This window comes from Alnus glutinosa, chromosome 9, assembly GCF_958979055.1.
Source record: "Alnus glutinosa chromosome 9, dhAlnGlut1.1, whole genome shotgun sequence".
NCBI classification, from domain to species: domain Eukaryota; kingdom Viridiplantae; phylum Streptophyta; class Magnoliopsida; order Fagales; family Betulaceae; genus Alnus; species Alnus glutinosa.
The window spans coordinates 21,492,763-21,564,851 of NC_084894.1; the positions used below are offsets into that span (position 1 = coordinate 21,492,763).

At 36.2% G+C, this 72,089-nt stretch overlaps 2 protein-coding genes and 1 long non-coding RNA gene across 4 annotated transcripts in view; 2 read left to right on the top strand and 1 right to left on the bottom strand.

Moving 5' to 3' along the window:
- The window catches only part of LOC133876641 (uncharacterized), a 2,584-nt gene extending 1,776 nt beyond the window's left edge, over positions 1-808 (top strand). The window contains exon 3 of the long non-coding RNA XR_009901605.1: positions 1-808. This exon is cut by the window's left edge and continues 406 nt beyond it. This is a non-coding gene — a long non-coding RNA (uncharacterized LOC133876641).
- Positions 809-27,603: 26,795 nt separating this feature from the next.
- Positions 27,604-29,314, top strand: LOC133878618 (zinc finger protein CONSTANS-LIKE 9). 2 transcript variants are annotated; one of them, XM_062317182.1, is made up of 3 exons: positions 27,604-28,093; positions 28,225-28,398; positions 29,008-29,314. In XM_062317182.1, the coding sequence occupies exons 1-3, from the start codon at positions 27,644-27,646 to the stop codon at positions 29,176-29,178; spliced, it is 795 nt and encodes a 264-aa protein (XP_062173166.1). In that variant the 5' UTR covers positions 27,604-27,643; the 3' UTR covers positions 29,179-29,314. The 2 variants fall into 2 exon arrangements, with proteins under 2 accessions (XP_062173166.1, XP_062173167.1); XM_062317183.1 differs by having other exon boundaries at positions 27,604-28,051.
- A 23,644-nt stretch (positions 29,315-52,958) lies between these two features.
- On the bottom strand, positions 52,959-58,012 carry LOC133876989 (protein GAMETOPHYTE DEFECTIVE 1). The gene is made up of 6 exons (XM_062315221.1): positions 57,490-58,012; positions 57,283-57,360; positions 57,076-57,156; positions 55,325-55,479; positions 54,095-55,233; positions 52,959-53,399 (listed from the first exon to the last, which is right to left on the bottom strand). Exons 1-6 carry the CDS (start codon positions 57,913-57,915, stop codon positions 53,269-53,271), a joined length of 2,010 nt encoding a protein of 669 aa, XP_062171205.1. The 5' UTR covers positions 57,916-58,012; the 3' UTR covers positions 52,959-53,268.
- Between the last annotated feature and the right edge of the window lie 14,077 nt (positions 58,013-72,089).

Here is a 72,089-nt window from a genome sequence, read left to right on the forward strand (position 1 = left end):
ACAACGACAAGTACTCCATCGACAAGAGTTTCAAAGGCCTCAAGCCAATCCTTCCATGTCCTTACCAACCATGCAATCTCAGGCCCCCAGATCAAGAAAAAGAAAAATTAAAGAAGAAAAAGAAAAAAGAAGACAAAACAGAAGAAAGGAAGACAAGAAAGAAGAAAGGAAGAAAGAATCGTACCTGTGTAGGGGAGAAGAGAGATGATCTTCTATGAGGAGAAAATGGGGGAAAAATGAAAATAAATAGAGGGTGAGTGGGAGTGGAAAAAAAAATGAGGAAAAAAGGAGGGAAAACAAAAAATTAGTGGCGTGTCTATTTGACACTAATTTGTGACGTGGCATATTTAGCACGACACTAAATTATTTTGTGACGTTTCATAAAATGAAACCTCACTAATTAGTGGCGTGTCATAAAATGAGTTACTGTAGCCACGCCACTAAATTGCTAATTTTTTGTAGTGATTGCGCAACCTTGAGTAAGGATAATCCCACAAAGCCGCGGATCTTGCAAGAAGGTGAGTATTCTACTCACTGAGGGACCCTAAGAACGTAGATTTACATTTTTGGTACTTGGTTATTTATGATTATGGAATTTGTTGATAAAATTGTTTGTGATTGAGTTGTGTTATATTGGATTGTAAATTGTATGGATAAATCGATGTTGATGGATCTTGGTTTTATGTGATTATGGAATTGTTGATAAATATTATTTGTGATTGAGTTGTGATATATTGGATTGTGAATTATATGGATAAATAGATGTTGATGAATCTTGGTTGTATATGATTATGGAATTGTTGATAAAAATTACTTGTGATTGGGTTGTGATATATTGGATTGTGAATTGTATGGATAAATGGATGTTGATGAATCTTGGTTGTATATAGTTATGCAATTTTGATGAAAATATGTATTGATGATTGAGTTGTGAAGTGTTGAATTAAGAATTATGTTGAGACGGTTGAAATTGATATGTGGGATTATTAGGGATTGAATAACATGATGTTGAATATATGTATATATAGTGGAATTGTGGATGTGTGTAGAAGAAAAAATTGTTTGGACATACAAATGTAATAATAGGGGTATGATGAGGTAATTGGGTATAATGAGAGCTTGTGGTTGATAGATGGTATGTTTAGTGTTTTAGTATCTGGCACAATGGTAGGTCAGAGGGTTGTAGCTCTAGGCTAAGATGTGTGGTAAGCCTAGCATTGAAGTGCTAGCACATGTGAGATGTGTGCCATGCGGTTCGTAGCCTTACCGGCGGTGTTGAAGGTAAGCCTAGCATTGAAGTGCTAGCACTCTTGAGATGTGTGCCCTACGAGTCGTAGCTTTACAGGCGGTGTTGACGGTAAGTCTAGCATTGAAGTGCTAGCACTCATGAAATGTGTGCCCTGCGGATCATAGCTTTATGGGCAGTGTTGACGGTAAGCCTAGCATTGAAGTGCTAGCACTCATGAAATGTGTGCCCTGCGGGTCGTAACTTTACAGGTGGTGTTGACAATAAGCCTAGCACTGAAGTGCTAGTACTCGTGAGATGTATGCCCTGCGGGTTGTAGCTTTGCGGGCAGTGTTGACAGTAAGCCTAGCGTTGAAGCGCTAGCACTTGTAAAATGTGTGCCCTGCGGGTCGTAACTTTACCGGGGGTATTATGGAAAGCCTAGAGTCGTAGTTCTAGCGCATGTGAGTTGGTATTCTCGGGTTCTATGCGTAAGCCTAGGGTTGTAGCCCCTAGCTGGGAAGTTGGTAAAAATTCGAAGTATTGCTTATGGTATGCGTGGAATATTGTTAGTAAAAACCGTGATAATATATAAGTGTGTGATGAACAACGTGACTTGTACTCGACAATGTGTTGTGTGAACTTAATGATTTGTGAATAATGCTGTTGAGCCGTGCATGCATTTATGTTTGTGTATATTGAATACTTAGTGAGTTTTATACTATTGAGGCCTCGGCACTTTTTGAGGCGGTGAATTCACACTTTCACTTATACGGATGTGGCTACCACCACAACCATATAGATGGAGCGTCATTAGATGCAAGTATTGATGATGCGGAGGATGACTCCATTGCACACTATGTGGAATACCACGACTAAGCATGTCACTTGAATCGTAGAGGTGTCAGACTTGAATAGTCCCTTTGTATATTTTGTATATGGCTAGTGTAACTTGTAACACGTAGATGTAGCCATTCTTTTGTATGCATAACCTATGCTTAAGCCGTAAACAGATAACCATTAATTGGCTCTTTTGTGTAATGAACAGTTTATGATTATGATGTTGACTTTCACATTTAAATTTTGTATTCCGCCACATATATTATGTAACTCTGATATATTAGGTACATATTATGGAATGTGTACTATGTGTTGACTTAGTGACATGTAATCATGCTACTGTGATGACTCATTTGTAAGTTTTCAAAAAAAAAAAGGGTTGTCACCGTTTTGGCTGATTCACGTACCAATAAAATTTTTTGCTGTCAACTTTTTGGACTCTGGTAGGGACATGGCAGTTGTTAGCACCCGCACCCCACCCCCTCCCCCCTCGGCACCCGCAAACCCGCTCTGTGACGACCTTTTTTAAAAAAAAAAATAAAAACATAAATGAGTCATTACAGTGGCACAACAACATGTCGCTCAGCCAATATACTGTACACATTCCATAACATGTACCTAATAATTAAAGTCACATTCTACACAGAGGATAACACATAATGAGATTATCAACATAGCGGAAAGCACATCTATTAACAACATTAATTACAGCAAAAGAGCCAATTAACGTCTATCTATTTAAGGCTTAAACATAAGCTATACATAACAAAAGAATGGCTGATACTAAGTGTTACAGGCAACACTAGCCATATACAAAATATACATCAAAAAGGGACTATTCAAGTCTGACACCCCTAATACTCAAGAGACAAGCTTTAGTCGTAGTACTCCAAGTAATTTGCCACGAAATCATCCTTCGCATCATATATACTTGCAACCAAAGGAGCTTCATCTATTCGGTTGTGGTGGTAGTCAGATCCGTATAGGTGAAAGTATGAGTTCACCACCTCAGTAATTATTACCGAGGCCTCAGTGATATAAAACTCACTAAGTAAATAATGCACACAAACACATATACATGGAAGATTCAATAATGTCATTCTCATATCATAATCATTTAGTCCACACAACAACACATCATCACATACAAATCACATCATTCATCACACTCTTATATAATATCACAGTTTCCAATAGCAATTTACTACACATACCATAAGCAATACCTCGAACTCATCATAACGCCACCCGTAAAGCTACAACCCGCAAGGCACACATCTCACAAGTGCTAAAACTACGACTCTAAACTTACCATCAACACCGCCCGTAAAGCTACAACCCGCATGGCACACTTCTCACGAGTTCTAAAGCTACAATTCTAGGCTTACTACACATCTCAGTCAATAGCTGCTACCTTCTGGCGTACCACACATCTCAGCCAAGAGCTACTACCCTCTGGCTTACCACACATCTCAGTTAAGTGCTACTACCCTCTGACCTACTACTGTGCCAGATACTACAACACTGGACTTACCATCTATCAACTACCGGATTCTCATGATACCAAGGTATCTACACTAAATATATTATCGTATCTGTATTCTTTAACATATTTCTTTCAACAATACCACTTTCCACAACACAATCACATTTATAACATAATCTCATGCTACTCAAATTATCCATCCAACATCATATTATCATCACAACACAATCACATATATTTTTATCAACAATTCATAACCATAAATACATTCCAATGTCATCAACATCCATTTATCATTACAATTTCTCCAACCAATATCTCATAAACTCATTCACATATATTTTCATGCATATCTCTACATTATCTTATTATCACATTTCCATTCTTCAATATCAATTCATCAACATATATCATATTCACAACATAGATCTTATACAATACTCAACATTAATTCATGTCATCATTCACAATACAAATCTCATGCATCCTTCAACATCAATTCATTAACATATTTTGAAAATATAGTTCATAATTATATATATCAAATCATCATCATTGAGTTAACATCAAATTAAACTAAAGATAGCAATTCATATATCAAAATTTCTAAGATCTCTCAGTGAATAGAATACTCGCCTGACTGCACGAATATCAAGCTTAGGTCTCCTAGACACCACCTTGCAATGTATCACTGTTGAATAACATATTGCACTATTTAGCACTTTAAATAATTAACTGTCTAATTAGCACTTGAATCGCTCAAGGCTAAATCATTGGAAAACCCATAATATTTTTAAGGGTTCCAATAGTTTACCATAAATCCTAGACACTAACTAAAACTCAAACAATACTAACCCAAAGTATTTACTAAGGGTTAGATATTAATATCACTATTTAACTATTTACTTATAATATTAATTACTAACCCGTAATTAATTTTATTATCTCATAAATTATTTTTATTAACACTTTTATACTATCATTAACCCTAAAATTATATTCACTAATTTTTTACAATAATTACTAACTTATTAACTTAAATCATTAACACATTTAAAATAACATTAACCCATAAGAAAATCTTAAGGTTAACTTCACAAATACTATTTAAACTAAATTCTCATGATTATTTCTTGTTTTTACTAACATTAGCACCTAACCCTTAAATACTTATTTTTTTACAAAACCCATAGCTAATTTGAGATTAATCATTACTATAACCACAATTAATCTACAAATTAACAATTTAGGCTTTAAACACTTGAAAACCTCCAAATTAATTTAACCCATCAAATTAGGGTTTCTAAACCTAAACCCAAATCACCAAAACACTAAACCAATCATAATATTATTAACCCAATAGCATTTACTAAATGTTAATCACATGAAAACACCACTAAAATTAAATACCCAAAAGTTAAGGTTTGAGGAAAACTTACCAAAATTTAACCAAACCAAAACCCAAGGTTTAGGTAGCTTCAAGCAAGTTCCAAGTAACTCATTATCAAAAGAAAAAACTAGATTAAACTCACATTTCAAGATTTTAACCAAAAATTACAAAATCGTGAGTTTAACGAAAATATCTTAAACCAATCGGTAAAAACGTAGATCGGGCTTCATAGATCACGTTTTCGAAGTAGGAATTGAGTTTAGACGCTCGGATCTCCGTTGATCAGCATTTCAAGGTGAAAAATCGAGAGACAAGGAGAGAATTTTCAGAGGAGCCAAGAAGAAATGGGCAATTTACCCCTTTTTAATTTAGGTCTCGTCCAGACAAACCTCAAGTGCCTTCCGGTCGCGCGTCCCTTTAGTGGACGTGCACCCGAAGGCATGCAATCTGGACACATCAGGTTTGGCGTCCGGACACGCGACCATTTAATATTTATTTATTTTCTTTCTATTTTCTTCAATTCTTGAACTTTAAAAATTATTCACTGCGTGTCCTATTGCATTTTTGAGTCATCTAATTAATCTTAGTCGTTTATCCACTAAATTTTTATTCTTAAAACATAATTTAAAATTTGAGACATTACACACGCCCCTCCCCCCCCCCCCCCCCCCCCCCCCTCCCCACCCCGCCACACGTCTTCGCCCCACCCATACCCACATCGCACAAATTCCACTTATAACATGCGGTTCACGGGTCCAATTTGGCCAACCCGCAGGGGTGTGGGGCAGGGCCAAAAAGGGCAGAAAATCGCCCCACCCCGCCCTGTGCCCACCCCTAATTAAACGTACTTCTATTTCAAAATTGTAGGGATCACAACCTGTGCATAACAGTGTTTGATAAGGTAGAGACAATACAAGGACTACTTAGTAGATTGACAGTGATTTGGGTGGAACAAACAATATTTATGTTATGTTGATATTTTGGATTGCTGGATACTTTGGGGTGCTTTTGTGTTATCGGGATTTTGATAACCGAAGGAACAATGTTTGTATTTTGATGTTGGGTCTTTGATTGCTAAATCATGGTGCTGGTTGTATGTTGACAACAATATATTTTTGTGGATGTATGTTGCTTTATTATGGTTATAGTCACTATTTGTGGTGATGGAACATTATTCATATGTTCATGTTACTATTTGGGATGAACAATAGCTGTATTATTTTGGTTGAATGAAGAACTATGTATGTTATCATCCCAAATCAGATGTTGGCTATTATTTTGCTAATGTTTGTATTTTCCTGGCTATACGTTGCTTTATTAAGATTATGGTTACTCATTGTGGTGATGAATATCAGGAAGGGACTAATTTGGAATTTGCGAACACTTAAGCATTTTAAATCCCTGGGTTTGGTAAACCCAAGGATTGATTTGGTGATGAACCATGCATGTGAATGGATTTTTATGCTTGAAAAACAAATATAAACTAAAATAAGACATTACTACATCCTTCAAAAGGTCATTCATTCCATTAAAAGAAGCTAAATTAGTCAGTCGAAATAATTGTACCAAATGATACAATTGTCATCCATAAGGTTTTACAAGCATACACCTATATGCATATACAAACAAAAACTAAAATGGCTTTTTGCCTACATGCAAACTTTCAAATACGTTACAAGCATACATTAAAATTTAGCAGCAACATCGTCCAATCAACCATAATTCTACCATAACAACAATTGTCACAAACAAAAACACCAAAAGATGCGTAAGTGCCTTTTCCGAACTCTAAGGTCCTTCACTTCGTGATCAGACACTTCAATTCTTTTTGCAGCCCATTCAATAATTCTTTCTTGCGTGGAGGTGTCTCTTTATCATACTAGAGAAAAAAAACTACAACACTCACCTTTCTACCACCTAATGAAAAAGAATGATAAGTAGGTTGACCACACTGATATAGGGCATTTAAAAACTGATATAGGGCTCCATATACTAACCTTGTTGGCTTCATACACACCCATAAAAGAGCCTCCTAGGGTTGGACTTTGTCCATGAAGTTCTCATAGGAGATTGAAGCCCACAAAAGCAAATCGGTCCAACCACATCCACATTGACTCCTGCCGAAGATGTTGAAGAAGAAGACAATGAAGGATACCGTAAACCCTAAACAATAAGATTGAAAAACTTTACCCAAAATTAAAAAATAGTACTTCAAAACGATGAATAAACTGAACGATACCCCAACCTTGTTCGACTTCCCATTGGAGTTCTCATCTTTCCTTTCGCATTCTCCTTCTCCTGCTTCTGGATTTTTTTTCTTCCGCATCATCCTTCTTCAAAAATTGAAATCTGCAAGACGCTTGGGGGTATTGCACAGAACTTGTCCTCATTTCACATGCTTAAGAGGCTAACGTGTTATGTCTGCCACATGGATTATAACACGTAGCGGAATGGTGGCTAGTGTTTTGATGCCCATGTGGCGATTGAGTGACTTTGACTAACGGTGTAACAACAGACTTGGATGGAAATATCATGGAGGGACTAATTTGGAATTCGCGAACACTTAAGCATTTAAAATCCAAAATTAAAAAGTGAGGGATCAATTTCAAATCAAGCATTTACCCAGGGATTTGTCATAGATTTCTACTAGTTTTTTAGGGTAAAATCCACATACTCCCCCTCAAACTAACACCCAATTAACAATGTCCCCCAAACTTTTCAAATTGGACAATGTCTTCTCAAACCATAAAAATTGTCAATGTTTCCATCTTTGATGAAAATACCCTTAATAAAATAAAATAAAATAAAAATACCCCCCATTGACCGGGTCGTCCTCCAGGGCATACGTGTAACACTCGGGAAAAATAAAGGATTTAGAAAAATTAGAAATATGGATGTAAAAGAATAAAATACTAAATTAAACAAACAATATAAGAAAGGATAAATATATCACGGTATGCCTCGTAAGCATTAGGTCGAAAAGAACCAAAAATTAGAGTATGATGAAAAAAGAGAATGAAAAACTACGGTTTGTATTGTTTTCGAATGTGAGGGAACAGTGACAACCTCGGTTAACCAAGCGTGAGTCTCGATCAACCAAGAGAATCATAGAAAGCATCTCGAGAACACTCGATTAAACCCCAATCGATGCTCGATCTACCAAAGGACTTACAGATAGTCCATGGTCAAACCTCGGTTGATGTTCGATCGATCGAGAGTCATACAAAATGACTCAGTAGATCCCTCGGTCAAACCTCGCTCGACCAAGACAACCCAGCTTTGAATTAAAAAAAAAAAAAAAAAAGTATAATTTTTTTTTTGGGAGAAAGATTGTTAGGAGTTTCGGAGAAGTTTTAGGGTGTTGAAGAGGAATAAAATATAGCTAATGGACATAATATAATGTAGACGAACATGCAGTAATAAGATGTATGCCAAGAACTTAACCAGATTTGTAAGTGAAACTCCTTACCAACAGTATTGAGATATGTTTTACAGACAAATGTTTTACATGCATAATTTTAAATGCGATTATGAGCCTTACAATTTAGGTATTTTATGTATGTATATATATATAATCACAGAAAAAATTTAAAGAACCAGTTTTCAAAGAGGAAAAACTTCTTAAAGATTTTTTTTTAGAAAAAAATCATTTTAGAATGACCTAGAGTTAACTAGGGGGATACGCTTAATGACCTAGTGCTAGGTAAGAGAGTATGCTTAATGACTTTATATTAAGTGGGAGAGTATGCTTAACGACTCAGTATTAGGTGAGGAAATACACCTAACAACTCAATGTTAAGTAGGGAAGTACATCTAAAGACATATATAGTGTCTAGTGAAAGAGTACACTTGACGTTCCAGTATTAAGTGAAAAAAAAAATGCTTAACGAAACTATAAATTAAACTAGTATCTCGTTAGCAAATAAATTGAAATATATAAACATGTTATGCTTAGATATGATTCTAGAAAAGAAAATCTTAAAGACGTCTAGTTTTAGAATCTACTATATATAAAAGAAAAGTTTCCCTCTCATGTTGACATTATGGTTTGAACAATATGACAAAAACCCAAAAAAAAAAAAACAAAAACAAAAACAAAAAATCAGCCAAGGGACAAGAACAAATGGGCCCTCGCTGTATATAGCTAGCTCAATTTGACCCAAACCAGCATTGATAGATATACCGGATAAAATCAAGCCAAATGTGATCGTACGACAAGAGACTCTAGGAAATTAAGGTAGAAACTATGTGTAGACAATCATACACTTCACCAACATAAGCCAACCATGAAATAAACAAACTTAACCTTGTAAAGCTTAGGTTTCTCAGACAATAAGAATAGCCTCTTGATTTTTATTAATAGTTTTTTTTTTAAAAAAAAAAAAAAAAAAATTCAAAAATTGTTTTTTTATTAATTTTTTATTTTTGCTTTTAAGAAAAAAAAAAGGTATTATAAGAATATTTTGACAAAAATGGGTTTTTTTGGCACACTTAAGTAGTTTGATAACTTTGATGGATCATATTAATGAACTTGAAAATTCAAGGCCTATTCTAAAATCGACTGTTAGTTGAGGGAGTTTTTTTATATTTTTCCATATATATATATATTAGGAAGCATGGCTTTTAAATATCATTTTTTTTTTAAACCAAAAAAAACATGTTAACGACGGACCCATAAATACTGATGTTGAATTCCACCAGCTTCATCCTTGCCTTTGCAATTGACTACACAAATAACAATAAGCCATCAGCCACCAATGGAAAATTCAATGCATTTTGGGAAACCAATCATCTGAACTCTATGGAAATTTCCCTGATGAATTGAAAGATAGGGACATTAATCCATTGTTAAAGTTGCCGTTGGCTTGTGTTAGAACAGTTCCCTTTGTGCTGAATACCGACCAAATCGCACCTACAAGAAAGAGAGAAGGTAAGCAATGTAGCCTGTTGGCAGTGCCGATCGATGAGAGATTACTCTTATGCTTTACTTAGTAGCCTTTGAGAGAATCAGAGCTTTGAGCCAGGGCCAAGAGTCTCCTTTAAATTAGTTATTCTCTTTGGAGCACAATTTATTGGTTTGGGAGTAAATTCTCTATTACGCAGGTAGGATTGGACCGGGCTATGAGACCGGTTCTATATGGGCTTGTTGGCCCAATTCCAAACAGCTTGGGTGTTGATACCTTGGACAAAGGGGATGGCATCTTTCGCACCAAAGTCCATAGACTCTTGGGGGTTCAGAATGCCATGTTTTCACCAACCAAAATGATCATAAAAGAAATACAAACCTAGGTGGAATTGATATCGACTATGAGCACTTCATGACCAAATGCATCGGACGGCTCATAATGAATCTTAGGAAAAGTGGGATCATTTCATTTGCTTGATCAATTGCTCCCTATGATGATGGGCGCCGGTCCAAAGCCCATCATTGGACCCTGAATTATTCAAACAACAATGGTTTTGGGCACCTTGCATGTGTGGAATAATATTAAAAATAATTCATCCTGATAATAATAATAATACATACTAATGATAATTTAGGCTCACATTGTTAGCTGAGGTTCAAATCCTTTGACAGACTTAGTGTATGGGTGTCGCAACAGCTTAAGTGTTCATAGTTTATCAGTGCATTAATTAGTACAACATAATGCATACAAAATAAATAATATTACTCTTCATACTCATTTATCACACACATTTGACACCGGCTAACAAATGCCTTTTTTAATTTTTTAAGTGACTGATATGAAAAGTCACTTAAAACACGTCACGTTGTCAGTGTAAAAATGAATGTAAAAAGTAGCATTATTTGTAAGGAATTTCTCATTGTTATTTATCACCCACAATATAAATGTTTTTAAATTAAAATAAGAGTTTATATGATATGTGAGCTATATTAAGTGTCCTAAGAGACGTGTCTCACATGTTGTGCTATGATCTTATAAAGAGCAAGCCTAACCGATCTTTTTTCTCTCTTCTTTTTTACCCCCGGCCTTTTAATCTTGAAGATCTATCCCAACTACACACAACTTCTTATCTCCAAAAAAAAAAAAAAAAACTTCACACAATCTCTTTGCTATAAATGGAGTAAGGCCCAAGCAATTGATATCGATGATCGTTAAAGCAGCAGGCCTAGAGCTGGTGTGCATAGACGAGTAATACTAAAAGTCTCTCTTGTATCATTTTTGTATCCCTTCAAAAATAATGTGATTATTAAATTCAGTATTTGATCCTCATTTTTGGTGGTACACGAGAATAACACATGAGGGACTTCTAAAATTACTCGTGCAGTGACAGAAAGCTGCAACCGTGCTTTCAATCGAAGCACAATTAACATGGCTGCAAAAGTCCTTTTCATGGAAATGACAAAGCATCTTCTTCAATTAATTAACATTCCATGATTAGAAAGTAGAAACCCAACCAACTCGATCTGATCAGAGAAGTAAACTGGAATTGACCCGTCCCTTTATTTCAATTCCATAAGGCCTTCGTTTCCATCCCAAAAGTTGATTTCTTGGCGACATCGAGTTCCTTCTTTTCTCTTTTACGTCTAAATACACGTACACATACATGAAAAGGACTATAATGCTTGTTATGCCTTATCTTAAATGGCTTTTCCCACATCGATCTTTCTCTGTCATTCTTTGTCAACATCCCACCAAAATCTACAGTTTCGGGCCGGGTGAACTGAATTGTGTTAATTCGAAATGACCATTGATGTGGAGATCACCAGTTAGAAACTTAGATCCCTGTCATCATCAACGGCCTCCATGGCAGTATAGACCATGCTTATTTCAATCAGCAGCACAAGTTTCGCTTCCCCCAACAAAGTTCTCGAAAAGTTCTTCAAGATCGCTTCGTCCCTGAATCAAGAGCACCACCGACTTTCGGACGTCTATCATCGGTCATTCCACTCTTCTTTTGAGTAGACAAGCGCGCGGAGCTAGAAACCTAGATCCATGTCGTCAACCTCCATGGCAATTGTTGGGTTTTTAATATTAGCAAAATTTAGTGTCAAAACTTATTTGGTTTATTCAAAAAATAAAAGAGCCAAGTAAGAAAGATTATTGCAGGATATTCTTCAAGAAAAAAAAAGAGCTGAATAATGAGTGTTGCAAAATATTAATCAAGAAAGAAAAGATCAGTGATTTGAAAAATATTTTGCATAATTAATTGTTCCTAATTGGCTTTTATTATTAGCTATATTATGTTACCATAACAAGGGACACCGTAATTTCAAAAGGACTTGCAAAAGAATATTTGCAAAATATTAATTCCAATATGGAAAGGACTGATCATGGCAAGTATCTGCACAGAATATCCCTGAGAAGGCAAGTTCTTGTTGAAGGAAATATTTATGGAGACTTTACAGCTCAGAAAGTCGATTTTTCCCTACAGTCCGTCCTGAAACCTAGATGCCAGAGTCCAGACAACTAGCTCAGAAACTCAGAGTCCTATGAAGGTCCAAATGGCTCAGTGAACATGAGCCACAAAGAGCATCAGTCTGCAAGAAGTCCGGATGGCCCAGCAGACACGAGCCACAGAGAGCACCCATTTGCAAGAAGGGTCAGACGCAGATGCGATGACTGCGGACGGAGGAAGTACTTTATCCAACCATTTGGATGCTAGGGTTTCATATCCGAATGCGCTTCAGTGATTGCTTGAAGTTTTAGTTGCAGGTCCAGACGCCAAAACTAGGTCCGGACCCCGCCTATGCAAATCTAAGTTTGAGTAGAATTAAGATTTCTGAAGAATTCTTATAAAATTTCTGTTAAAAAGCTTAAAAATGTTAAGCATAAAAAAAAGTCTTCAGTTACTAAATTGTCTGAATCACATACCTTAATTGAATCTTTAAAATCTAAAAATATTGTGCTTATTGAAAATATTAAATCACTTAAGAATGAATTAAAAGACTCTAAGGAACTTTCAAATAGACTATCTAGTGATAATTTGAAAAACATGCTTTGTGTTCAAAAAGAAGTTTCTAACAAGCCAAATATGATTGTTGATGACTTGGGTGCTTCTTCTACATATGCTTCTAATTCTGAAATAAAGTCTTTATTTGTTTAGCCTATGAAAGTTGAAGAAGTTAAGGTTAATATAGCCTGTTCGAATAAGGGCAAAAATTCTTGCATGAATAACTATATGAAGCCTAAATCCAAGGCTAATTTAAGGAAACAAACTCAAGCTATGTTTGTTCCTACTTGTCACCATTGTGAGATTGTTGGTCACATTAGACCAAATTGTTGTCAATTGAAATTCCAAAGAACTTGGAATAAGGAGAAAGATGTTGTAGAGCCTTCCATGTCTAAATATGTCCCTCCACATAGGAGACAACATTCTCAAAGATTTGTCCCTACTTGCCATCATTGTGGCGTCATTGGCCATATTCGACCACACTGTCCTCAGGTTCGCTCTTAGAAGCCTCAGATCAAGAAGTAAGAGCCAAAGAAAGGTAAATATGGCACTTGTCTTCACTGTAGCAAGACTGGCCATAACGAATCCGTTGTTTCAAGTTGATGCTTCATAAGCCCAGAGATAATCAACTCTATGAAGGATTTTTCAGCATGATGAAGAATGTCCTGAGCAGATTGGACAAACTAGACATGGTTCACAACCCTACACCTAGGGTCAAAAAGGTATAAGTAAGGAATGATGGGACCATTAACCCCTTGAGGGGGAATGGACTCACCTAGAGGTATGTGAGTACATGATATGCCTAGGATCAAGATTCCTTATCCTAGAGCATGTCAAGTTCTATGCACTGCATCTTGATTGTATTGCCATATATTGTTGCACATGCTCTGCATCTTTGTTTGGAACTCCTTTTTATCCTCGTATTTCTCTTATTTCTTTAAAGATAATTTTTAGCAAGTATTTCATGGGATGACAGAAAAAGCAAGTCGGGCGGCTGCTTTTCTGGTAATATCAAACCTTTCTATGAGGACAGGTTTGTTTTTCTTTGTATATGCTAGATTTAGGCTTTGGTATCTTAGTCTTCTCTGAAAAGCATGTTATTGTTGTTTTTCTTTTGAGTATGTTTATTTTTCAACATAATTAAAAATGAAAAAAAAAAAAAAAAATGGAGATGTAGTACAAAAGTTTTTTTTGTTTAGTTTTTCAGATATCCCAAATGTCTTTATCTGATATCTCAATCTTTGTGCATTGATGAAATATGCTTATAAATTTTTGAGATTTGTAGTCTGATGTTTGCCGAATTTCTCTGCTGCATATAAAAGTTAGATAGTTTATTCCTCTCATACAATGAATTTGTGCATTATCCAAAGCTCTCCTAAGGTAAATTTTTTTTATCTCTGGTTTTTAACGCTGAAAATTCTGTTAAGATTTTTTTTTTTTTTTTTTTTTTTTGCTAAGATAGTCAAATTGACCAACTCGCTAGTTGAACCTAAAACGTAGAAATTCTAACATTCTATATAGGTTGCAGCACCAAGTGGTAAAAAGCAATAAATTCTCAGAAAATATGAATAAATAAAAAGATCATCTGCTGATTGTGCTGTTAAACTGTTCTTACACTTGTCCTTATAGAAAGAGTCAGTGATCAATTCATTGCGGAAAGAGACAATCACTAACGAACTAAGTTAAAAGAAATAAAATAAAATAAAATGACGTAACTTAGGAAGATGTATCAGATGAGGGTGACTAAGTCCTAGTAAGATAATGTTTGACTTTTGACGAATCAAATAATAATTTTCTCTTATTTAGAAAAATTAGTTGTTCTTAAACCTTATCAGTAAACATGTTGCCTTGTTGAGAAAGCTTTTACACACGACACGCATGGCATGAATTGAATAAATTGGTTAAATTTGATATATGTAGAGAATTTTGTGCTCATAAATTACTTCACTCTCAATTATTTGTTTGCATATTTTTTACTTGCTATTTGACTGATTTATCAGTTTTAAATACATGCGTGATTTGAAGCTAACGTTATAGAAAGAAAAAAAAAATCTGCATTTTCCTCCGAAATTTCTAGTTTCTGTGTGAAGCGTCCAGAAGACTTAGTCTCTCGTCTAGACATGTTGATTGGTGTGTTTTTCAACATAGCACGGTTGTTTAGTGTGTCAGTTTTTGTTTAAACAACCTCTTTCTTTCCTTGGCTTGTTTTTATTGTGTCAGTTTTCTTGGATAGTGCATTTTACATTGAGTGGGAGAATTTCTTTTTTTTTTTTAAAAAAAAAAAAAAAAAAAAAAAAAAATCAATTATGCATATCATGTGTTCTACACTTCATGATGTTGCACTTCATGCATGGGTCATTGTTTTGGTTTATTGCTAGACTCTGTGTTCTTTGGGTACCCTTTGTCATTTCGTGACAAAAAATGGGGGGAAGAAGTAATTACCACTTTGATAGGGGGAGTAATTACTTTGATACTTCTTGATGTTGTGATTGATTAACATAGTTGTACTAATGTGTTTATTGGATATATATTCAATGATTTATCTTTAAGTTAATCTGAGTTACTTCAAATCTCTATGTGTTTAATGGTGTGTTCATGTTTCAAAGAACACGGTTTTTGTTGTAATTGGTTTTATCACCGAATTGCCAAAGGCGGAATTTGTTGGATTTTTAATATTGGCAAAATTCAATGTCAAAACTTATTTGGTTTATTCAAGAAAGGAAAAAGCCAAGTAAAAAAGAATATTGCAGAATATTCTTCAAGAAAATGAAATAGTCAAGTAAGAAAGAGTATTGTAGAATATTCTTCAAGAAAATGAAAGAGCTGAGTAATGAGTGTGTTGCAAAATATTAATCAAGAAATGAAATATTTGTTATTTGAAAAATATTCTACATAATTAATTGTTTTTACTTAGCTATATTATGTTACCATAACAAGGGACACCGTAATTTTTAAAGGACTTCCAGAAGAATATTTACAGAATATTAATTCCAATATGGAAATGACTGATCATGGCAAGTATCTGCACAGAATATCCTTGAGAAGGCAAGTTTCTGTTGAAGGAAATATTTCTGGAGACTTTACAGCTCATAAAGTCGGGTTTTCTTTACAGCCCGTCTGAACGCCCAGATGCCAAAGTCCAAACGGCTAACTAAGAAACTCAGAGTCTTATGAAGATCTGAATGGTTTGTGAGTACTACTATTTTGTAACTAGCTATTTCTTCTGAATAGTAGATTTTCTGGATTTGGCTGTCCCAGAGTGATTTTTCTCTTTGGTACAAAGAGTTTCCACTTCGTAACCAAAATATTTGTCTCTATTACTTTTCTGCCTTTATATTTTGATTGCATATTTCACAATTAATTACCCCGATTAAGAGTCATTATTATTTTTTAGCAATATAGACGATGCTTTTTTTAATTAGAGGCACAATGCTCGCTTTCCCAACAACGTCCTTGAAAAGTTCTTCAACATTGCTTCATCGCTAACTCAAGAGCACCACCAACTTTCGAACGCCCTGTCATCGGTCATTACTCTTCTTTTGAGTACACAAGCGCACACGGAGTTAGGATTTTGGTTTATGACTGGTAAAATTAAAAGAAAAAATTAGAACAAAATGAATTAATGTCAAAAATATTAACCAATATAAGTCACAAAATACATGAATAATAATTATCGTTTAAAATATATAGACGTAAGTTGTAAAAAGAAATTACGTTCACTTATTTAGTATTTTTCGATAAATTTTCCTATTTTGAAATGTATATATATCCATCAACACATTAACTAACTACAAGCATATATTTTATAAAATTAAAGGGAAAATTATAGTTTAACCCCTCAAACTGCCAGTCGTTTTGCAAATAACCTCACAAACTACTATTGCTTAAACTCTGGCCTCCCAAACTACCAAAACGTTTAAAAAATGCCAATTTTGTTGAAATATGCCTATAATACTCCTGCCATGTGTCATTTATCAATTAAAAAATAATAAATAAATAAATAAATAAATAAAAAAAGTAGTGTTTGGGAGGTAGCTACAAGAGGGGTGGACGGCACCACCCCCCAAACCCTATAAGTGGCTTTCCCCTACATGGATTTCGGGGTGGTCGCGAGCCACCCTAAAGGTGGCGCCTGCCACCTCTAGCGGTGGCTCGCAGGCCATCCCCTCCCCTCCCCAACAGGCCCTAAACATCCAATTTTTTAAAATAATAATAATAAGCGTTTTTTAGTTTTTTAGTTTTTTAATTGAAAAATGACATGTAACATGGGTATTTTAGGCATATTTTGATAAAATTGGCATTTTTGAAATGTTTTGTTAGTTTATGAAGTCAAAGTCCAAGCGTCGGTAGTTCGTAGGGCTATTTGCAAAACAGTTAGCAGTTTAGGGGGTTAAACTATAATTTCTTCAAAATTAAAATATATATTCATCAACACGTTCACTTTAAACGACAATCCAAATATAAAAACTTTATAATGATAATTTGATTACTTAAGATATAGTAAATCGAGAAAATAAATCCACGTGAAAGTTTGACAAAATATCTGAAAATTTTCAAGAAGTTCTATGTTTTCCTTGATTTATTTGGAAAATTACAATATCTAGGTTTTCTTTTTTTTAAGAAGTAGGTTTTCTACTTTTTATCCTACTTTTCGTTACCAATTATTAAAATTCGGGTATAGCAAAAAATTGTAAAAAGGCTATACTACTCTTGTGGTAGAAATGATACCCCGTTGAACTGATTCAAAAACGGATTTAGCAACCAATCCCAAAACCACAACCCAAAGGAAATCCGTTAATGATAAGAGATATTGAGTTATATGTTCATCACTTAATGACAATTACGTACCATGCACGGGACACAAAGCAAGAACAAGCTTACTATCGAATAAAAAATAGGAAAAAATCATATTTAGTTTTTAAATTTTGATTTGATTTGGATTTAATCTTTAGGTTTTTAATTTAAAAATAAGATCCTTAGATTTTGCTCAAGTTTCATTTGACATGTGTTTTATTTGACACACTTTGATAAAGTCAAAATTAACGATTTTCCATTTATCACAAGTGTTTCATTTGACACTCTAGGGTTCATGTTAACACCCAAAACAATATATGCCCCATGTCAAACATCAAATTTAACAGTTTTCTATCTAATGTTACAAATCTAGAAGATTAAGATGACGAAGAAGATGGTTTTTGTTTTCAGAGTTGGGTCTTCTTCTTTCTTTCTTTCTTTCTTTTTTTTTTTTCCTTTTTCTATGGATGACTTGGCGCTTAATGATGTGGCATTGATATTAGGTGCTGATATGAACGCTAATGTGTCAATTGAGTCACACATGAAATATGACAAACTATTAATCTTGAGGAAAAAAAAATGACAAATTAACCTATTTAAAATTTGTGCAAAACCTAAGAAACATATTCTTGAAATTAGAATCTCAATGACTAAATTCAAATAGGATAAAAACATAAGAACTAAATATGATTTTTTTTTCCCCCCTAAAAATAGTCTATAAATACAGAACAAACCAAAAAGAACTCATTCTTTCAAGGAGCCAAAAGACCGAAACTCTATTAATTGAACCATTCTCCAACTAATTCATCTATAAAAAAATAAAACAATTGTCCAACTGCAATGAAAAAGAACAGAAATTTTCTACAAATTGATTTGTAAAAAATTTAATATAATCCACGTATAAAAATGACTTAAAATATGCCTTTATATAGACTACAACTCGTACCCTATGAATGAAAAAAAAAAAAAAAAAAAAAAAAAAAAAAAAAAAAAAAAAAAAACCCTGACTACTATTTTGTCAATGAGCCGATTGAAGTTGCATCTAGGTCAATCAAACATTGACACAGTTTGGATCAAGTACTTACGACCTGTTTTGAGATTTCGTTGGAAAATAGAGATTTAAAGGGAAAAAAAATAGAAAAATGTTCATTTTTAAGCTTTTTCTAATCGTGTGTTTTGATCATTTTTAGATTTTAAAAAAAATAAATACTTTTGGAATTTTTTACCTAGCAGATCAACTTGTACTAAAAATACATTTTAAACTTCCTAATGCAATCCCAAACAATTAAGCTTAGTCATATACTTGTTAATCCAAACTTCAACTAATGATCTATTTGTTTGGGCGTAAAATATTTCCTGAAAAATATTCTTTATTTTTCAATGTTTAGTGTAACTAAAAATGATGGTCAACAAAAATCATTTTCAGTTTGATCAAAAAAACTCCCGTGTCATAAAGTTATCATGCTTGAACTCCAAGAGAAATGTTTCGGGAGAACCAAAAAATCAGAAATAACTTTCTACATTTTTGTGGTAGCTAGAAATGATACTATAGGGCTTTTAGTGCTTGGACTCAAACTAATGAATAAATTCATTCTTTATACCCATTTTATCACACCCACTACACTTCGGCTGATATGGAATAGGTTGAATGGCCACTTAAAAAAAAAAAAAATTACCTCCATTCAGCTCATGCCACGCTACTTGCATGAAGTAAATGTGATAAAATAAATGTGAAATATAGCATTACTAATCTTTAATTGCAAGTGCGATCATCATGGTAAAACAATATCGTAATATGATTTTCCAATATGTAACCTTCTTGAATAAATTGTAGAAATAACCTTCTTTCTTTTTGAGTCAAAATCTAGAAGCCATCACAAGAGCTTTGATGTGGGACAAGACGAGAGATGATTAATTTTAAGAGGAAGACTTATGTCCTCTTTGAGTCATTTCAAAACTGATGTACCTTTTAAAATTATCCTTAGATCAAAACTTAATAATGATCTATCATACATCTAATGGTAATTTTAAAAGTCATATCAATTTTGATATCGAGCACTCAAGAAGGATATGGGTATTCCTTATAACATTACTCGACGAGAGATAATTAGGTCTTGTAGTTTTATTTTGGTTCTAACTATTATAGGGGTCCTTAGTATTTAATTTTATGTTTTATTTAATTTTCAAGAGTTAAAGGTATTATTTTATAATTTAATAAATGAGTTTTGCCCAAGGTCAATTAGGTTATGGTTAGGGTATGGTCATTAGTCTAATTAATGGGTTTGGCCCAAAAACAATCAAATTAGGGTTATGGTTATGGTTTAGTTAATGGATCTATTTAAGTGAGACTCTAGTTCAACTTGAAGTCTCGTGAGGCCAATAAGACTTTGATTCAACCTGGATTAATTTCTATATGTTATTTTGTTCTTTATTTCTTTTGTTGTTCACCCTCCATACATCAGGCCTCCATTGACTAATTACTAGAATAAATAAGGTGAATATTATGGCTGCTCTACCCTGCCCAAATTTGCCAATTATAGAAAGTCACTTAAACATCTTATTTTTCTTTCTTTTCTTTTTTATTTTTTCAAAGAAAAATAGAAAATAGTCACAGAAACACTCATTCTAGTGGGGAAACTGTTGGGTTGTTGACCCCATTTGACAAACCCACAAGGGTATATAGGCTGTTGGGCCACACCCGATCTTCTTTATCAGCTTTAAATATTGGCAAAGGTTCACCTTTTTCATCTAGAAGAAACCCCACCTCCATTTTTTTCCACGTTCCACAAGAAAGAGGAGCATCATTGCATTGCCTAGTAGGATATATAGGCTAATAGGCATGATTATGGTTCCTAGCCTAGGATAAGTTGGCTATCCCAAGATCCCTTTCTTTTCCATAGAAAAACCAAAGGCAAAAGAAAATGGGAAGCACAAAAGCTAGTTCGGTAGAGTGGGATTGTGGCAACTTCGGTATCAAACAAGTGGGGCCTCGGCCCTCATGCTAGCTTCAAAGTTCTATGGAGTCCATTTAGGGTAGGAATTTGGCGTCTAAATAAATAAATAATACCACTTTTTCTTTTTCTTTTTATAGTTTTTCAAGATTTAGCTTAGATGCAGTAAAAAAATAATTAAATCAATCTTTTTTAACGGTTGAGATTTAATCTTATTTTTTTCTTTTAACCATAAATATTTGTAACTAGAATCGCTTAAAAAAGTACAAGAGCCATAATTTTTTTGGCCATGCCAAATCCTAATTAGGTAGGAATTTTGGAGTGCAGAATAGTGACTTCCATCCCCAGAGTGACTGTCAAAATCTGGAATGGTGCACTTTGAGAAAGCACTACATTCATTAGGTTCCATTAGCTTAGGTTTGGTTGGCCTCTAACTTGGGAAATGATTTTTTCGTCTCTCATCCGCTCATTTTTATTAAAAAATGGATTTTTAATAAAAGAGTGACCTCTAATGTCATTTTTAATAAAAAGGTTACTTTTGATGTCACTTTAGAGGTCACTTTTTCATTTAAAAATCTATTTTTTAATAAAAAGAAACGGATAAAGGACGGTTTCCCGTCCCCTTGTGAATCACTCATTTTTACTTTCACAACTTATTCTCTTTGTGTGGATAATTCATATCACCTACCATTATTTGTGAATCAATTTAAAAGTGTGGTAAAAATGTAGCCAAATATGAAGGGGATAGATCAATATCAGGAAAATTAAGTAAAGCGATTTGGGCGGAATTCTTGCTTGCACCATATGTTGGTGTAAAAATAGTTTTAGTCATGAAACCCGCGTCACCAAGAGTTGATGTGAATCGTGAATAAAGACTTCAAAAACTAACCCGAGCATCGTCACTAGGACTGTCACCTTGACATGTTGACATTGTCTATTCCAATGGACTCCCTAGAGCACCGTCACGTTGATGCGCTGACGGTGAATGTTCCAGGAGACTCCCGAGAGCACCATCACTTAGTCCTTACTGATGCTAACTACTTCAAAGGACTTCCAAATAGCTCCATCACCTAGTTTATGCTAATGCAAAATGCTCCAAAGGACCTCCAGAGAGTTCTGTCACATAGTCCGTACTCCGTACTGACGCTATGAGCTGTAACTAAAGTTGACGATAAAACCTTAATGAGTCAGTGATCGTATTGACCCCACAAGAGAATTTACAATAAAATGCTTCCTTTTTACACATTGCATGAAGTTTTTGTCACGTTCTATAAATAGAATGGGAGCTTATTTTGTAGGGTGAGGCCCAGACCAAGCTTTAACCTTAATTAAAACCTCTTAAGAGGATTCTCTGCTTAACCATTGTGAACCAAGAGTCCATTTGTTAAGAACCATTGTAACTTTTTCGCTCTTCGGATTTTTGTTATTCAAACCACAAATCAACCATATAAACCCTCAACCGCTGAAGTTTACCGGAGATTCGGAAGGAGTGTTCATATATAGAAAACCAGTTAGTAAGGAGCTGAAGCTTATCGGGGAGATAAAGTGGCAAACATGAAACATGGAGTTTGTTTGCGTACAGCGTACGGATCTTTTTATTATGATTATTATTATTATTATTTTTTGATGAATAAGCGAGCAATTTTACGGATCATATTTGTTGCTATAGGGGTTGGATTCTGGTCCTTTCGAAACATTTGACATTACATTATGATCGAGATCGATATAAAGTGAGAATTACACGTATTATAGTAGAAGTAATTATAGCATAAGGCACATCAGGGTGTCCCCAGCGACAAGATGCATCAAGTTGGTAGACCCGCATGAGAATAACAATACATGAAGATACTAGAAAGAGGTGCGTTACATGTAGAGTGACTGAATTTGGGGGAAATCATTGTTCCGAAAACACATGTACAAAATATGTTCCTGATTGGCTCGAATTGGCTACGACCTGGTTATTGACCAACCGAGGAACGAAACGTCTAGTACGCCCAGTTACTTTTTGCACCGAGATGCATTCTAGTCTTCATGGCAATCGATTTGGTGACTGAGTTTGAGAGAGAGAGAGAGAGATACCCCTTTGCCTTTGGCCCTTTCTGAAGTGATATGGATGATTCTTCTGGGACAACTAAGAAGATGCTTATGGAGGTCCCCCTCCCCCTCTTCAGTCTCCCCCATTCCCATGGCGATGCGTGCCTACATGTTATCATCAATTTTCAAACCTTGTATCATCATGAAAGATTTCAGTCAACCATCTATATCACTTGGATCGTACCATAATTTTGATTTACATACTCCAACTCCGATTCTACAATTCTACGTGTCATGTTAGCTTAATCATATGATATAACGATGGTTTATACTTTATAGTAAAGAGTGGACCTATGTGGATGGGGGAGAATGTGATCGATCCTTCGTGTTCTTACATGTAAAGCTATCAATATAACAAGAGATTGATATAAACTTTGGGTAGAAATGAAAGATTTTCAAGAGATTTTATTTATATATAGGGTTAAGATTGTACTTATGTTATGTGGGACATTTATGATCGTAATATATCTCTCCACTTTGTCGTCGACGTCCACAGCGGTTCAAGATATTTTAATTCAGCCTATAGATCATCTTATCGATCTTACTAGACCACAAAGCCGCAATCTATTCAATCTCATACTCAGTGAACTGCGTCCGATCCCATACTTAACGTGGTGGCTGGCTTTGTTACTAAATAGTACAAACTTTAGGTAAAAATACTCAATCTTAAAAATCAGCTTGTAAGGAAAGGATTGTCAAGAGTTTATATACACATGATTACGATTGCACTTAAGCCATGTGGGACATTATCTTTGAAAACTGGTTTGCAAGGTGAGAGTACTTTAGAGCTTATATACATATAATTAAGATTGCACTTAAACTATCGGAAACACTTAGGATCATAACAAAATATCTTTTCTTATTTCAAATGAAAATCTAGTACTAGTTTTATTTTTTAATAAAAATTTATTCGCCACTAAAATCATAACTTAGAGAATAAAGAAACAAATTTTTCTCGTCAAATCCAACCATATATAAGAAATACGGACTATGTAAAATGATTACTCTTGATTATGTTCAAGAGTAATGCTATATAATATATCTCTATCATATTTTCATTTTACTCGGCTTATATTACGATGCTTATCAACTCTTGGATCAGTCCTTAATAAAAAAAAATAAAAAATAAAAATAAAAAAATGTTGATAAGCACAATCCAATAAAATAAAAGTGTAATATTTAACATTACTTTTACGCTTAATCATGGAATATTTTAATGCAACAAAAAGATTCATATAGTATCATAAATGTTGGTTTTATTGGTTACATTCTAGTAGACAAAAATACTTCTTTTTTTGGACACTGGCTTTTCAGGGACACCGTAATTCAGAAGTCTTTTTAAGAGAATATTGCATAATATATATTCCAGCATGAAAAGAACTATACAAGGCAAGATCTGCAATATACTGGTCAAGAAATGAAAGATTCTGATACAAGAAGGATTCTGACAACTCTACAAACATCAAAGTTGGTTTTCCCTAGTGTCCGTCCGGACGACCAGATGAAGCGCTCGGACACCAGACAGTGGTTTTCCTTAGTAACCGTCCGGAAAGCCAGAGAAAGCGTCCTGACGCTAAGCAGTGTTTCTATCCTATCCGAACAGCATAGCAAACACAAACCATAGGGACTTGGTGTTCGCACAGCCGTCCGGACAACCCAGCGGACTTGACCCACCAAGAGCACATGTTTGCACAAGTGTCAGGACACAAATGCGGTGACTGCGAACAGTAGAAGGGTTCTACTTACCGTTCGGACACTAGCCAGCAAATTGTAAAGAATACTGCTTACCGTCCGGATGCCCAATGTCATGTCCAGACGCCGCCTATGAAAATCTGATTTCTTGTAGAATTAGGTTTTCCAGAGCCTATTTAAAGGGGCTCTTAGGCTGTGTTTTGTAAGAGTTCTATGGTAGAATTCTCAGTGTGCTAAGAGATGGTGTTTAGGCAGAGATTGTAATATTTGCTAGCTCTCTTAGAGTTATTGTGTGTGTTTTGATCAATCGTTAAAATCTAGCTTAAGGAGGAGTTTTAAGTTAAAGGAGTCCATTGAAGAATCCTTTAAACAGATAGTCTGGTTGGAAGGTGCTCACGTATAGATACGTGTTAGAATTCAAGGTACAACTACTGCATAAAAAGTATGTAAGTACGATTGTTTTATAACTGGCTATTTCTTTTGTTAATTAATTTGTTGGGTTTGGCTACCCTGGATTAGCTTTTCTCTTTGTTACAAAGAGTTTCCACTTCGTCATCAAAATATATATCTTCTTTACATTTCATATTTATATTTTGGTGCATCGTTGATCACACACACAGGAGTCAATTTATATTTTTCAATAAATAACACTTCGCTTTTTGGAAATCAACTCTTTTCTATATATGGGTGCAGAGTAGGAGTCTTATTGATTGTTTTAGACATCCCAACTAGCAACTATTAATCAGAGTCATTATGATGGTGACGACTTATCATAAGATCCTAACTGTAATCTTCCCTAACAAGATGGGTTTTATTCATCTTAAAGATGATTATGATGATAATGATGTTTGCTGTGCATAAGATCCAAATTCTAATCACCCTAACGCGCCCAACCTATTACAAATCATTGGAACTATAGATATCCAGCTAATAATTATATGCACCTCACATGTGTATAGATTAAATAAATAAATAATGCTTTCTCTCTCATGTGGAAATAAGTGGTAGGTCCATCTCCTTATTTGTTGTCAGATGCAAGTTGGGTACGATTGATATGCTTTGGGTGTAAATATTTTTAGCATAAACAGCAGGGAGAAGTAATCAATAGGACCTAGTTTGAAAAAAGGTTCCTACATGGCTTCATTTTTTGACCAATTTGTTGGTGAACCTCCCAAACGGTTCACACAATGATTAAGACAAAAAATTGTGTATGCATATATACAACCCAATCTAGGCAGAGAACTAGCATTTTATAGTGAGATCTTGAAGGTGAAAGGAGAATAGGAATATTCTTAGTAAAGTTGGATGTAGCGATCTTTGATAGAAATGAAAATACTAACAAGAGAACTCCAAAAAATTTGGCTCTGACATGTTGATGAATGGATGTAGATGCGTAGATGGCAGAAGTTGATGAATGGATGTACATCTAACTTCGAAAACTTTGGGGAAAAGAAAAATAAAAACAGTATAGAATAAACATTAATCTGAGAAGACTGATGGTTAAAACGTTAGGTTGAGAGGCAAAAATGAGAAAATAACCACAACAGTCAAACGGCACATGTATATATTTACTTGAACACAAAAGCCAAGTCTCAAATAAGGTAGAAAAATATTGCAAAAATTACAATTTAGCCTCCTAAACTATCAGTTATTTTACAAGTAACGCTATGAACTGTCAATGTTTAGTCTCTGGCTCCTCAAACTATCAAAAAATTTTAAAAATGCTAATTTTATCTAAATATGCCTATAATACATCTATCACATGTCATTTTTCAATTAAAAATATTAAAACAAAAATTAAATAAATATAAAAAATTAAAAAACTTTAAAAATAAATATAAATAAAAATAAAAACTAGAAATTTTTTTTTTTAAAAAAAAAAATGAGTGTTTATGGGGTGGCCGCACACCACCCCAACCCCTGGGATGACTTTCGAGCCACCTCGATATAGATTTTGGGATGGCCTTCAGGCCACCCCCGGCCCTAGCAACCTCTAGGGGTGGCTCGCGGGCCACCCCCAAATATCCCTTTTTTAAAAAAAAAAAATAAATAATTAAATTCAGGTTTTTTATTTTTAAGTTTTTTTAAAAAAATATATATTATTTCTATTATATTTTAATTGAAAAATGACACACGGCAATGATATTATAGGCATATTTTGAAAAAATTGGTCTTTTTGAAACTTTAATGTAGTTTAGGACACCAGAGTCAAAGCGTTAGCAATTCGTAGGACTGCTAATTACAATATGACTAACAATTTTAAGAGGTTAAATTGTAATTTTTCACAAAAATATACCTAAATACGAGAAAAGATTTGGGCGAGGTCAACTGTGAACTACTACCAAGTAAACTAGACATCATGGCTATAATATATATGTGGTGTCTGTAAGAAATGCGGTGCTTCCTCTTTTAGCTTCTTCCCTCAACAAATTACTAGGTGTAATGATTATGTATATATTAAATCATGAAACACTAGCATGTAAAACATTTAACTGAAATAAGCAAATAATTAATTCATGAGACACTAATATGTAAAATATTTAATTGAAATTAAAAAAATGGTATACATATAAGTGTAATCTTACTTAAACCAGATCAACTTATATATGTGCAATTTCATAGGGATAAGCTAAGATTTTTTTAAAGTTTTTACAAAAATTTCTTTCAATTCAATTCATTAAACGGAAGATATGATTCTTACGTGCATTTTTAAAAATAAATATACAAATTACATAATTTTTGGACACGTCAATTTAATAAATTAGATAAAAATTAAAAAAATTAAAAAAAAAAAAAAAAAAAAAAAAAAAAAAAAAAACTTCAATCCAAAGAAATATTATTAATAAGATAATGCTATTTAATAAATTATTATATTATATATAGCTGAAATGACATCATGGTGAATCTACTTAATAACATTAATAATAATAAATATGATTGAGACAAGAGAAAAATCCTTTAAAAAAACGTAAAATAACAAAGAAAATAAGTAAATGAAAACCTTTGTACTACTGACACTGAGCAACTAGACAGTTCAACTTGTGGCTCGTTGTCGTGGGTAGGCCAACGTCTCTTCCGATGGAGTTTGGGACATAACTAGGTCAACGCATTCTCTACCTATGACGTCATCTTCCACGTCAGCCTCCAGCTCCTCTCTCTCCCGCATAAGTACTCCCACTCTTCGACCTCACTCCCCAATCCCCCCTCCCCCCTCCTCAAACCCCTTAAAAATAAAACCCACACACCCACGCGCCATGTACGGTAACACCAACACCATATTCTCACGCGCCGCCGACTTCCTCGGCCGCTCAACGTCACCCGACCCAACACTCCCGTTAATTCTCCCTTCAGCTCCGTTTCTGCCACCGAACTTGCTCTTCCCGGACCAGCTCGGCGCGGCCGAGTTCGAGTCAGTCCCCGCGCTGAACTCGGAGGTGGGGAATAGTAGTAGTTGTAGTGGGTGCAGTAGCTATGGTTCGCCCACTTCGCTGGCGAGCCATTGCACTCAGAGCCTGAGTCAGAGGCCCGCTTTCATTCAGAGAAGCGTGAGCAGCCACTCACTCATGAAGAACGGGTTTCGCCAACTCTTCTCGTCGGCTCCCGGGTTTGTCGACTCCGACGACGGTCCGGTCAGGAGGGTTTTCAGTACCGGAGATTTGCAGGTGAGCTCTGTGAAATTACTGAAATGCCCACTTTCTTTTCACGTTAGGACCTTTCGATCAATGCGTGTTTAGCCACATGCAAAAGATTGTGTAGTTAAACTTTCTTTTCCTTTTTGTTTTTGGGTATATATGTTAATTGTGATTAAGCTTTTTGTTTTTTTATGTGGGTACAGAGAATTCATATGGTGCAACACAGTCATCGATCAGACAGTCCGTTGTCGAATGAGAACAGTATCATCATCGAAAGCATGAGCAAGGCATGCCGATATAGTCCTGAAGAGAAAAAGGAGAGGATTGAGAGATATAGAAGCAAGAGAAACCAAAGAAATTTCAACAAGAAGATCAAGGTTCTATATATTATGATGTTTATTTGTTATTAGGTTAACAAACAAACAAAAAAAATTGCTTTCTAATCAAACACCTGTCTAGCATATGCATTAACCATGGTCAAAATAAATTTAAAAAATAAAAATAAAAAACAATTGTTTGTAACAAGTGGAATGAGATAGTCATATTCCTTTCCTTTCAAGTTTTTCAATACAGGGTCCTCGTTTAATTATGCATTAAATCTAGGCCCGTTTAAGATATTAGATTACATTTGAAATTATTCAAATTATTTGTAGCACATTGTAGTTCTACTGGACTCTTTTTAATGGCAGAAATAAGTGTCTAACACCGCACTATCCGTAAATGTTACGGGTTCATTTTCTCTTTTTCTTTCCCTTTTCTCTTTAGTTCTTTCATTTTTTTTACAAAATTCTGCATAATGTCTTGTCTAAGTAAGAATTTTGATTATCATATATATATGGACTTTTCACTCGAATATGGTATTTAAAGTTCAAATGAAAAGACTTTACCACTGCTCAATTCCACTGCTTTAATGCTTTTAGGATCGTTATAACTAGTGGCTAGCTATTACAAGCATGACTGTAACAACAGGCTCCTTTGAAACACAGTATGCCTGTAGGAAAACACTGGCGGACAGCAGGCCACGCATCAGAGGACGGTTTGCAAGGAACGATGAAATTGATCAGAAGAGTTCCCAAGTTCGTGGGGAGGAGGATGAGGAGGAAGACGATGATTGGATCAACTTTATTGCCACATTCTCAGCAAATATGGCTCCTTAATCGTGACAGCTCCTATATGTTGGACAATTAATTATGGTCGCTTTATCCTTGTTACTGTGATTTATTCTAAGTATGCTTCAAAGTAGGCGATCATGTACATATAGTTTGATTGCATTATTGTTCTTCAATATGTATTTTCAAGGCTTAATGATCAAAAGCTTAAGCTTTTTCACTGCCTGAAATATTTACAAATCAGGCAGCTTTGAATATATCTTCGACTGACTGTACGTAGTAGCCATTCATCTAAATGCAAGGTTTTAGAGGGTCTTGTTTGCAATTCAAACGGGCTTTTGTTTTAGTGCATAAAGATAAACAAACTGATAAGTTCAAAAGGATAAAGATAAAGACGTTACCGTTGACGTAGTAACAGAAAATAAGCGGAAAGGTAATGATGGTGGCCGGTGGCGGCGCCAACATCTTACTTTACAGGGCCAAGCTAAGATCAAATTAATATATTCAATTTTTTTTTCTTCTTTTTTGCATATAATGTATTATTCTATATACAATACCAACAAAAAATTAATGAACTGGACGATATATAAATGATTCAGTTCATATGTATACAGTTTTTAATACAAGTTGTTTTAGAAACTGATATGATAGTCTATAATTAGTCAAATTGTTAAGTTAAAAATTTGACGTGTCAATTTAAAAAAGTGAGTGGCTGACTTGTAAAATCATATACTCTTAATCATTTCATCGATTATAGATTGTTACCACTACAAGAAAATTTATTTTTAACAACCAAATTAAACTATCCGAGATGACCCAAAAGTCGTAATGTACTTCCAAAAGTCAGTGCTTATAAATGCTTATCAGCGATGACTTTTGGATCGTCACTACGGTAGAATTTGTTTTATAAGTGGTGATCTTTTATATGAGATCATTTCTCCTTTTATATTTGATCGCCAATGAATCTTCAATTTATAAAAAAATTATAGTAAAAATTATAGGATCCAAAACTTTTTCATGTTTATTATTACCAACACTTAATTTGTTTTATTACTTTGTAACTATTTGTAGTTATTACCTTTATCGTCATAAGGGGTGATTGTATCGATCACTATCATGCGTTGTGAAGACTTTTTATTTGATTATCATCAACTTTATTGTTGCTGTTACTTTTGCCATCATTATATCCATGGTTACCATGCGCCGCAAAGACCTTTTCATTGGCCAATGATAGATTTAAATTCTAACTCTAATATAATATATATTTTTCTCAAGTTACTGTAAGTTTCAACCATTAGTAAATAAATTTTGAAAATGAGAGATTAAAAATTCAGTGATTTTACATTAAGAAATTTGGATGGCTAAAGAAACGCTTTAAAAAAAAGGGCAAAGGAAATAATTTTAGTTCTCCCTGTGTCCTTTTAAAGACAGTGTGGTTTTTTAAAAAATTATAATTTAATTTGTTATGAATTACTATTAAATTTTGATTAAATAATTATTTTAAAAGTCATTTTATTTTTAGAAGGATACATTAGGTACTTCTAGAATTATTCAGAGCTGAGGGTTATTAAATTGCTGGGTCTTATATTTCTAGTGCATACTCTATTGATGTTCTCTTTAATTATATTGCAGCCAAAAAAAAAAAACTCAATATGAAGGGGTAATTTTACTAAGAAAAATGTCTATGGTTTAGATCAGTAAAGTTAGCCTTCCTTTTGTTACCAAAACAAGCTCGTTAAATATGATGGCATAATTCTATTGAATTATTTATTACCCATCTCAACAAATTAGGACATTATTGTTAGAGGTGAATAGGAATAAAATTCAAAAAGCCAATGAAGGATTTAAGACCGATGAAGGATTTAAGACCATGTCCTTGGAGAGAGCGACAAGAAAATTTGAGAGAAATGCTATGAAAACTTACAAACCCTTACAAACAAAGGTTTACAAACTGACGTGGAATACATGTGGCTTTTTCCAATTTAAAAACTTAAACACGTGTAAGTTCCCCCCTCTCTATCTCTCTTAGTGTGGTACCTAAACCCACAGTGAACCCAAAGGACGAGGTCGCCGGTGACCGTTGGTGACATTACCGGGCAACCTCGATGAGAGATTCGGCCAAAGATCCGGCCGGAAACCCACGCCGGTGTGCATTGGTTTCCAGCCGGATCTCTCAAACCCACGCCGATGTGCGTGGGTTTCTAGCCAGAAACCCACACACTCCAGCGTGGGTTTGAGAGATCCGGCCCTAGGAACCCACGCACACCGGCGTGGGTTTCCGGCCGAATCTCTCGTCGAGGTCTCCCAGATCTCTCATCGAGGTCACCCGGATCTGGGTTTCCTGCTGGACCAACCAAATCCTGTCGGATCTCTCAAACCTATGTATGCTAGTGTGCATGGGTTCCCAGGGCTAGATCTCTCAAACCCACGCCAATGTGCATGGGCCGGATCTCTCGTCGGGCTCACTGGCTGTGGGTTTAATTTACATGTGTTTTAAGTTTTTAAATTGAAAAAAGCCACATGTATTCCACTTCAATTTGTAAAGGGTTGTAAGTACCCCTAGCATTTCTCAAAATTTGATGTGTACATGATTTAGCTCATGTGGCAAGGATACCAATACTTGAAATCTTTGTCATTCAGTGGCAGTTTCATAAGCACGAGTTCTCTTGAACCAAACAAAGCCTCATAGTCGGGTAGGCACATGCGAGATCGCTGCGCAATTGAGTAATTCTAAATATCACCCCATATTTATTGTGTCCTTTGAAAACTTATGTGACTTTTAAAATTGATCAAAATCTAATAATAATCTATCACAAGAACAATGGTGATTTAATGCAATTAGACATTTTCGTTGATGTCAGATATCAAATCCTTATTTTATTCTTCTTTTTATCATATTTGTATATTTTTGTTGTTGTCAACACTTAAGTCCCATTTAGTTTGTGGAATATGTTCTTGGAATGAAATAGCTATTCACATGAAATAGTTATTCTTTGATTTGGTTGCACATTATTTCTAGGAATATCTATTCTTAGATAAACAGACCATATTTTCAACAACAAAAAAACTAAAATTAAAACTGACACTGAAACTAAACAAATTACTTGGGTGGTCAACCATGAAAACTTTAGCACATACTAACCATGAAAACTTTAGCATTAGAGTTGAGGGCATTGGTGATCATCTTCCTCTCCACAGGTCCAGTAATCTCCACCCTCCGATCAACAACACAAGCTGGGATTGGCGCACACGTCCACTCCCCTTCCCCTACGCACCTTGTCGCAGTATCAAACCGTAGCAATGCACCCTCATTGTACCTCCTCTTAGCTTACCTGCGACATTCTAATGTATACTTGACATGGTTTCGGAACTCCCGCTACAAATCCACAACAAACTGCGGAGCATACTTTCATAGTAAGCATGCTCCCTTTTTTGTGACATATTAATAAAGTAATCATGTAACATTTGCTTTTCCTTTTCATATGAACATAACATTTGCATTTAAAAACATATCATATCTATTAATACAATTAGGGCTTACATCGTGTAAGAAAAAAAGAAAAAAAAAACTTTATTTCATGCTCAAATAAAAAATTTCATTTTCTTTGTAAACTGTGACATAAACCTTTTATCTACTTTTGAAAATATTTTGGTTACTTTGTTTGTTGGGGTAATTACCTTTTCCCCCCATCAACTACCAACCATTGGCAACATGCCCCCATGAACTGACACATCGACCAAAAGAGAGCATCCAACTACCAACTTTACATACTTTGCCCCCTTCCGTCAATTTAATTCGTAAAAATACTTAAATACCCTAACTCAAATTCAAAAATGACATAAATGCCCTCAACATTTTTAAACATATTAAATTTAATTCCCTTGTTAACACTTTTCCATAGAAATTCAGACTTTTTTCTACAAATTAATCCCATTGTTAGTCGAGTTTGACCATTAAACCATAATTCGCCCTCCTTAATTTCATACAATGGACCCTCTATAAATTCTCCTTCTCCCTCCTTTTTTTTCATCACTTAGGTTCAATTGATTGAGTATTTGATCGAACCTCTTTATGGCTCGTTCAATCGAACGGACTTCAATTGAACATGCGATCAAACCTCTCAATCTATGATTTGATCAAATTGAACAATTCTAAACGACCGCAAATGACACTGAGTGAATAGTTGTTATACAGAAATTATAGCAATTTAAAAATTATTGAAACCACATATATCAATCACCAAATATAATGAAAGTAGTAAATCAATCAACACAATAATTTGTTGATGAAGTGCAAACCCTTTGAAGAAATCCTCAAATGTAAAATTACTTTGGGTTAGCCAAACTCAAGGAACTCATCCGCTATAAAAGAATCCAATTATAAGAAGTACACACTTACAAAACCTTTATAACGAATACTCCTTTGTACCAAACAAATAACCAATTTTCTTCTACCTCAGTACGTCTAGAATCTCTCAATTCTTCAATACAGCTTCCTCTTACAATCCTAGGACTCTGGTGCCAGAAGGCGTTTCTAGTCAAGACTTCATTTAACCAAACTGAGTTCTCTCTTAGCACACAATAAAATAAGCTTTATCCTTTTTGAAAATCGTCACTACCTAAAAAAATGGATTTCTAGACGGTTTTTTTATAGACGGTTTAAAAAACCGTCTATAAAAAAAAAAAATATAGTCGTTTTTTTATTAAAACGTTAGGAAAAAAAAATTGTGTCGGTTTAATTTAACCGACTCAAAAAAATACATACGGTTTTATATCAAACCGTCTATATATATAGACGGTTGGAATAAAACTGTTTGGAATTTTCTAATTCAGGAAAATTCCGGACGGTTTTTTACTAACCGTCTACAAATATATCGACGGTTGTTAGAAAACCGTCTGTAATTTTCTAATTCCGAAAAATTATGGACGGTTTTTTATCAACCGTCTATAAAATATCGACGGTTACTAAAAAAATCGTCCGGAATTAGAAAATTGCGGACTATTTTTTAACAACCGTCCCTAACCCTAATTCTAAAAGCAATAATTTTTTCACCCTAGCTCGATCTCCGGCCCCCTTCTAGCTCTCACGTACTGTCTCTCTCTCTCTCTAGTTCAGGATCTCACTCTCTCTCTCATCCGGCCAGCAGCGATCTACCAACCCATTCTCCGGTGCTCTCTCTCACTCAGTCCGGGCGGCACTCTCTCTCTCTCTCTCTAGCTCAGGATCCATCGGCCGGTCTCTAGCTCGTACTCCATCCGGACGTCCCTACCTCTGTCAGATCGAGAAGACGCCGGCCCACCCTCACCTTCTCCGGCGACACCCGAGGCGTCCCTGCAGCTAGCAGCCCCGAGAGCCCACCCCCGACGCCCGATGTATAGGTAATCTCATTTTTGGGCTTTTTTTTTGTGTTCATGTGATTAATCTCATTTTCTGTTGGAATTGTGTGCAATTCAAACTGAATTTCTGGTAAAACTGATAAGCATGTGTATTTTATCATGTTTGTATCATGATTATCATGTTATAATTAAGAAAAAAAATTCAGGGAAACTTTTATACTCATTTGGCAACTAAAGGAAATTGAATAAAAAACATTGAAAGCCCATATTTATACGCATCTTAATTACCATCATAAATATCGTTTTTATATGTGTTTCTCGACAAATATGGTTTGATCCTTTCACTATTTAACCATATAATTTGAAGAAGATGGAAAAAGTTGCTCTCTAATCGTACTCAACAATCAATTTAGTAATCATTTCCTGCGCATTGGTGGCTATTGTCTTTGTCATTGCTAAAGCTTTAAAAGCTCAAGCAGTACTCTCACCAAATAAACATGTCAAAGTGCTTGTGTTTGATAATTAATAATCATTTTTCTTTGATTGTTAAGGAATAATAATTTAATGATAGAAGTGTTGTTTTTATATTTCAAGCACCGTTCTTTGGTTTGTCTTCAAGATTTGTCAATTTAATCTCCCGATTATTCTTTACAATGCAAAATATGCAAACGTAAAACACCAATATCTTGTCATAGCAGTTCAAACCTTCTTTCCATGGAAAAGAGTGATATAATTACAGCCAATTATTGACCACATCTCAAAATATTTGGGAGAGGAGGGTACAATGCAAAAGGCCTAATCCGGATCATGAAATAAATCATCTCTATTATCTGTGGCCGTCAAGACGGCATTGCTTGGCAATACATATTTCCACCTTCAATTTTCTAAAAATATAGCCAAATATTTCAAGTAAATGTTTTTTACATGATCAAGGAACATGTTTATCAGTTTTAATACACATGCTTATCAGTTTTAATGAGAGTAGTAATTATGTTTGTATTTTTTTAAGATATATGTAGATATATCATCAATTTTTCTGCTCTTGAGGTATTTTATCTCGAAATATTCGGACTATTATGTGATGTAGTTAGAAAGATGGACAAGAGTTGGATGAAGTTGCCGCGAAGTTCGCGAGAGCATATTCGCGGGGTTATGGCATTTGTGAAATTTGTACGTGAACATGAGAATAGAAAATGGGTCATTGTGTGCCCCTGTAAGAAGTGTTTGTTGGGCAAATCATGGTCATGTGAAGTTGTATTTGCCCATTTAACGTCAGGTGCCGGGATTATTGAGGGTTACACAGAGTGGATAATGCATGAGGAATCACTTGTCCCTCCCGTTGATAACGAGACAATATATGAAGCTCCCAGGACGCTTCAAGTGGGTAGCATTGCACTACATGAGGGTCCAGTGGGATGCAAGACATGCTTAATGACGTTTTCGTGATGCATGATGTTTGTGTAGAAGCCGGTGGGTCTCAAGTGGGAGTTGAAGCCGAAGCCGAATCAATGGATGTTGAAATTGAAGATTCTAACAGCGGAGCGAATTATAAGTTTGAAGAATTGCTAAAGGATGCCGATACGCCACTCTATAGAAATACAAAACATAGCAAATTGGGAGCTATTGTGCGTCTATATAGTATTAAGTGTATGGGCGGTTGGAGCAATACATCATTCTCCATGTTGCTCGAATTCATCAATGAGCTGATGCATCCGGATGCAAGTTTGCCTAAAGACACATACGAGGCGAAAAAGTACTTGAAGGATTTGGGCTTTGAGTATGAGAAGATATCAGCTTGTCGCAAAGGTTGTATGTTGTTTTGGAGGGAAAATGAAAAGTTGGACAAATGTACATTCTGCAATGAGTCCAGGTGGAAGGATGACTTAACTAATGAAGATGCGTCGACAAAAAGTTCGAAAAAAAAAGCCGGTCAAAGTGTTACGTTGATTTCCTCTAATACCAAGGTTGCAGAGGTTGTTTATGTCACATCATACATCACCACATATGAAGTGGCACGCTCAAGGCCGTACAAAAGATGGTGTGTTGAGGCATGCGGCCGATGGAGAAGCATGGAAAGCATTGGATTCACGTTACCCAGTATTCGCATCAGACCCGCGAAATGTGAGGCTAGGTTTAGCGTCAGATGGCTTCAATCCTTTTGAGAACATGTCCTCTAGTCACAATACTTGGCCGATAATGTTAGTACCCTACAATTTGCCTCCTTGGATGTGCATGAAGCAACCGTATTTTATGTTAAGCTTGATTATCCCTGGTCCGAGTGCACCAGGACAGAATATAGATGTGTACCTAGTGCCCCTTGTAAGTGAATTGAAAAAACTATGGGAAGTAGGGGTACCAACTTTTGATGTAACCTCGAAAAGATATTTCACAATGCGTTCGGCCTTGATGTAGATGATAAATGACTTCCCGGCATATGGTGATTTGTCAGGTTGGAGTACACATGGACGGAAAGCATGTCCTTGTTGTAGGCATGTAACGCAATCAACGTAGCTAACTTATGGTAAAAAATTCTGCTTTATAGGACATAGGCGATGGTTGCCTCCGGATCATCCATGAAGAAGAAACAAGAGACGATTCAACGGTGCACAGGAAATGATTGGTCCTCCCAAATTGCCGGATGGGGATGAGATCATGAGACAATTAGACTGTGTTGTCAACCAGGCAAGGATCGGACAGAAGCTACCGGTTGGAGAAGTTGATTGGAAGAGGAGAAGTGTATTTTACGATTTGCCTTATTGGAAAGATCAATTACTACGCCATAACATTGATGTGATGCACACAGAAAAAAATGTTGTTGATAACATACTTGGCACGCTATTGAACATGAATGGTAAAACCAAAGACAACCACGAAGCACGTCAGGACTTGCGTAAGATGAAATTGAGACCAGAGCTTCATCCATTTACTGAGGAAAACGGCAAAACACTTTTGTCTGCAGCTTGTTTCACAATGACGAAAAAAGAGAAGACTGACTTCCTGCAAGTGTTACATGATGTTAAAGTGCCAGATGGATATTCTTCAAATGTGTCACGTTGTGTCAAGCTGAAGGAATGTACTATTGGGGGTTTGAAGAGTCATGACAATCACATAATCATGCAACAACGCATGCCAATTGCACTTCAAAGAACCTTATCTGATGAAGTTGTGAGGCCTTTAATCGAGCTGTGTGGGTTCTTTAGGGACAATTGTTCAAAAACACTGCGGGTGGAAAATTTGGATCGTCTAGAGAATCAAATACCTATAATCATGTGCAAATTGGAACGAATATTCCCTCCAGTTTTTTTTACGTCCATGGTGCACGTAATCATACATTTGGTACATGAATGCAAACTCGGTGGACCGATACACTACAAGTGGATGTATCCCGTTGAAAGGTAAAGTTAAAATTATGTTAACTTATTATATTTTCAACCGAATGACTTATCACAATAGAAATTTTTAATGTGACGGTCTCATGGTCTGACTTTAATGTAGGTGCCTTGGTAGATATAAACGTACCGTTCGTAATAAGGCCGCACCCGAGGGGTCTATTACAGAGGGTTACTTTGTAGACGAATTGTTGATATTTTGCTCATGATATTTAGTCAACGCGCCAACGGTCCACAATAAGGCCCCAAGACACCAAGATGAATCGAGAGGGGCGAGCAAATGGATAAAACTTGATAAGATCACGTTTGAGCAAGCACATCGATATATTTTATTCAACTCTGACGATTTCCTCCAATTTCGCACGTGAGTCACATTATTAAATACGTATTGTACGCTTCTAAATACAATGAAAAGTAACCAAATACATGTTTTGTATGCGTATAGGATGCACATGGATTCGCTAATGGAACCAAATAATAGGGAATGTACCTCACATCAACAGTTGGTGAAGCAACAGAGGGACCAATTTTGTACCTGGTACAAGTCATACGTAAGGAAATTGTTGGCTAGAATAATTATTTGCCTATAAAAGCATCATGAAACCCCGTATTTTAAATAAGGTGTCTATATCACAGGTTGATAAGTTGGCTGAGGCAGATAGAACGACATTGGTAGAGAAACTTGTAAGTCATGCCAAAGGCCCAATGTTCGATGCTGTAGAGTATAAGCGGTATGTGTTTAATGGCGTGTTGTATCGCACCCTGGATGTCGACGAAGAAAAAAAAAGTCAAAACAGTGGAGTGTGTGTCACCACTGAAGATGGTCCCAGTTACTACGGTAAGCTAACTCGAATAATCGAGGTTACATACTACGATTTGACGCGGTATGTGCTTTTCAAGTGCAATTGGGCCGACATTCAACTGAATAAAGGATACAAAACGGACGAATATGGATTCGATCTTGTAAATTTCAAGAACCTAATACACACGGGGGCATGAATAACTGATGATCCGTTCGTATTACCAAATCAAGTATCACAAGTGTATTATGTCAATGATCCCAAAAATCCAAATTGGGCAATTGCTGTAAGGACAAAACCCAAAAATGTGTACGATGTTGGCAGTGGTGAAAGTGATGATCATGCCGAGGCTGACAGTTATCATAAGCACGAGCCTTTCAACGTCAACGTGACGGGAAACGTTGGTTTTGATGACATTGATTGTGCACGTACTAATCTACCGGCAACCGAAGCAACATAATAATTGTATGTATTAATATGGTTAAAGTATTAAATATAATCCAAAAATATGGTGTATAGAATGAATTACTTATAGTTGTCTCACAACTTATTTTTTAACTATGTCATTTTTGTTGCAGCATATTGTATATTTTATTTACGGTGAAATGTAACCCATTTGAATGTGTTTGCAGGTAGACATGGCCCCTAAAAAAAGGACACCGCAACCAAGAGTGGATTTTTGGACGCCTATAGACCGCACACCGGTTGAGTGACCGGTTGTTGGGTCAGACGATACAACACAGGACCCTAACGAGACACAAGGGGGTGTAGATTCTCAGCATGTACTAGAGCAACCGGTTGTAGGGTCAGACGATACGACACAGGACCCTAATGAGACACAAGGGGCTATAGATTCTGAACAATGTGTAGCACCTGACATGGAGTTTCGATTAGTTGAGGCATCAGGACCTGAGTCTTCACATCATAGTACTGGTACCACTCGGGTGCCACGTATATTACAGGGTGGGAAAGTTTACACAATAGGTATGAATTATCTTTATATTTGATGATAGTCAATTACTTTGATAATCTTCTACTAATTTAGTAATGATCAAGTTTGATGTAAATATTTTTTGAGTTGCAGATGAGCAGGGTAGAAAGAATGTTAGAACTGTTGGTAGTCCTAAGGACATATGGCACATACCTGATAAGGAAAAAGTGGTGATCGAATTCAACCTATCCTACCAACCAACCGGCCCGGGGATCGAGAAATTTAGACGGATTTGTGGGAAGATCATAAGAAATGGTCGATTTGTTAAGTTGCATGGTAACTGGAGGAAATTACCATTGGAAGAGAAGGAAGATATGTGGCACACCCTAAAGGTATTAAACCTTTTTTTTTTCCAAGTCAATCACTTCTTATTTATAGTTTTGTAGCCTTACATTTCCAATTAAGCTATGAGATATCATTTTTTTGTGTAGATGAAATTTTATTTTGAGCCTGTTCACCTACTCCCGCACATAAAAAGATTAACGTTGATGGACCTAGCCAAAAAAAGGAGGCAATACAGGTACGAGATCAAGAAGGGTCTCAATTTGAAAAGGGGTGATACCGTACAGTCTGTGATCAGTAGGGCTTCGACAGCGAATGTCTTCGATGCAGAAGACTTCGAAATGCAAGTTAATACGTGGTTGTCTTCGGCTGATCAGGTATTTTCATTTATTTATTTATGTTGTTGAAGAAATCCACATATTTACATTATCATATTTGTAGGAGAGAGCATTGAAGTCCAAGGCCAGCCGTACCAAAAATGCACTTCTTCACACTCTAGGATCGAAAAGCATCGCACAGGTTGTATGAGAAATGGTACGTATAATAGATAAACGTCCACGGCTTGTATGTACTGTAGTAAGAAAATAAGCTTATAACTGATAATTTTAATGTTAATGTTAATGATATTGCAGGAGGAAGACATAGGAGAAACACCGAACCGAGATGATATGTTCATCGTCTCACATACAAAGAAAGATGGGAACCCTGTGAATGAAGTGGCTGGAGAAATTATCATAAGTGGTAAATATGTAATATTAGTTGATTGTTCAAGTTCTCACCCTTGGATGTTTTGTGCAGGCGAAGATGAGAGAAATTATCGAGAATCAGTCGCCTGCAGAACGAGTGTGTTCACAGGGGTCAGTCTATTGGTCGCAAAACGATGCGTGTGCACAAGTGCTAGGACGAGAACATTCCAGTCGTGTACGCGGGGTGGGGCTAGGGCCGACTCCTGGTAAATCCACCTCTTATACCTTCGGACAAGGATCGATCTCTAGTTCGCCTACTCCCAAAGAACTAGAGATGGCTGCTGAGATGGAACGTTTGAAGACTATGTACGAAGCGCAAAACATCAAACTGCAAGAGCAAGACCATCAACTACAAGAGCAAAACAACAAGTATGCAGTGCAACAGGAAGAGCTGGCAGCCGTCAAATGTATGGTAGCCATGATTATGGCAGGGAAACAATCATCAATGGGAAACAACGAAGAAGGTGATGTTTGGTTTACACTTAATTTTTTATACATCAATGAGTAATTGACTATTCTTACTGTTCATTGGGCTTGTTTTATTTTTATTTCAAATTCCACGAGAATAATTTATGGTTGAAAATGAATGTTAATAGTTAAGAGGAATGTTAACGACTATATGCTTAGGTTGAATCTTGGAATCCTTAACATGTTTTTTTTTTAATCTTTGGGAGTGCAAGTGCTGAAATGGCTCTGTAGTGTAAAACAGATACATTGTTTTCTCCATTATATCATTAGGTCAAGTGATATTGGCAGTTAAAAGTGAGCTACTTAATTCTTAATGCTACTACTAGTTCAAGGATCTATTTTATCCTTTGGAAGGAAATCTCAAATATGAAGTCACTTGTATAAGTATATAGTCGATTATATTATAATCATTAATTAGTTGTGTTTAGTTTTCATCAAGATGATTCTTATTACCTAACAATTGGGGATTTGTATACTTATTGCAGCAAACACTAGAAGCATAAACGAACAAGATGGTTGAACCAAACAATGCACACAAGGCCGTCAATCGGATTCTCCTCTGGGCTTGCATGCATTGATGAATATAATGGTGCATGGAAAGTAGGTTTCAATTTTTTTGGATTTTAATTATGTATTTATATTTGAATTTTGTAATAGGTATGCATAAATTTCTTAAATATGTAAGCTAAATAGACCGTTATTGTGAAGACTTTGTATTTAGAAATAGATTTCGATAATAGATTTCGATTTGAATTTTTCATTTGGATTTGAATTAGGAATTGGATTTGAATTTGAGATTTTGGAAATGGATTTGAAATTTTGTATTAGGTATTTTGTATTAAGTATTTTGTTTAAGCATATTAAATATATATATATATATATATATATATATATATATATATATACAATTCTGGACGGTTTGGGCCCAAACCGTCCAGAATAATGCAATTCTTCTACATACAACGTTAGGGACGGTTCGGGAAAAAACAATTCCGGACGGTTAAAGGTAAAATCGTTTGTAATTACGGACGGTTTTTCCCAAACCGTCTGCAACTGCAAATGCCGACCAATTGTCCTGAACGGTTAAAAATCGTCTAGGAAAAACCGTCTGGACCTTTTTCCAGACGGTTTTTTTCCGATTTCTGGACAGTTTAAAACTGTCCAGAAATCCCTTTTTTTTTTGTAGTGCGTGCATGTTAATCCTTATATAGGCCTTGAGAAAGCATGAGGTTTAAGCAAAAGTCAATTTACAAAATATACTGATTCAGGCTTTGGCATTCGAATTGGTTAATGTTGCTAGGGTTTCACGGTTTTTTGAGCAACACATTCAAAAGGACATCGAGGGTATCGACCGAAATACTCTGTGGCTCAATATTGTGCAACTCCATTCAAACATATATCGACCATCTATCAACCGAGGATCTCTCTGGCTCCTTTGAAACATCTTGCTCGAATTATACCAATTTCCAACATTGTACACTTATGCATTGATCTAGGTTCAAAACGAAGGCTGACCTCTAAACTCTCAAACGTTCATACAAAAAACTTAGGTTTTTCTCTAATTAAAGAACCTAAATTTAACCTCCCATGTGATCTAAGGCCAACATACACATAAACACAAAATAAACTCTATTATAAAAACAAATCACAAGGAATGAGATGGTGTTTAGCTTCCTTATCCCTAAGCTTGAAACTTTGCCTCCTTAAACTCCAAATCCAAGCAAAACTCTTCCTTTCTCTCGCTCTCTACGGCTGCTAGGTGGCGAGTTAGAGTAGGGTTCTAGTTTCTATCTTATTTATAGAGTTTGCCCCTTGCTTTTAAGCTTTTAGACGTATTATTTTCACATGTAAGGTTGTGATCGTTCAGACAACATTCATAAAATTCCATTGCCTCCTTTGTGGCATCATTCGAATGTTCTTTGATTTTTCCTCTTGTGCTGACATAACATCTTCCAGACGTCAAACAAATCATCTGAACATTTTTCTTGATTCCGAAATTTTTAAGTGTTTCTAAATTACAAATTCTAAATCCCTAATTATTGGCGTTCCCTTGCTAATTATTAGTTAGTTTGTCTTTTTAGACCATTGGACAAATACAAAATTTTTCATTGGGTTATTGTTTTGGTTATTAATAATTATTCCCAAAATTGGTGTTTTTCACATGTTTTTAGTAAGGTCTTAATTTTTTTATCAATCGAAGTCTCATTAAATGTGTGTCGTGTCCCACCTACCCACATGCCTATTCCTCAGTTCGTTCAATCCAAACTCACCAAATCCATTTAGTCATCGGATCCCACCTGTCCATTTGCGTGGTTTTGCCACATCAAGATTTCATTTGATCAATCGAACTCAAGCTTTGATGAATTGAAATCTCCCATAATGCATTATTCAAAATACATCAAACCTCAGTTATCTTAATGATCCTTTACTACGTATCCATCCTCATTTTCAACGTATATTATGGATTTCCATTGTATTTTATCATTGTTATATTTAGTTTTATAATAATATTTTATTTTATATTTTCATCATCGTGTACACTTGATGCCTTGAGTATTCTTCTTTTTCTTACTCCTAAGTTTGTTTCTATCTTGGGAGCTCTCTTTAGAGTTACCCTTGTGCCTTTCAACTGATCTGGTCGGGGTGTGTATTCATATTCTCACCCTTCCTAGGTTTGAAATTATTGTAAAATTTATTGGCAATCAAGTTCAAGTCCTCATCATCCAATGGATTCTTCATCAGAGTAGTCACTTTTCTCTTTCCTTACAGTTTTCAAGGTTAAGACTTCTACTTGATTTGAGGCAGAGTTTATTAGTCTGAAAGGAGCCAACAAGTTTCTATATCCTCAAAGAATCAAGGCCCTTACTTTCTTCAGTAGCAATGACTTTAAGTTAAACCTTTCTGGTAATGACCTTATCATGACTTTCCTAACAATTCTATATCCAGTAATTTTCTCACCTAGATTAAAATTGGAGTTAACAATATCATTTAGTTGAGCATAAAACTCATCAAAAGTTTCATCTCCTTTCATTCTAATTTCCTCAAACTTAGAAGTCTATATTTAAAGTTTAAAAAATTTTAACTGTTTTAGCACCTTCATAAGTAACCTCTAAGATGTTACACGCCTCCTTTGCAATTTTAAACATAGCTAGTCTTTGGAATTTCTCTTGTGAAACAGCCATAAGGAAAGCATGTAGTTCCTTACTATTCCAATTACAGGCATTTGGTTCATCCTTAGACTACGAGTCTATGTTTGTAGTAGGTTTGGACCAACTCGTTTCAACAGAAATCCAAATGCATTCATCTAAAGATTTATGGAACACTCTCATGCACACGTTCCAATAAGCATAGTTTATGTCATCAAAATAAAGGGCAACCAAAGAGATTGACATTGAGACATGACAACAAAGGTCAAGATCTCACATAGGAATTCATTTCAACCAAGTGAACCGAGCTCTAATACCAATTGAAAATTCTCGACTTATCCAAATATTTAATAAACAAATAAAATCTCAATTTTATCACAGAATTTAGATTATCAATTTTCAATCCAAACACCACAGTTATAAATACCAAAATCCAATAAAGCATAAAATAAATAACACAAAGATTTTGGTAACGAATTTGAAACTCTTGAAGAACTCTACAAAAAATTTGAAAAAATAAAAAATACTTGGGGCTAGCCAACTAAATCAAATGTTACAACCACTTTACTTACAAAACCTTTGTATACTTGCAACCCCAGCAAGCGACTTGTTTGCCTCCAGCCGTAGTAGCTCAAAAAATCTGACTTTCTTCTACTAAATCTCCTTGACAAACGAACTCACTCGCTGCAACCCGGAACTTCGATGGCTAAAGGTTTTCAAGTTTGGGCTCAAAAGTGTTAAGGATTATCTCCAAGAATAATGAATAGCAGCCTCGCTTCACATCTGAAAATCATGGCTCATGAGGCTTTTATAAAGAAAGAAAAAAATGGGTTTTAAAAAGTAAGTCAGTTGAAATAAAAAAGTTATGCCGCACTTCTATAGATCAAGTATCGATCAAACTTTAGGGTTTCAAGAGATCATGTGTTTGATCGATCATGCTACGATCGAATGTTAATCGAACTTCTCGGGTTTCAATATGATAGTTAATGTATATTTTTCGATCCATCGAACATTGATTGTAGGAGCGATCGAACATCTCTGAAAGTTGTTTGAGAATCTTCTATAGCACTTAGATCGATCGAATTACAATTGAAGTGTCGATCCAAGTCTTGAATTTGTCTTGAATTCTTCATATATGTCTTGGATTGACTTTTACACAGCTCAACCCTATCTTACCCCTTACAAAATACTGGCACATACCCATATCAAATACTAAAACAAGTGTACATTGTTTTTTTTTTTTTTTTTTTTTGACCTGTCCACACAAGAAGGGATTCGAACTAATGACATCCGCTTCATGAGGCGTGGTCCCCATCAGATTGAACTACTTCTTGGGAACAAGTGTACATTGTTAAGAAACTTGAATTGATTGCTACAATGGGATGGAACAAGTTAAAAATAAAATAAAAATAAAAAATCATAGATATTATTTGCAGAATACAATAATTGGTAACAATGAGCAGTTAAATTATGCTTTTGAGACGATTGCTTCCAGCTAAGTTATAGACTGCTCACCAGCATGTAAAGCGACGGCATCTACAGAGCATGCACTAGAAAGAGATAGAGTAAGCCATTCAAAAACCCTCTTTCTTTTCCATTATTCAATTAAAAAATAAATAATAATAATAATAACCCTCTTCCTTCGTTTTGGAGCTCTTTTAAAGCGTTACTAATTTGGCTATGTCAATTATTTATCTAAAATTACCAAATCTATGATCTCGATCTGTTTTCTTAGAACCAGTTCGTCACTCAAATCAGTGACTTACAATAATGAGTAAACATTTATTAATTATATGTGAGAATATAAAAAATTAAAAAAAAAAAATTAGAATTTAAATACAACTTTCTTTTTAGCTAAAGAACACATTCTTGATACTACTAGGGTTAGCTAAGAATTAAGTCTAGAGTGGACCAACAAAGAAAAAAAAGGGTCTTTAATGATGGATATACATAATTTTTAATAATGGTGAAAGCAATAACAACGGATAGTTTTATTCATGAATTTCAAAAAAGTAAGTCCATGCAATATTACATAGTGGCCAGTGATGGATACACTTATTCTCAATGATAATAAAGACAACAATATTATTAACTTAGCTTATATTATAAGCTAGTAACACTAAGTATTTATGATAATAAAAATATACAATTATTACAAAAGGAAATTAAAATAAAATAGGGAACTGGTGCAGTCTTACGTTAACCAGATAGTTTTTCCTTTCTTTCTTTTTTTTCCTCTTCTTGGTCTCTTATTTTCATCATGATGATTTTTACTCATATTAACCTATGACGATGATGTAGCAAATAATTCAATAGAATTTTTCAATTATATTTAACTAGCTTGTTTTGGTAACAAGAGGAAATTAATTAAGCTACCTTTTCTTCTTCTTTTTTTTCTTTTTTTTTCTTTTATGAATAGAAAGCTAGCTTTTCTCTAACCTATCATAGACACATTTTTATTCATTTTTCTTTTTTGGTAGCTATATAAAGAGACAGCATCAACAGATCGAGAAAGCACTAGCTACCATTAATTTCAATAACCCTCGCCCCTCCTCCTCCTCTCTAGGCATGCAAATTTCTTAATGTAAAATTACTGAATTTATAATCTCTCCTTTCCATTAATTTCATCTCTCAACTTAGTGACTAATGGTAGAAACATATATATATATATATATATTAGAATTAGAATTTAAATCTTACTTTCTCTTCAACTATAGACAATGATTCTTGAGGCTAGGAATTACTTTTAGAGTCGACCAATAAAAAGATCACTGCAGCGCATGGTATATATATATTGATTTCGTATTAATGATGGCAAAAGCAATAACACCAATAATTTATTGATGGTATATATAAAATGTCCTTACAGCGACATGGTAGTAAATTAGTCATGCATGGATATATATATATATATATATATATATATATATAATAATAATAATAATAATAGGATCCAGATCTCCAGCAATACCTAATATAAAAAGTCTTTACAATGCATGGTATTAATGGATATAATAAGATTCAGATCCCTTACAATACTTAAATTAAATGATTAAATTCCTCTCTTTTTGTCATGGTGACAAATTAAAATTTCGAGGAAGTGGCTCATGAACTAAATCCCTATGTTCACTCTCTCCAAGGCTATTTTCTTGTAATCGATCCTTCTTTGCCTTTTTAGGGTTATTTTAAAAATATATATATTCTTGGTTTCTTTTTGGGACATGAAAATGGGTTAACCAATTGACATATATATAGACAAGAATGTATTAGATTGTGACACTGGGAAAAATTAAGCCATCGTATTAATTTAATTAACTTACTTTAATTTGCCAACAGAAGGATCACTCAAGTTAGTGACTAATGGTGGTAGAACATATAATAATGTGAGAAAAAATTATATTATATTAGAGTTAGAATTTAAATCTTACTTTCTCTTCAACTAAAAACAATGATTCTTGAGGCTAGGACATAGATAGCTAGGAATTACTTTTAATTTAGAGTCGACAAATAAAAAAGGTCATTGCAGCGCAAGGTAACGTACGATGTATATAGTGATATATATATATATATATATATATATTGATTTATTATTAATTATATATGGCAAAAGCAATAACAACAATAGTTTATTGATGGTCAATATAAAAAATCCTTACAATGCATGGTAGTAATGGATATAATAAAATCCAGATCGCTTGCAATATATACATGATATAAAAAGTCCTTACAACCCATGATAGTAATGGATGTAATGAGGTGGTGGTGATGAGGCCATACTGAAAATGACATCGATTGAGACGTTTCTTTTTCATATGGATTGATGAAGTGGTAGAGATTGCGTCGAAGTTTATTCTTAAGGAAATGTTAATTAAGATTGAGAGAATTGCAGTCTTGTAATATCATAGATATTAATGAAGAGGATCTCAATATATCCCATATACAATGATTCTTGATGACCATGGTAGAGTTAATTAATTAAATACAAATAATTACATAATAATAACACCAAGTGTTGGTTATAATTAAAAAAATTATCCGAATATGATTAAAAAAAAAAAAAAAAAAAGGGGGGGGGGGGGGGGGGGGGGGGGAGAATAAAATAAACAATTGATATCTGAAGTCAACCAAAGGTGTCAATTACAAAAGCCAAAACTGATTAAAATCATCCTTGAAATGTTACTGGCCAGGTAACCCTCGATCTAAGAGGTCTTATAGTTTTTAAAGGCTTATTCTACTATCAGGCTTTGTTGTGTTTGAGAGAAAGTGTCAATGAAACACCCAACTGATCAGTGGCAAAGGTTTCAAGTTATAGGCCCTTGCCCCATGAACTAAATCATGTCTCTCTCCAAGGCTCTTGTCTTGTAATCCTCCTTTGGCTTTTTTAAGAATTTTTTCTCTTTTTTTTTTTTGCCCTTTTTTACCTTCCAGGTCTCTTTTTGAGTAATGAAAATTAGGAAACTCGATCTATTAACATATATAATGAAAATTTTATATAGACAAGATATAGACAAGAATATATTAGATTGTGAGCATAGGAAACACTAAGCCATCGTATTTAACTAGGTTATACACTTTGGGTACAGAAGGTTATTCGAACCTATCATAATTAAACATATTTCATGGAGTCGAGGAATCAAGCAAATAGACAGAAAATTAATCAAGGGTATATATATATATATAGAGAGAGAGAGAGAGAGAGAGAGAGAGAGAGAGAGAGCACAACACAAGGAATCCCGATCGAATCGTAGGATGGGCCAGCGTCCCCCGGCCATGCGTGACGTTGACTGCAGTCCCCGAAGGTGGGAAGGACGGCCACGTTGATTCTTGTCGGGCTGCGGTGTGTTACCCACTGAGCTCAGAAGATGTGTTTTTTTATTTGAGAAAAGCTGTTAACACTAACTAAAATAAAAAATAAAATAAAATCCTATAAGCTCTAGAGCTTCTCTGGATCCTTTGTAAGCTTTCTTCTTTACTTTTCCCTTTTTAATTCATATATATATATATATCGCTCTTATTAATTAAGTTATTTGGATTTATCATCATGAGTTTTATTTATCGCTCTTCTGCGCATGTCTACATGTCTAGAGGGTTATATTTGTTTAATTAGGAGCCGTGAATTATGAACCAAAAGGAAAAAAAAAAAAAAAAAATTATATATATGTGTGTGTGAAATGCTAGAACTCCTTCTAGCGTCTTTCTAGTGTCATTCTGGATAACATGGATTTAATTTTTTTGCTTAAAAAATTGCATTCCGTAGGTCACCTTTTAAGATAATTTTTTTTTTTATTATTAAATTCATGTCATTCAGAAGGACACCAGAAAGAACTCTAACATAAATAGATAGATAGAGAGAGAGAGAGAGAGAGAGAGAGAGAGAGTAATGTTATTTAATTAATTGACTCTTATACGATTGTCGTACAATTTGATGATGTGTTAGTAAAAATCAGCACTTTTAGTATTATTGGCATGCCATCCCAATTTATAGCTAAATCGCATTGCTCACAAAAATAATAATAGAGTAATGTCATTTAGTATACTCATTTACAATTGCTATATAACTAGATGATATAGCAGTAAACATTAGTTATTGGATCAGCACTTGTAAAAAAAAAAAGTGTTGATCTAATAGCTGATTTTCACTCGTACATCATCCCAATTATATAAAAGTCGTCCAATAACCTACTAAATATCATTTCTCATAATAAGAAACCAGGATTTCTAGTGCAAGGAGGAGTTATGAAGGGCTTAAATTAGGATCCTTACAAATTTTTTGTCCGAATTTGTAAGAATTTGGATAGATGATTGTGAGAGACAATTTATGAACCCACCTGACAAAATAAAAATTTTGAATGTTCAACCACTTATCCAGCCATGTAGGTCATATAAGTGGTCTCTTATAATCACCTCACAAATTCTCTTAAATTCGAACAAATAATTTAATAGAATCTTCATCCCACTACAAGAATAGAGTTCGCGACGGCATTGATCCTTAAGAAAGAACATATGAACAAGGCCCGGAGATGTAAACCTGTCTAAGTGTCATCAATTGATGACCATACTGCTGGAAATTAAGAAGGCTAAACTAGTAAGGAAGATAAGTGGAGAGGAGAATAAACACACCAAAATATATTTCTTATTCTACTCTCTTCAGAATAAGGACTAGACTAGCTACATTGATATTTATATGCTAATTAATATAGATGCTCCTAGTCTTCCAATATTCAAGTGAAAATGAACTAGAAATAACTTTCTAAAGTCAAGTTTAATAACCAGAATAAACGATATATGGTAGATTAATGTAGAATAGATACATTTATTAGTAGTTTTTCTCCTTTTTTTTTTTTTTTTTTTTTGTACTATGAATTTTATTCAATGTTATTTATTTAAGGAAAAAATAAAAAGGAAGAAGAAGAAGATAAGCTAATTTCATTCGCAAAATATGTAAACCCAAAAACATTTGAAATTACAACTTGTTAGGGTGAGTTGCATTTATCTAACTGATCAATTTAAACAAGGACCCTTAACTAAAGTGAAAGATAAGGATCCACAGCAATTAGCTGCTCATATTACTAATAATTTGAACAGCTACTAACAATTTGAACAGTTATTGTATGAGAGTTTATGTGGAACTCGACTGTCCAAATAAATTCTGAGTTGTCCAACCACCTATCTAGATAGCTGAGACCTACACGAGCTGTCTCACAATAAGTGTTTAAATTATTAACAATTTAAACAGTTAATTACTGTGAATCCCGGTCTAAAAGTGAACGCCACGAATGAAATCACATCATGATGTTGTGCAATCCCTATTAGTTGGGAGTCGGCATGCTTAATAATGATGCAGTTGGTTGATCAAACAAAAATGACAAGACAAGCAGCATCTTGCCCTTGCAAATTACCACATTGTACACAAAGTATGCACTTTTAGAATAAACAATTTGGAGAAAAGAAATGCAGCGGCACATGTGAAGCAGTATCTTCCTACACTTTTTTGATGCATATATCTTATAAAATTGAAATACAAATGTGAGTCCTAGATGCCTATGTGGATTGTGGGACCTCCTTTATGCTTTTTTAGCCTAATCAGGAGGAAACAAAAAAAAATTAAAATTAAAAAAGCTCGTAAAGTGTGCGCTTATTAATAATACGAAAGTGACCTTTTTATAGTCAAAATAAAGTTAATTGCAGTATTATTATTTTATCAATTCTTTTTTGATGTGCTTCATTGTTGTAAATATATTTATTAATATTTCTTCGTTAATTTTTTTTTTTAAAAAAAAAAACTATGTACTAAATCTAGGGCTATTAGTGATACATAGAAAAGTGTCTTCATGTATCTTTCAAAAAAAAAAAAATTGCAAAATAACGTAATTTATGAAGTAATCAAAGAATTTTTTTTAATTTTTTTTAGCCACCAAAGTATTTTATTGGTGATTTTGATCTTTTATCTTTATGGCTTATTTTGTTGGGACTAATATTTATATCTGGACTTATTACACACATATATTCTTCTCTTTTAATTTTTTTTCTATTTGATTTATGATTGTGTTTGTGATATTCACAAATATGCTTTGGAATAGTGAGAAAATTCACACACACACAAAAATTAAAAATTAAAAATTAAAATAAAATTAAAAAAAAAAAAAAAAAAAAAATCTGTGAATTCAATATTCTAAAGTTACTGTTAAGGCTCCTTTTCTTTTTACCGTCCAGCTTTGTATATGATAACATCAGATATTGCTTACGCTCTTGTCTCTGACATGATATATATATATATATAATATAGGATGCCTTGGAATCTCAACCATTTCACACTACCTTTAACAGTTCAACTTCCAACCTTTTATCACAGTAAACGTACCGCAACCCCATTTGCCATTCAAAAGCAAGATGTCATTGACTTTTAAGTTTTGCAACAGGAAACATTCATTTGATTTAAAAATAATAATAAAATAAAATTAAGGTTATAATGGAAAAATAAGAAAGGAAAACGGGAAAATATGCTGCAACTCCGAGTTGCTTTCACTTCTTTCTGACCTTGCATCTTGGATGTAAGAGGGACGATTCGTGTTCATATATTAAGTTCAAATTGTGTCGAGATATAAATATAAAACTATATAAGTCAACATTAATCTGATTCATTTAATTAAATCAAACAGACCTTACAATTAACGGGCAAAAGAATTATTGGGCCAATTCACCCTTGTGATTTAGGACTAGAGATGTATTCTCAGTTGTCGGCTGGTCTCAAGGAGCCCCTGTTCCAAGTTCTCATTGGAGTCGTACAGCCCAGGTCTGTTACTCTGTGGCTGTATAGTGGGCCTTTGGCCTTGTTAACCACCCAACCAAAAAAAAAAAAAAAGAGTAGTGAAAGGGCTGGATTTGATTGCTGTAAGAACGACAAAAACACAAAACAAAACAAAATATATATATATATATAAAAAAAATTAAAAAAAAAATTAAAAAAAAAAAAGGACTTTTAACAGAAATATATTTTCATAAGCAGTAAGCATCTGAAAATATGCATCAATCGTTGTAAGACTGTCCATTTTCAAGTGAATCAACACTTATTTGGACCAACTTGGACCACTTGCAGAATGATATGGATTTGGAGAAATTTCACAACTTCCATCACCTTTAAAATCATGGCTAAAATTGATTTGGATATAAATAAAAGATTGTTGACAAAATTTTACCACCATTCAACACGAGTGGTTACAAATGATACAAGGGAAAGTAGGTACTGAACAACACTCAATTCTAAATAGTAAATAGCTGATCAACAGTAATAATTAAAGAAAAATAGTAAATATTCAACTCTTTTACAACTTTTTACTCTTGTCAGCACGTGATTGAAGAGTGTTAAATGATTGTTAAATGCTTACAACTTTTGGCTTTAATCAAATGCTGACACGTGTCAAAAAAAAGTTGTAAAAGAGAATTTTGTGTAGCATTACTTATAAGAAGAAAAAAACCACTTCATAGTTGCAGCATCTTGACCCGGCTTTTGATTTTCTTAGTTTTTTTCTTGAAAGCTATAGGATTCAATAATGGCTTGAAAGGAAATAAAACTGCTTGTTTAGATGTTCTCCATTTTGGTCTTGATTTCCCTGCAATCAGTAGTGTTCATGAGTAAATCATTGGTATATCAAAAAAGACCATGACAAGCTTACAAAATTCGGAGCCAAAAAAAGGGAGCTACAGCAACATGCAAGAAAATGGAGCATCTCATAGCTTTCAATACAATCACACTTTCATGCAAAAACTCGTAGCTGTATTATTAACAGATCAGTAATTCTTAAGAAACTCAGATCTACATGTGACTTATAAAGCCTAACCCAAGCTCCAAAGTTGGTAGAATCAAAAGCTAAATTATATAAATCATAAAGCAGAATGAATAAATCTGAGAACAGCAATGAAGGACAATGACAGTCTTCAACAAAATTGTTTTCAAAATGTTATACAAAATATTCACAGCTGTCACTGTACACAATAAAGTTTCACCAAAAAAAAAAATTAAACAACAATGAAGCACCAGGAAACCCTACAGTAAACTGGTTCACAATTTCATCAAAGTTCACAGCAGAAGATACAAAAGTAGAAGCACTTGTGAAAGAAACAAACCACATTCAAGCTTCTAAATCAGCTTCTACATATATATATATATATATATAATTGTAGGTTATATCCAACAACAGCATAGCTTATATATGTTTCGCAATCGTGCAGTTCTCACAAAGCAATATTAAGTAGAAATATGGTTGGCATGCAACCAATTCCCCGGAACAGAAATTGAAAGTGTTACCTGATATAGATTGAACCAGGGTTGGATGATGAACTTCAGCATCAGCTTCTCCATGCCTTTGCTCTTCCATTGTCACCTCTGCCGACTCATGATTTGCAACTGAAGCATTATCTGTAATTCTCATATCAATATAAGACTCTGAGATTGGAAGGTGATCAGTGAGTATAGACGCATCATTCCCAATTTCCCTATATTGTTCTCTCTCTGGAAACTTCTCATGTAAAGACAAATCATTTAAGGCCAAAGATGTATTTTCTTGATTTTTCACATCTACCTCTATTAACACCCCCTCCATATCAAAACCTAAGACTACATCAGAACTTTTTGTACTCTTAGACTCTTCGTTCGAAGGAGAAGGAAGAACTATATCCTCGGACAGTGTTGGAAGTTGTCTTTTAGCATCAGCATCACAAGGAGCATCTAACTCCAAGTCCTTAGTTGATGCATGAAACGTGAAATATTCATTTTCTGGAACAATATGTGATTCACAATTAGCAACACATAATTGTAATTGCAAATCATGCTTTTCTGCTACATTCAATGAAAGATTAACATCTGACCCATTTGGATTCTCTTTTTCCTCTTTAGAGGTAGTTGTAGGAGTTCTAATTTCCTCGGAGTTTATTAAAGCTTTTGTAGTATCACTTGGTGAATATAAATTTTGAGAATTTTCGCAGCCAGAGATTTGATGTATTAATGAAAAATCATATGATGAAGTTTGATCTGGTTCTGGAAGAAGATCAAGTCTGTCCGACTGTTCAGGCAGTCCACTGGCTGCAGCAGATACCTCAACTACTTCAGCAGCAGATAAAAAGTCTTTCCCATTATCTGGAGGTTGGGGCACAGCCTCAGTTTGAGATATTAAAGTCTTGACTTGAAAACCATATGATGGCATGCTGTCAATAACCGAAGCAAAATCTAGGGCTTTCACAGTTTTTGATACTTTAGTGGAGGCAGAAAAAGACTTTGCCATGTCCTCTAATAGCAAATCACCTTCACCACTAGAGATGGGATCCCATTTAAACCAATCAACAGAGAAAGGTTTGTTGGCGTCTAATGGTACACCTGATGGTATTACTTCAACTCTAATGGCCTCCTTGTGAAACTGTTTTTTCCTTAAAGCATTAGCTACAAGAGTCCTGCAAAACATGGGGGGAAAAGGTTTCCAGACATATATAAACATCAGCTCAGTGTCTACGGATGGCAGTGAGGTTTTAAAAGTTTTCATACCTACAATTTTTGGAAATAGCCGCTTTAGCCCGTTCCATGGAAAGCCCAAGCAATGACGATAAATTTGCAACATCATATGGCCCTCTAAGTCCATTAACAGAAGGGGCAGCACTCGAGAAAATGAGATTTTTTCCTCGAGTCCAATCCACCAGTAACTGAAAAATTATGAAGAGTATGCCCGCGTAATCAATTTGCAGGTCCATTAATAACTTAGATACAAACAATAGCTCAACACATAACGTTAATAAAAAGAAAAATAGTAGTTCACAGAAATGCAACTTGCAAGACTCGGCACCAATAAAATCATGCAGAATTAACATGATTAATTTACAGAGCATTGAATTCTGAAACTATTGCATTATTTTCTACAAAATACATGTTTATCAATATTTGACACATATCTTTTTTTTTTATAAGTAAAAAAAATTTTATTAAAAAACGTAAGGCACCCCTAAGTACACAGGAACAACCAAAACTAGCCCACAAAAAGAAACTTAAACAAACCCACAGGGACCTAAGCCCTTAAGCTCAAAACCCACAAAGAGCACTCAAAGCAACAAAAGAAAAACCTAAACAAACCCACAAGGACCTACCCTAAAACGCGAAACCCACAAGGAGCACTACAGAACCTGAGCATTTCCTTTCCTACTCCTAAAGGGCACGCTCGCATCGCCGTAGTTTTTTTTTTTTTTTTTTGATACGAGGAATCCCCCAGGTCCTATAGCTGTAGTGTACCTCGTTCATTGAACAACTGGCCCACCGAGGTGGTAGTCAAACCTTCCGAGCGCATTTACTGCCTGCCAGGACCCAAAGACTAATCCCCGGCTCAATGTCCGACGCCACACCGGGCATTGAGCGAATAAACACCAGCAGATGGTCAGAGGCCCGAAGACCCCCCCCCCCCCCCCACACACACACACACAACTGGGATGGCTGGCCCCAAGAGATTGTTTGCACCTGTATGGAATCGAACTTGGGACCTCGGGGGGTAATATTCCCTCGAAGCCACAAGCCTAACCATCGTCGTAGTTGATGGAGCTTTTCAGATGCAACACCTCTCTCCTCCCTTTAAACTTAGAACGCTTACCCTTATTAACCCAATGGAAGTCCTCTTCAATGGCATCCAACAACGCGAAGGAAGTATCTTCATCCTCAACACCATCCAACACCCAATCCAATGGCAAGTCAGGAGGACAGGCACCCAAGGGGTAAGGGGAGACTGGGAGTCTCCTTCCTCCCCAACCCAAACCTCATCCCCCTAATCCCACACATATCTTAGTTTAGTTGATAAATGAGGGCAAAATCTGACTCTCCCATAATCGCCACCAGTTCTAGTTTCTTCATGCTCACACCAGCTAAGATCCTTTCACCAGAACAACATGATCTTCTTTAAATGTAACCAAAGTACCAAAGACAACACTCCTCGTCATATAACATAGCATGCCTAGCTGTACACTTGCCTAGAAATGTTTGATCATAATTTTCTTCAAAGATGTTCTCTACAAGACTACGACACCCAAGCATCACTAATTCAAATTTTATCAACCAGGCCCGTCCTCAGAAACATAACAAACCAATTCAATAACATATATATCAAGAAGCTCGGGTTTGAACCTTATTTGTCTTTTTCGAAACAAATTCTCTTAAGATAAACTAACATAACAAATTTGGATACACAAACGAACAAGCCTTCCTACAGTAATTTTTTCACGAAAATTAAGTTTCACAGACAAAGTTTGCAAGTCCCACACCTTAGCATTGGATATCATTTGCCTCCTTGTTTGGACATCTACGATGAGATCGGAATATGTGAGCTCGAAATAAACTCCCCGCTGCGCATAGAAAGACCAGATATCAATCACCATTCCAACATTCCTTGTAACAAAATGTCTACAAACGCCAGAAACCCTAACCAATAAAGAACGAAAGAAAGAAAGGAAAATCATTGCAGAACAAACCTCAATAGCGGCTTTGACCAAAGGCAGCTTCAATCGGAAACGCAGCTTCTCTGAGAAATCAATCGCGATTATATCTACCTACGTGATCCACAAACAACATCAATAAAACCATCATTCAGCGGAAAAATTGTAATTCAAATAGTAAATTAGTCGATAATGCTATATTTTCCTCAACTCTCTCGGTAACCAAACAGAACACAAACAAACCTCCAATTTCTCACAGGCCTGATCGAAGACAGTCTGGTTCAAGGGCTGAACGGCGACCAAGTCGTAGGTCTTCAAAATAGGGTTCCCGGAGTTGAGGGCCTGGGCCTGAGAAGGGCCATCGGCGCATACGGTGAGGCGCGTGTACTGGCGGAAGGGGGAGGCGCGTGGAACGCCGAGGAGGTCGCGGTGGAGATTGACGGAGGAGGAGAGAGAGGGCGCGAGCTTGAGGAGAGACGAGAGAGTGAGGAGGGAGATGGAGCAACGGTCGTGATCGGACATCACGCCCTTGATCGTACGGTTGTAGGCTATGCCGGTGTAGCCTAGCTCCATGGCCTTTATCACGAGCCTCGTGCGCGTGGCTTTGAATGCCGTCTTATCGGATTGTGAGGACTCGAGGTACGGTATGTTCAGGTCGAAGAAACCCATGGCTACACAGACAGAGAGAGAGAGAGAGAGAGAGAGAGAGACTTTTTTTTAGACTGAGAGAGGGTTTAGCGTAAGGGTTTTAATGCTGGATTGAGATTCAAGGACTTGAGAGTTTGGGTTGGACCAAAACTTGGGGTTTGTTTGTCAAGCAACATTACATAACAACATTGTTTATGTACTTTTTTTTTTACTTTTTTTTATATTTTCTACTATTAATCAACATCAAAATATTTCCACTTTTTTCACTTTGTATATCACATCAATAATTTTTTATTATTATCCAAACAAAAAAATTCACTATAATACAAAACTTTTTCACTTTTTTATACAAATTCTTTTTATTTTATATCACATCATCACTTTTTACTAATTTCAAAACTAATAAATCCCACTACTCTGTTCTGTACATGTCTTTGTCAAACAAGCCCTTGGATCCATTGAATCCGGATCCATTCAGTTACTTGACCCTTTAATGGGTGAGACCCGGCCGAAAACATATACTAAATAGTAAATACGAGCTAGAGAGATAGAAGAGTTATTTTTGGTCTACAAGAAATGAACGGTTTTTTTTTGTTTTTTTTTTTTTTTTTTATATAAAATGAGATTTTCATTTAATCATTGAAAAGAGTCGTGATCGGCTATTACAAGGTGGAGGATTGATGAAGGGCATTCATCAAGCCACACTAAGTCATTTAGATTGTGAAACAAGCAACTTAGCTAACACATGGGCAACCTTATTCGCATCTCTTCGAGCATACTGGACTTGATGGAAAGGAATGTCTTGTAAGATTGTGCGAACATCCTCCAACCGGTGGGCAATTCTATCCCATGGTTAATCACTATGCAAAGCTTGCACAACCTGCAAAGCGTCCCCCTCAAATTCAACTCGAGTAAAACCTAACTCCGAGCAAAAAGTAGCTGCCTTCCATAAGGCCATAGCCTCAGCCACTATAGGGTCGGAGATATTGGGGAACCCCATTGCTAGAGCCGCCCGGACCCTCCCTTGCTCGTCTCTCAGTACAGCCCCACTCCCATCAGCGGTGGAGATGAACCCAAAGCAGTATCCCAGATCATCTTAAGACAGTCATTCGATGGAGCCATCCACTTATCAGTAAGCTCCTCAGTTGTTGAAGCCCAGGGTTCCCTCATATTTGCCAACTTGAAATCCAACAGCATAACCTACGCAGCTTGCACCGTTTGGGTGGGAGTGAAAACCTCCCCTACAAACACAAAAGCATTCCGGCGAAGCCACAACAGTCTAGCAATAATCACCGCTTCAATTAAATCATCCCCGGTTAGCCGTTCCCTAATCTGGGAAAACCACCTCAACCCATCATCTTCCTGTAAGGAAAGCTTCTGCACCCGCCTAGAGCACTCATGCCACACAACCACCGAAGCAGGACATGCCTAGATCATATGCCATGGAGTTTCAACAACAATTTCACACACAAGACAAACCAGGTCTTGCGCTATTAACCCATGTTGCATATGAGCTCTCTCTACATTCTTGTGCCCGAGCCATCATCTCCTGGTGATAGGCGCTTCTGATTGAAAAGCATCCATTGGAAGTCCCCCCGCCAAACGAGTTTATCGAGAGTCCTTAGTGGACTTAGGGCCAAGTTGCAAATTGCCTTTGCATCTTCACTGGAAAACATATCTTGTATCAAACGCACCTTCTACCAACCCGAGTGAGGGTCAATTAGATCACATACCCTCATGTTTAGATCCCCAGCCAAGAAAGGAGTTTGGATCTTGCATGTAGGCATACCTTTGAGCCATTTGTCATCCCATACCCGAATACTTTCACCATTTCCAACCCGCCACATCAAGCCCCGCTCCAAGACTCCCCTCGCATTTAGGATACTACGCCAGGCATAAGAGGGATTGTGACCAATAGCTGCTGTTAGGAAGGAAGCCTCACAGAAGTATTTTTCTTTTAGAACCGTTGCCAACATGGAATCAGGCTGCTGGATAATCCTCCACCCCTGCTTCGCCAACATGGCCATATTAAACAACTCAATGTCTCAGAACCCCATACCCCCTATTTATTTTGACCTTCTCAACATTTCCCAACTCATCCCTTCCGCCAATTTTGTTGAGGATTTCAATCCCCACCAGAACCTCTACAAAGGGAGTTAAGTTTTTTACACAGAGCCTTAGGAAAAAGGAAAACTAACATACTATAAGTAGGAATAGATTGGATCACTGCTTTGATCAGGATCTCTCTACTGGCTTGTGAAAGCAGCTTCTCCTTCCACCCATCCAACCAAGCTTGCACCCTTCCCATAATTCCTGCAAAAGTTGCAAACTTGGCCTTTCCAACCATAGTGGGTAAGCCAAGATATTTTTCATACCCCTAAATAGTCGTCTCCCCCACTGCACTCCCTATAAGCTCCCGAAATGCCATGCCCGTATTCTCACTGAAGAAAAAAGTTTTTGCAGTGTTGAGTTGTTGACCCGAAGCCAACTCATACCTCTGTAATACAGTAAGCAAACGATCCCATTCTAGAAAGTTAGCCCTACAAAAAAGTAAGCTATCGTCGGCGAAGAACAAATGGCTCAACCTGAAACCATTGGCCGCAATCGGGATCCCCGAAATCTTTCCATCTCTTTCAGCATTCACTAGCATAGAACTAAGGCATTCTACGCATAAAAGAAACAAGTAAAGGGAAAACGGGTCCCCTTACCTAATCCCTCTTGTACGCAAAATAGTTTCGGTTGGTACTCCATTCACCAGGATAGAGTAGGAAACAGTGGAGACACATTTCATCACCATTGAAACCCACCTATCCGCAAATCCCAATAGCTTCATCATCCCCTCCAAAAAGCTCAATTACACCCGATCATATGCCTTACTTATATCCATCTTGATTGCCATATATCCCTTTCTACCTTTCATCCGATTGGCCATAATGTGAAGGGCTTTGTACGAAACCAAGGTATTATTAGAGATAAGTCTTCCAGGCACAAAAGCACTCTAGTATTTAGAGACTACCGTAGGTAGCACCACTTTTAAACAATTTGGCAACACCTTGGAAATCAACTTATACACCACATTGCATAAACTTTTAGGGCGGAATTCATGCACAGAAGAGGCAGGACTTACCTTAGGAATCAATGCTATGAAAGTAACATTGATAGCTGGGTCAAAATTATCATTGTTGAAAAAATCCAAAACTGCCCCCTTACTGAATCCCCAATGGTCTCCCAATGATGAGTAAAGAAATTAACTCCAAAACCATCCGCACATGGTGCCTTGAAGGTAGGCATCTGAGCAAGGGCTCTATCCACTTCACCAGGAGTAAAAGTTCTGGTTAGCCCCATGTTCATTTCCTGTGTAACTCACGGCTGGACCTCTGCAAAACATACATGTTGTCCCCTTGTAGCCACTGAGCGATACACATGTTTAAAGTGGTTGACAAAAGCCTTAGCAATCTCCACTGGTTGGGAGCATAAGGGCTAGTTTGGCAAGCCATTCCCATGACTTTCTCATTGCCTTTTATCTTGTCATGAACAGTAACAAGTCAGGCCAGCATCAGAATCGAATCCTGCACAATATTTTCTCTCTGACTCACATGTTGCCTTTCAGTCATCAACTTCACTTTTTGGTATTTTTTTTATTTTTTTTCTTCTTCCGTTTTTTGTCGCAATATTTTCTCTCTGACTCAGTATTGACGCACATGTTGCCTTTCAGTCTCAACTTCACTTTCTTTTTTCTTTTTCTTTTTTTCTTATGTTTTTCGTCGATTCCATGAGCTGCTTCACTTTTTTGGACGTAAGGCTGAGCCATGCCTTCACACCCTTCACCATGGTCCATAATACCTTCGCATTTCTCTCTCTCTCTAGACGGTGGCAAGCTCGGCATATCTCCCCTCATATCTCTCGTCACATCTTTTCCAGTAGGTGGCCGATGGCAATCTTGACCCAAGTTCAGCTCCCGCGCCATGCACAAAGGCACGGCCAAGGGTCAAAAGATCAACCCCCGTCAAGAAGCGGCTACCTCGCCATGCAATCGCAAGATATACAGGGCCAGTGACTCGATCACGGAGTAAGGTTAGATCCCTAATTACGTGTATGGGGTTTGTGTTTTGTTTATGCATTGTGTGGATACAGAGGAAATAGAGGGAACAATAGTCATTGCCATGGATACACCTAATAATGGCAATCTCTTTAAGATTGCCCATTGGCTGAACTATCATGCTGTGTTGAGAACTCTGAAAAAATAAAAATAAAAATTTGTTGCAGAAAACTAGAAGAAAAAGGAACTTGTTTTGATTGCTTGTATCTTTGGTCTATATGAACAAATTGCAAACATTTTGTGTTTTTTGTTGTTGCTACGTGATGACGATGACAGTTTCAATGAAGGTAGTTATTGCTGGTTGGAATTAGTTGCTCTCAGTGTCTTTTTCCTTGTGAAATGAATGCAAGACTGTCATTTGAAGCAATTTTTATAGTTCGTACATATTGTATTATGGGTGTGACAGTTTAGCCAACTAAAAACATCAGATAAAGCATAACAGCTACCAAACAAAACAGACCCAACTACAAACACTTCAATTTAACTAAACCAAATTGTCACAGCAAGCTCACGTGAACCCAAATAACCAAAGATTAAAATTTTTGGTTTATATACATTTATACATAAGAAAATAATAATAATAATAAACCCTCAGAAATGCTCAAAAAAACATTAGCATAATTTTGCCATTTGTTTCTTGACCTAGTTTGTCCCTTAGAAATTATAATATAGGGAACAATAGTTATTGCCATTGATACACCTACTAATGACAATCTCTTAGATAGATGTATCAACAATCAGTCAATCAGGCTTAGGGTTCGTATACATTTATACATAAAAGAAAAAGAAAGAAAAAAAAAAAAAAAACATTAGCATATTATTAAGGAATGTTTTTATATGAGGAAAAAAAAAATTAACATATTATCTTTTAATATTATCCTCATCCTTTGTCTAACATCTATGTTTTTTGTTTCTTTATTTTTATTAGTATTTTTTGTAGATGTCGGAGATTTCAACATCCTCCTCCGCTCACGTCCAAGGTTCGACATGCACTTGCTTTTGTGGCCTGACGTCCTACATGAAAACATCGTAGACAGAGACAAACCAAGGCAGAAGGTATTATGGTTGCCCAAATTTTAGGGTCGGAACCCACTGTAAGTTCTTTGAATGGGTTGACCAACAAGAAGTTGATGCACACAGCCGACAACTGATACCGAAATTGCGGGCAAAGAATATGCGGTTGGAAAGAGAACTGTGTTCTAAAGTTGCAAACGATCGTGGGTTATATTTGGAACTCAAAGCCCTACGGGCACTATGCATAGCACTTGTGGTAATTCTGATTTGTATTCTTATAGCACCTAGAGGTGTTAATCCATGGTAATGACTATTGTTCCCTGTATTTCCTACAAACCCCATACACGTAACTAAGGATCTAACCTTACTCCGTGATCGAGTCATTGGCCCTGTGTAGCTTGCGATTGCACGGCAAGGTAGTCGCTTCTTGATGGGGTTTGATCTTCTGACCCTTGGTCGTACCTCTGTGCATGGCGCGGGAGCTGAACTTAGGTCAAGACTACCATCGGCCACCTACTGGAGAAGATGTGATGAGAGAGATGAGGGGAGATATGCCGAGCATGCCACCGTCTAGAGAGAGAGAAATGCGAGGGTATTATGGACCATGGTGAAGGGCGTGAAGGCATGGCTCAACCTTACATCCAAAAAAGTGAAGCAACTCATGGAATCGACGAAAAAATGGAAGAAGAAAAAAAAAATACCAAAAAGTTAAGTTGAAGACTGAAAGGCAACAAGCGCGTCAATACTGAGTCAAAGAGAAAATATTGCAACGAAAAATGGAAGAAGAAAAAAAATAAAAAAAAAATACCAAAAAGTGAAGTTGAAGACTGAAAGGCAACAGGCGAGTCAAAGAGAAAATATTGTGCAAGATTTGGTTCTGATGTTGAAAGACTTCGATTCTAATGCTGGCCTGACATGTTACTGTTCATGACAAGAAAAAAGGCAATGAGAAAGTCGTGGGAATGGCTTGCCAAACTAGCCCTAAGTTACTAGCAGAGTCTTCGATTTGCTTTATAATGTTAGACTTTCGTCTTTGCGATGCCCAAGCATGATAGAACTTAGTCTTCTTGTCTCCACTTGTACACCAATTCAGCTTTGCTTCCTGCTTCCACTTGATATCTTCCATCTCTAGCAATGCATTAATTTCCTTCTGAAGCTGATCAATTTGTGCAGCCAAACCTCCTGTTTCCCTCCGTTGAAGTTTTTCCAATCAGCTAGTGAGTAATTTAATTCGCCTACTCACATCCCCAAATTTTGATGAGCTCCAATCATGTAATTCCTGCTGACAACGGGATAGAAACCTCCTTGTTGACCCTAAAGAAGGTGCTTGGACAGTTCGGCAATGACATGCATGTGTCACCACTTCCTTGCAATAACGTAGTTAAGTGTTTGGCAAAATTAGGCAATACTATGATACTTGTCAATGTAAAAAAATTAGGCTTCCATCCATGAGCAAGCCGTTTCCTTTGCTCCGGGTGATGGGCCAGGTGATCCTTATAGCCGTCGTGTAGTCCTCTCCCGGTCAACGGTGTAGGGGTTTTTTTGTCCCGATCTTTCACTTACAGGTTTCTCTTTCTGTCAAAGAGTATACCATTGTTGAAGACTACAGGGAAAGGTTTGGCAAGTTTTCACTTGTCGGAGGAAAGAAGCGGGGAATCCATATTGGTTTGGAAGATGTGCCGGATCTGCGCGCAAAGGCATCTAAATGCCTAGCGGGTAGATTGAGGGTCCCGAAACAAGTTAACAAAGAAGCTTTCAAAGCTTTTCTTACTCGTATATGGAGGATAGGGGGTGACATATTTTTTAAAGAGCTTAATGAAAATCTATGGTTGTTTGAGTTCGAAGATGACAAAGATCGCAATAAAGTTCTTGAGGGTAGGTAGTGGTCTTACAATAGAATGATCCTCATCATCGAAGCAATTGAAGGCCAAAAGCCCCCATCCTAGATGAAATTACATTATAGCCCGATCTGGCTTCAAGTGCATGATATGCCACTCGAGTGCATGAATAGAGGAGTGGGGACGAAGATTGGAGAATCCCTTGGTCCGGTTTAGGAGGTGGAGGTGGCGGATGGTGATTTAGGATAGGGTCAATATTTGAGAATTCAAGTGGTGTTGGATCTGTACAAACCACTTGAACGTGGGCATGCTCTCTTTGTTGAAAGGGAATCATGCTGGGTGCCATTTAAGTATGAAAAGCTTACGGCATTTTGCTTCAAATGTGGAAGAATACTCCACGAGCATGAGGGATGCCCGATTCCATCGTCAAAGAGAGCAAATCACAAGGAAGGCATGTGGGGTTGGGGCTCGTGGATCAGGGTGGCCTACCTTTCACAAGGTCTTGATAAACCAGAAGGAGGCCAGTCGGACATCCTCTCAGATTTTTTGACTGCGAACGACGGAAGACAACGGGGTGTGCGGGGAGGCTGAAAAGGAAACCATTCCCATTCTGGTAACGTCCCAAAGGGAAAGAAGTCTGCTCCGGATTCTTTGGCTCCGAATTCCTCGGCATTGTGCCAACAAGGGGACCGTTACGACCATTATGGCGGGAGTCCTGAAAGAAAAGGAGTTTCTTCGGGGCCACGAATCTCTGATATTAATGGATTGGCGGATCCAAAGGTTAAGGGGGATCATTTTCCTTTTAACGCAAGATCTCGAGATAAAAAAAAAAAAAAAAAAACACGGGACACGGAGATTCGAAGGGGATAACTGGGCAGCTTGAAAGGGAGCTGGCTTCGGCTAGTAGTGGCCCAGTCTATAGGCCCAAACAAAGCTTTAGAAACCCTACCCAGGTGGATGGCCCAGTGGAAGGTCACGGAGCCCACACTAGTAATGCAAATAGGATTTCGTCTATAAAGGATAATCCTAAGGAGATTTTGGACAATTCACAACCTGCTATTCTGGAAGCTATGACCTTACCCTCGTCAGAGGGGACTCTCTCTATCCCAATTGGGAGTCACCGAAAATGCAAACAGATTGCGAGAGAAGCACCTCTTCGGAGGGTGAAGGAGTTGAAATCATGGGTGCTTCCTGAGAAGAGAGGATATGAGGTGCTAGGTCAAGACGAGGAGGTAATTATCCAAAACAAAAAAGACTGCAAGTTTGTTCTGAAGATGACAAAGATCGCAATAAAGAGAAACCTGTGAGTGAAAGATCTTTGTCATTGAAAATCTATGGTTGTTTGAGTTCGAGGATGACAAAGATCGCAATAAAGAGAAAATCCCCTACACCGTTGACCGGGAGAGGACTACACAACGGCTATAAGGATCATTTGGCCCATCACCCGGAGCAAAGGAAATGGCTTGCTCATGGATGGAAGCCTAAACTTTTTACATTGACAAATATCGCAGTTTGCGATCTTTGTCATCCTCAAACTCAAACAACCATGGATTTTCATTAAGCTCCTTAAAAAATATGTCACCCTCTGTCCTCCATATACGAGTAAGAAGAGCTTTGAAAACTTCCTTGTTAACTCGTTTCGGGACCCCCAGTCTGCCCACCAGGCATTTAGATGCCTTTGCACGCAGATCTGCCACATCTTCCAAACCAATCTTGATGGGCCCCATGGTAGGCCGAATCTTAAAGATCCCTTACAAGTTCCAGATGGGCCAATCACAAAGTCAAGGGAGAAGAAGATCAAGGAGGCAATGCAAGGATTGGTACAATTCACTTGGGCCGAGTTTGCAAATTTATCGAAGCAAGACTCCAACATTCAAGATGGGCTTGAAAGAAGAAGAACCAACTTTAATTCATGTGATACAAGCAACAGATGGGGGCGGCATAGCCTAGTGGTTTCTTGCAAACTTTTTATTTCACTAAGTATAGGCATGTGGGCCTATTTTTATGTTTCTATGGTTGTAGGCCTTTAGGCCTATTTGTTTTATTAAGTGAACTTCTTTTATTAGCTATAGAAGTGTAGTTTAGGATATTTTGGGCTTGAAGATGTTCAGCCCATGTCTTTTAATTGATGTAGGCCTTAGTAAGGTTAGGGTTTCATGGAGAGGTTTTAAAAAGACTTGTAGCCGCATATGCTAGACAAGTTGATTGTGAATGAAGTTTTGTTCTTCATAGAAAACTTTTTAGTTTTCTCTACTTGTTCTTGATTGAACTAAGAACTTATCAAAGGCAAACCCTTTGTGGCGTTCTCACCAAATCTAGGTTCTTGAAACAAGATTTCAACGGGTCTAGATTCTTTGGACTTGATTCTTGGCTTTCTTGGGTAGATTTCAATTTGTTTGTGGGTTCAAAAGGGGATTTCATCCTGCGGGTTCACATCATTTGGTATCAAAGCTCAGGCTCCAAATCAGGTCTTATTTATCCTTTTTCTTTTCTTTTTCTTCTTTTCCTTTTTTTTTTTTTTTAGTTCTTGCATTCCTTTCTTCATTCTTATTAATTTCGTGTTTCTGTTCGGAAAAAAAAAAAAAAAAAAAAATCGTGTTAGAATTCAGATCTGTGATTTTCACAATTGGTTACTCGTGTACTTGATTCAGGAATTCAGATTTGTGAATTCTTTAATTAATTACACCAGTCTTTGCTTTAATTTTTTCAGATCTGAAATTGTCAGATTTGAATTCCATTCTTGATTGCTTTTGCGAATCTCTGCTTAAATTTTTCAGATTTGAATCCTTGCTTTAACTTCCATATATGTAATTTTTCAAATTTCAAAAAAAAAAAAAGAAAAAAAAAAAAGAAGAAGAAGAAAGAAATTTAAAAAAAAAAAAAATAGCTATTTGATATACTTTGCAATCCGAAAATTGAAGTGATTTGGTGTTGATTGATCTTTATCTTCAAAGGGATCAAGTGTATCATCTTTAGTATCTTGTGTCCTAATTGTTCTTTCCTCGTACAAATTCTTTTAGATCCGTGTCATTTTTTTCCTTTCTTGTTTCTGGAATCTGTTGCTGGTTGGAATAATACAAGGTGATGTCTTGATTTAGTTCAACTAGTTCTTAAAGAACTTGAAAGGGAAAACAGGTGAAGTGAAAGACTAAAAGAGTGGAAACACGAGTGGAGTGACAATATTTGAGTGTAAACACGTAAGGGAGTGTGTGAGGTTTTTACCACTAACATATTTTTTGTTTTGTAGTGCATTGAAGTCTCATAAGAGTGACTCAACACCTAAGGAGGAGGTGGATAATTCATTCTTTGTATTGCGGGCCATGCAACAACAGTTTGAACAGTTGAATTTGGTGTTGGAGGAGGTGAAGAATAGGATGGATCAGCAAGAGGTAGTCATTAGAAATCTGCAAGGTGGGTAAGATAGGAGGAGACGTGCGCCTAGCATTGAAAATGAGTTTGAAAACGAAGGAGATGATGATGATGAGGAAGACATAGCATCTGAAGTTGGAAGGGGCGGAGTTGACAGACCTAGAGGAGGTAGGCATGGAAGAGGACATGGGAGAAATCCAAGGGGTCGAGATGAGGTAGATAGGAACCTTGGGAGCATCAAAATGAAAATACCATCTTTTCAAGGTAGGACTGACCCTGAAGCCTATTTAGAGTGGGAGAAGAAAATAGAGTTGATTTTTGATTGTCACAATTATTCAAAAGAGAAGAAGGTGAAGTTGGCAGTAATTGAGTTCACTGATTATGCAATTATTTGGTGGGATCAATTAATGACCAATAGGAGAAGGAATCATGAGAGACCTATAGAAACATGGGGTGAGTTGAAAGCTCTCATGAGGCGAAGATTTGTACCTAGCCACTACTATAGAGACCTCTACCAAAAATTACAAAACCTTACACAAGGGTCAAGGAGTGTAGAAGATTACCATAAGGAGATGGAGGTGGCTATGATTCGGGCCAATGTAGAGGAGGATCGGGAGGCCACAATGGCCAGATTTTTAAGTGGTTTGAATAGGGACATAGCCAATGTAGTTGAGTTGCAACATTATGTGGAGGTAGAAGATATGGTGCACATGGCTATGAAGGTGGAGAGGCAATTAAAGAGAAAGGGGACAGCAAGGTATACTTCAGTTTCTAGCACTCCTTGGAAACCAAAGTGGGATAGAAATGATCAAGCTATAGTAAAGGGGAAGGCCGAACCACCTAAGGGAAAAGATGAGGGAACTAGCAAGAACAAACCCAAGGTTGATTTCCAACCTTCAAGGAATAGAGATATTAAATGTTTTAAGTGTTTGGGTTCAGGGCACATTGCGTCTCAATGTCCAAACAAGCGAGTGATGGTTCTGCGAGACAATGGGGAGGTGATGACTGATAGTGGAGATGATAGTGATGAGATGCCCGAGTTGGTTAATGCTAGTGATGAAGATGGAGTGGAATACCCCGTAGAAGGTGAGTCTCTTGTTGCCAGGCGTGCTCTCAATACGCAAATTAAGATAGATGATATGGAGCAACAGAGAGAGAACATATTTCATACCAGATGTTATGTAAACAACAAGGTGTGTAGTATGATTATAGACGGGGGAAGTTGCACCAATGTAGCTAGTACCACCCTAGTTGAAAAGTTGAGCTTACCCTTATTGAAGCATCCTAAACCTTATAAGTTGCAATGGTTGAATGAATGTGGGGAGGTCAAGGTCAATAAGCAAGTTTTGGTGGCTTTTACCATTGGGAGGTATAGTGATGAGGTGCTTTGTGATGTAGTTCCTATGCATGCTGGCCATATTTTGTTGGGGAGGCCATGGCAGTATGATAGGAGGGTGATTCATGATGGGTTTACAAACAGGTACAACTTTGTGAAGGATGGAAAAACATTCAAGCTTGCTCCTTTAACCCCAAAACAGGTCTATGAGGACCAACTGAAGCTGAAAAGTGAGATTGAGCAAAAAAGAAAGAGTGAAAAAGAAAATAGAGAGGTGCTTGAGAATAAAGAAAAGAGAGTGGAGCCACGAGAGAAAAAAGAAATAGGACTTGCAGAGAGAAAAGGGAAGGCAAAGATGAGTTTTTATGCAAAGGAGAGTGAGGTTAAGAGGGCCTTCTTAGCAGATCAGCCTATGATTTTTCTTGTTTACAAAGAATCTTATCTTAATCTTAATCTTGATGAAACTAACCAATCTCTTTCTAGTTTGGCTCTTTCTTTGTTGCAGGAGTTTGATGATGTATTTCCGAAGGAGATGCCGAGTGGGTTGCCACCCATTAGAGGCATTGAGCACCAAATTGATTTCATACCCGGAGCAGTTATTCCAAACTGACCAGCTTATAGGAGTAATCCGGAGGAGACCAAGGAACTTCAAAGGCAAGTTGAAGATTTGTTGAGCAAGGGGTACGTGAGGGAGAGCATGAGCCCATGTGCAGTACCAGTGCTACTAGTGCCAAAGAAGGATGGGACTTGGAGGATGTGCATTGATTGCAGAGCGGTCAACAATATTACGGTAAAGTACCGTCATCCCATTCCTAGATTAAATGATATGCTTGATGAATTGCATGGCTCATGTATTTTCAGTAAAATAGATCTTAAAAGTGGATATCATCAAATTAGAATGAAAGAGGGAGATGAATGGAAAACTGCTTTTAAGACTAAACATGGACTTTATGAATGGTTGGTTATGCCATTTGGACTTACAAATGCGCCTAGTACTTTCATGAGATTAATGAACCATGTATTACGTGCGTTCATAGGCAAATTTGTAGTCGTGTACTTTGATGATATCTTAGTGTACAGCACGGACTTAGATGAACATATTGAGCATTTAAGATGTGTGTTAGATGTGTTGAGATGTGAAAAGTTGTATGCTAATTTTAAGAAATGTACCTTTTGCATGGAAAAAGTTGTTTTTCTTGGTTATGTTGTTAGTACAAAAGGTATTGAGGTGGATGAAGAAAAAGTAAAGGCTATCAAGGAGTGGCCAACGCCTAAAAGCATCACTGAGGTAAGAAGCTTTCATGGTTTAGCTAGCTTTTATAGGCGTTTTGTTAAGGATTTTAGCACCATTGTTGCACCACTCACTGAAATAATTAAAAAGAATGTTAGATTTCATTGGGGGAGTGATCAAGCAAATGCATTTGCTACTATCAAAGAAAGGTTATGTTCTACACCTGTGTTAGTATTACCTGACTTTAACAAAACTTTTGAGATTGAATGTGATGCCTCAGGAATAGGAATTGGAGCCGTTTTAAAGCAAGATAGGCGGCCCATAGCCTTCTTCAATGAGAAGCTAAGTGGGGCGGCCTTGAATTACCCCACTTATGACAAAGAACTTTATGCTCTTGTTCGCGCTTTAGAGACGTGGCAGCACTACCTTTGGCCTAAGGAATTTGTGATCCACACCGATCATGAATCATTAAAGCATCTCAAGAGCCAAGGTAAATTAAATAAGCGACATGCTAGATGGATTGAATACATTGAGACCTTTCCCTATGTCATCCGTTACAAGCAAGGTAAGGAGAACATTGTTGCTGATGCTTTATCACGAAGGAGTAGTTTGGATGGACACAGGAAGGCCGAATTGGTGAAGTCAATTCATGAGAGGGAGCGACTTCAAATTGCGCAGAAGAATGAAAAGTTTGCTTCCCAAGCCAATAAAGGGCGAAGGCGTGTCATCTTTGAACCAGGCGATTGGGTTTGGGTTCACATGCGCAAAGAACGATTCTCAGCCCATAGAATGACTAAATTACATCCTCGCGGCGATGGACCTTTCCAAATCCTTGAGAAAATTAATGATAATGCTTATAAAGTGGATCTTCCCGGTGAGTATAATGTCTCTGCTACTTTCAATGTTTTGATCTTTCTCCCTATAATACAAGTGACGATTCGAGGTCGAATCCTTTTGAGGAGAGGGGGAATGATGGGCCCCATGGTAGGCCGAATCTTAAAGATCCCTTACAAGTTCCAGATGGGCCAATCACAAAGTCAAGGGAGAAGAAGATCAAGGAGGCAATGCAAGGATTGGTACAATTCACTTGGGCCGAGTTTGCAAATTTATCGAAGCAAGACTCCAACATTCAAGATGGGCTTGAAAGAAGAAGAACCAACTTTAATTCATGTGATACAAGCAACAGATGGAGGCGGCATAGCCTAGTGGTTTCTTGCAAACTCTTTATTTCACTAAGTATAGGCATATGGGCCTATTTTTATTTTTCTATGGTTGTAGGCCTTTAGGCCTATTTGTTTTATTAAGTGG

Excerpts from the sequence above, each read along its gene's own strand:
- LOC133878618 (XM_062317182.1), top strand. The coding sequence starts at position 27,644 with ATGTACGGTAACACCAACACCATATTCTCACGCGCCGCCGACTTCCTC. Across the intron at positions 28,094-28,224 it reads AATGCCCACTTTCTTTTCAC|AGAATTCATATGGTGCAACA; the intron begins GTTAGGACCTTT and ends ATGTGGGTACAG. Across the intron at positions 28,399-29,007 it reads ATTTCAACAAGAAGATCAAG|TATGCCTGTAGGAAAACACT; the intron begins GTTCTATATATT and ends TTTGAAACACAG.
- LOC133876989 (XM_062315221.1), bottom strand. The coding sequence starts at position 57,915 with ATGGGTTTCTTCGACCTGAACATACCGTACCTCGAGTCCTCACAATCC. Across the intron at positions 57,157-57,282 it reads TGGTCAAAGCCGCTATTGAG|CGGGGAGTTTATTTCGAGCT; the intron begins GTTTGTTCTGCA and ends TTCTATGCGCAG. Across the intron at positions 53,400-54,094 it reads CCTGGTTCAATCTATATCAG|GGAAATCAAGACCAAAATGG; the intron begins GTAACACTTTCA and ends TACTGATTGCAG.